The sequence below is a fragment of the Acomys minous genome (genome assembly GCF_964271855.1).
Source record: "Acomys minous genome assembly, chromosome: 2".
Classification (NCBI taxonomy): Eukaryota; Metazoa; Chordata; class Mammalia; order Rodentia; family Muridae; genus Acomys; species Acomys minous.
In genome coordinates, this window is record NC_140484.1 from 68,003,198 (window position 1) to 68,075,286 (window position 72,089).

The 72,089-nt window shown below is 42.8% G+C and overlaps 1 protein-coding gene across 6 annotated transcripts; it reads right to left on the reverse strand.

The window, feature by feature from the left end:
* Positions 1–7,162: 7,162 nt before the first annotated feature.
* PLEKHA1 (pleckstrin homology domain containing A1) lies at positions 7,163–58,543 on the reverse strand. Of its 6 annotated transcripts, none has more exons than XM_084772331.1 (13): positions 58,384–58,543; positions 46,717–46,877; positions 39,455–39,511; positions 35,957–36,002; positions 28,508–28,605; positions 23,591–23,716; positions 20,026–20,169; positions 17,894–17,962; positions 15,536–15,600; positions 14,697–14,760; positions 11,752–11,841; positions 10,838–10,878; positions 7,163–9,624 (listed from the first exon to the last, which is right to left on the reverse strand). In XM_084772331.1, the coding sequence occupies exons 2-13, from the start codon at positions 46,855–46,857 to the stop codon at positions 9,414–9,416; spliced, it is 1,152 nt and encodes a 383-aa protein (XP_084628457.1). In that variant the 5' UTR covers positions 46,858–46,877; positions 58,384–58,543; the 3' UTR covers positions 7,163–9,413. The 6 variants fall into 6 exon arrangements, with proteins under 6 accessions (XP_084628457.1, XP_084628456.1, XP_084628453.1 ...); XM_084772330.1 differs by having other exon boundaries at positions 10,808–10,878; XM_084772332.1 differs by having other exon boundaries at positions 9,486–9,624; positions 10,731–10,878.
* Between the last annotated feature and the right edge of the window lie 13,546 nt (positions 58,544–72,089).

A 72,089-nucleotide genomic window follows, 5' to 3' on the forward strand; every position in this document is an offset into this window, starting at 1 on the left:
TTTCTTCTTCTGTGACTTCTAGTCATTTCTCAGAGGCTGCTCAGTTTGCTTGGGTGTCAGGATGAAAATGACAAAAACCGAGCATTAGTAACCCACAATGGACATCTACCGATGAATGAGATTGCAGAGGTTTGAACGGCAATGTTTCCCACAGCCTCAGATGTTTGGATACTTGGCCTTCAGTTGATGACTTATTTGGGAGGTGTTTTGTGACAAAACTTTTCCTGGGGAGACTCAGTATGTCTACTCATCCCAGCAAGGGAGCTCAAGACAGACCAAAGTATGAATACCACCCGAAATCCAACTTGGTGAGTTTCACTGGGGTTACCTACAGGAATATGTGTAAGGAGTTACTGACTGGAGCAGAAATCATTTCAAAGACAACTGCACCATCACAGTCCACCCCAGCATAGGTGAGAGCTCAGAAAGCTGAGAGTGTGGACCACACTACACAGGCAGGTGGATCAACAGGTTTGAGCGTGTCCTTTCCAGGAGCCTCAGTTGATCCAAACCTCTTCCAGGCAGCTCAGATGGCTTCTGCTTCTTCCAGGAAGCTGATCTAGACCCAAACTCTTCTTTGCTGCTTGGCTTGTCTGAGAGTCTTCGCAGCTTGTATTGCTTACCTTAGCCGGAAGGGGAATCTAGTCCGTCTCAGGGACTTCCTGAAGCTATTTTGAGTTGCTTACCTTTCTGTTTAAGGAACTATTTCTGCAGGATGGAATGTTTCAGTCTTGGAAGGAACTTGCACATCAGGTGTTCTACCAGAGTCTTGCTGGTGAAGTATGGGGTGGTGGGGTGTTTGAGGTTACAAAGCCACTGCTATTCTCAGTTCTCAGTTCTTGCTGCTTCTTGTTTGCAGCTCAAGGTGTGAGTTTTTTAAGTCTCCTGCCGCCATGCCTGCCTGTGGCTGTCATGTCTTCTTGACATGGTGGACTATTCCTCTAGAACCATTAACCCAAATAAACTCCCTCTATAATTATAATTTGCTTAGTTTAAAGTAACTGAAGAGACTGTGGCCATGTGGCAAGCCCTTCTCCCCCATTCCCTCTGCCTTGGTTAAAAAAAAAAAAAATCCCTAAAGCTAGCCACCAAGGTCTATTCCCTTATTTGGCCACTTCCTTCTCCTGAGGCTGACTACCAAGGACCACCTCTGAAATATTGAAGTCCAGCAATTAGCCCCCCCCTTTGGCTCACCTAGTTAACATGCTCAATTAAAGTTAAACACCTCATCTTAGCACAGGGTTTCCTCTTGTACCTTCATAAACTGCCATTTTCCTATGGACTACGCCTGCCTCCCCTTTATCCAGGGGCAGTCCTTTGGTTTTGTCCCCTAGGACAAATACCCCTCTCTCTTGTTCCCTTCCCCTTCTCCCTCATCCTCTCCCTCCTGTCTTTGTCTCTTAGTCCCTACCCTTTGTCCCTCTACGGTCTCTTTTGTACCAAGATGTTGGTGTTGCGGGTCCTGAGCTGATACCCACCTCTTACAGTAACTAATACAAAACCTCTAGGCTACAGCTCTCAAAGACCCATTCCTGTAGAAAGAACAGCCTAGCATGTTCTTTAATACCTATCTTGGGCTGCCCTCCAACAGAGGCGACGTGTGTGTGTGTGTGTGTGTGTGTGTGTGTGTGTGTGTGTGTGTGTGTGTCCCTCCCCCCCCTCTCTCTTACTCCTATTCACTGGGACCCAAGGACATTTCCTGCCTATGAGAAGCCCTTGAATGCTGAGTAAATTTAATCAAGAACATTAATTCTTCTGCTGGAAAACAGCTGACTGAGCACAGCCACTGTTCGGTGCTCATTAAGGCTTGTCCTAGTTTTAAGCTTAAGTACAAGAATCAATCATGGGCCAAGTTGTGTTAGGATTTAAAAAAAAAAAAAAAAAAGATTCCCCAAACAATTAAGGCTTCGTGAAAGCTGGCTTGGAACTGATTCCAAAATCAGAACAGAACCCAATGTTCAGCATGCGAAGGCTGGCTCCGCTCCCTGTGGGCCTGTCACCTTAATCAGGGCGATGACACTTAGCAAAGCAACAGAAACTAGAGCTACAGCGAAACCATAAGACACAGTAGTGGAAAGCCATCTTGGCCCCTTCCTTCTCCTGAGGCTAACTTCCAAGGACCAGCTGTAAAGTATTGAAGTCCAGCAGTTAACCCCTCCCCACCTTTGCTCACCTAATTAACATGCCCAATTAAAATTAAACGCCTTATCCTAACACAGGATATCTTCATAAACTTCCATTTTCTTATGGAGTGATAGGGGAATGGTGATGTGATGTAACTGTGTGATTGTGTGTTTGTGTGTGTGTGTGTGTGTGTGTGTGTGTGTGTGTGTGTGTGTGTGTGTTGGTTAGTTTTTGAAACAGAGTCTCACTATGTAGCTCTGGCTAGCCTGGGACTCCTTAGCCTGGAATTCACTGAGCTCTGCCTCCCAGTGCTGGAAATAAAGGTGAGTACCATTCATGCCTGGCTTGAATATTAAAACGTGTGTGTGTGTGTGTGTGTGTGTGTGTGTGTGTGTGTGCGTGTGCGTGTTACAGAATGAATATATAATATATAAAACCTCATAGGCTGGAGAGACGGTTCAGCAATAAAGAGAAGCCACATGGCAGCACACAGACAGCTGTAACTTCAGAGGAGCAGAAAAGTTCTTTTACCCTCCCTGGGCACCAGACACTCATGTGATACACTTCCCTCTGTGTTAGTGTTTCTATTGCTATGATAAACACCATGACCAAAAACAACTTAGGGAGAAAAGGGTGTGTTTGACTTATATATCCCAGGCCACAGGCCATTGAGAGAGGCCAAGGCTGAATCACAGGCCACGGAGGAACGCTGCTTACTGACTCGCTCCCTACAGCTTGCTCAGCCTGCTTTCTTTACTACCCAGGACTGCCTGGCCAAGGGTGGCACTACCCACAAGGCCACCCACCCTTCCCACAGCAATCACTAATCAATATCCTTGTTCTGGCAGACCCGCTGGAAAACCTCTCACCTTCAAAATATAAACACGCAAATGGGAGTGAGAAGAAAGGATGAGGGACGGTAGCAACGGAAGGACTCCAGCCAGTGCCAGCATGGTGAGCCCGGCTCTGGCAGGCCTTCCCTCCTCCCGGATTCCTTCTGCCTTACTAAAAACCATGAATTAGATCCCTAAAGCTAGACCCCAAGGTCCATTCCCTTATTTGGCCACTTCCTCCTCCTGAGGCTGACTACCAAGGTCCAGCTATTAAAGCATTGAAGTCCAGCAATCAAAAGACCCCTTTGGCTTACCTAATTAACATGCCCAATTAAAACTAAACACCCATCCTAACGCAGGATTTTTCGACATTTTCCTATGGACCGCGTCTATCTCCTCTCTATACAGAGGCAGTCCTTTGGTGTCCACCCCCCACCCCCCATCTGGGACAACTCTCCCCTTCCCCCTTTCCAATGCTCCCTTCCCTTCTCCCTCATCCTCTATCTCCTGTCTCTTATTCTGTCCTTTGTCTCTCTGGGCAAATAAATGCTCTTTGTGCTGAGAACCTTGGTGGTGGGGTTTCCTGAGCAATTCCAGTCCCTCCAGGAAGCAAAATATGAGCTAGGTATATATGATGGTCACCAAGCACAGATGCTCCTGGGACCAAAGGCTCTCATTATGGAATAAGTGTGATGGTTAATTTTGATTTTTTTCTTTTTTAAAGCAGGAGCTCTTTCTTTTAAGATTTATTTATTACATATACAAAGTTGCGTCTGCATGTACAACTACACACCAGAAGAGGGCACCAGATGGTTGCGAGCCACCATGTGGATGCTGGGAATTGAACTCAAGACCTCTGGAAGAGCAGCCAGTGCTCCTAAGCTCTGAGCCATCTCTCCAGTCCTTAACTTTTGACTTTTCAACTGGACACAATGTAGAATCACCCAGGAAAGGGGTCACAATGAGGGACTACCTGGATCAGGCTGGCCCGTGGGCGTGTCTACGTGGGTTGTCTTGATTATGTTAACTGGAGTGGGAAGATCTGCCACCATTGCCTGGGTGGAGTATCCTGGATTGTACAGAGCAGAGAAAGAGCTGAGCTTTAGCATGCATGCACTAATTCCGTGTTCTCTGCTCCTGACTGTGGATGTGGCCTGACCTGTTGCTACATGTTCCTGCTGCCTTGACCTCTCTGTGGTGATAGGCTGTAACCTGGAAACATGGGCCCAGCAAGCCCTTTCTCCCCTGTGCTAATTTTTCAGGACATTTTATCATGGTGCAGGAGAGGAAACTAAGAGTGAAAAGAGGGGTGGCAGGACTTAACTGGGCAAGTTCCTGAGTCATGGAAACTCCCACATTCTCTTTCTTCCTCACCTTCCCCCTTGAAGAAAACTAGGGCAAGGACAGATCTGTGTGTCACAGCTTAGAAGGGAGAGAGGCCCTAGCTCTCAGAGAATGACATAATTCTCTCCCCATTTGGACCGCTGAGATTGCAAATCAACATTTAGGCTTGTCCTCGGGGGCTCTCTTGATGTCCTGCCTGCCACACTGCTTCTTACCGCACACCCTTCTTTGACCACGGTAGCCTCTGGGTGCAGAGCTTTCCACATTAGATTTTATCGTATGTTGGAACTTTCTTTGGGCAAATTCCTTCATCTCCTTAGGTCTGTAGATCTGGTTCCAACTCCAAGAGGTCAAAAAGGAAATAAACACCCCGCTGGTCATAGATATAAAATTATTCTCTTTATATCTGCTCTCTAAAACTACCTGATGAGCCATCAGGCTGACTCAGTGGGTAAAGGCACCTGCCATTAACCGGAGCCTATTTCATGGCCACAGTCCTGGCACTCTATCTTTACAGGAGATCACTGGAAAAAACCAAGTAAAGGGCATACAAACTAGCCCTGTATTCTATCCTTTTATAATATGGCATCTCACCATAGATATGCCCAGCCTCTCTGCATTACTTCTTATACATGGGAAGCTACATTTACCTCCAAAAAGCTTATTTTAAAATCACTTTGGAAAGGCGATTTAACATTTCTATGAATTTCAAAGCTATCCTATGCTATCACGCATCTTCTGTCATTTCCTATTTAGGTGAAATAAAATAGATATAAGATACTTTACACATAGCAACCAATACCAGAAGGTGGCACTATTGTCACATGAACATACAACAGTAAATTGCTCCCCCCCCCCTTTTTTTTTTTTTTTTTTTTTTTTTGGTTTTTCGTTCTCTGTGTTAGCCTGGGCTGTCCTGGACTCACTTTGTAGACCAGGCTTGCCTCGAAAAATTGCCCCCTTTTAATGTCAGGACAGCATTGTAAACACTAGTTACATTTAGCAATATCTTTCAATGCAAGTCATCCAAAGCAATTTTACTTCTACAATTTTTTCTGTGTATGGCAGTGTATGTGTATGCATATGCGAGTGTGGATACACACGAACGAACAACACTTATAGAAGCCAAGGGACCTCGGGAGTAGATGACAGTTTATATCCTGATCCAAAGGCAGCAGGCAGAGAGGGGGAGACTGAGCATGGGGTAGGCTTTTGAGACCTCAAAGCCCACCTCCAGCAGCAGAAATCCTCCAACATGGCCACACCTCATAGTCTTTTCAAACAGTTTATCAACTGGGACTGAGTACCCAAAACACATGAACCTACGGGAATTACTCTAATTCAGACCACAGAGGGAGTCAGAATCCCTGGAGAGGGAGATAAAGGTGGGTGCTGGTGGCTGAACTCAGAGCCTCTGCAAGAACAGTCCATAATCTTAACTGCTGAGCCCTCTCTCCAGCCCCCATAGCAATGTAAGTAGTCTGACAGCTTCGTGTATAGTGAACTTTAGTCATTTTTACCTCTGCTATCCTGTTCATTGTCCTCTTATCACCCGTCCTTCCTCTGCTGAAACCCTTGTACTTTTTATACTTTTTTGGTGTGGCCCACTGAATTTAACGAGGGTTGCTTGCATGTGTATTGGTGGGATTTATTGGATCATGGCCCATTTTCAGTGGTATACCCATTGAGAAAAAACGTGTGTGTGTATGTGCGCGCACACACACACACAAGCTACCATTAACTGGTAACAGTCCTTCAGGGAGGGGTAGGCCTCATGAGCTCCTCCCCCATCCATAGTGAAATGCTGACCAGCCCAATCACATACTGCTTTTCAGAGATGAGGTCACACAGACAGGAAAACGCAGCAGGATTTGACAATGAATTAGACATAAAGAACAAAAGAACGTCTAAAATCATTGACGGTCTCTTTGGAGAGAAATTCTAAAACTTCAGGTGATTAATTTGTATTTTAAGTTATAAGCATAAAGTTCAATATATTTTACATTAGCGGACAGTCCTTCACTCTGTAGGTGTTTGTTCCCCTGGGCAGCAGGCACTGGGCCATACTCTACACAGTTCCCTATACTATCAAAGAACAGGCTCCTGAGCCAACGGCAGGGGTGAAGGTTCTCATGCTTGGTTTTGGGGGTCTGACTGCATCTCTACCCCTCCCCCACCTCTTCCCACATGGCAGGCCATGTGGGGGGGTCCTCTGTCTTCTACATCCGGTCTTGCCTTAGCTCAGCCTGACCAATAAGCAAGAGCTCTATGCAGCTCAGATGATTTGAACATGGGTTCTCTTTGTTTGTTTGTTTAAGTATAATAAGCAAGCTTTTAAAACACACAAACATTTTCTTTGTATAATTTCATATGAAGCTGTCTTTAAGAATTCATGGATCTGCTGGACCTGGTGGTACACACTTTCATAATCCCAGCAATCAAGAGACGCAGAGACAGGAGGATCTCTGTGATTTCAATGTCAGCGTGGTCTACATGGTGAGTTTCAGGCCAGCCAAGACTACAAAGTGAGACCCTGTCTTCAAAAAAACAAACAAATGGCAAAAAACAAACCCCAAGAATTCAAGAATCTGACATTTTTCTTCTCTTTCTTTTTTTCTTTTTTGAGACAGGGTTTCTCTGTGTAGCCCTAGTTGTCCTGGACTCACTCTGTAGACCAGGCTAGCCTCGAACTCACAATGATCCACCTGCCTCCTGAGTGCTAGGATTAAAGGTGTGTCTCTGCCGCCACCGCCTGGTAGGAACTTTATTTGTTTAAAGGTAAGCAAATGAACTAACCAAAAATGTTCCTTACCAATTTTACTGACTTGTTCACATGAGAGCTAAACCACACAAAAAGAGAATTTAGTGAAAATGAATTCTGAGCAGTTTATTCTCAAGTTATTACAGTGTTCAACCAACTGGACATACAAAGATAGCAGGTATAACGGTAAACACCAGGAGGCACATTCCCGTTCTGAAAGGAGATATATTATACACAAGGAAAAAAAAAATGAAGCAAATATTACAGTATTCAAAGTAACTGTTGACACTTCAGATGTGACATATTTACAAGAAAGTATGCTTTAAAATAATTAAATAATTTCCATAAGCTTACAAAAGAATTGAGATAAATATAAGGAGAACCTGACAGTCACAAGAACATATTCCTATGCTTTTGAATAAAGGTAATTCTATAAAAAGTCCCAAAATAGAGCTAATATTTTACCACCATGAAATATATCAAATTACCAATACCAAAATATGCTAAAATGAATGTGTACTGTGGAGGCTGAACCAAAGAAAACAGCGCCAGGCTCATCAATACTGCCAAGTGTCTGTACAAGGATTCCTAGGTGTGTTCATGAAAAAGGAACTGACCAAAGAGCCTGGATCGTGAACACGGCAGCAGAAGGGTGGGGACTGCTTAAAAACCTTGTCGTCCTGCGGTTTTCTAATGCAGGTGCAAAAGAGAACTGCATAGAACTCTAACACATTAGCTTATGAATACAAAAGGTGAACAGTGCGTTCTTGTGCTGGGCAACTAAATAGCGCATTTTAACCCTCAGACCCCACCACAGTAGCAAGTTTCTCATCCTTCAACAAGTAGTCTTAGAACACAAAAAAAGACAAAACACTTAGCACTCACGACTCCAAAACCAAAGTGTGAGACTGAAAACACCCTGGAGCAGCAGCCTGGGGAAAGCAAACACTTGCAGCTTTGCCACAAAGCAACGCTTGCTCAAACCATTCTACTGCTCAACACCAGGCTCCTTAGAAAGGTGCTTCCGTTGATGATATCCCCACAGTTAAATGCATACTCAGTTTGCTTTTCAAGATATAAATATTGCACAGGTCGCAGAACACCAACAATGGTGTCTCTGACATTAAATGCTATCTTATTTAACATATCAAACTATGCTATGGAAATTAATTTATTCAAACATTTAAAGCCAATCATGTAAGACTTTGAGATGAGAAGACACAGGCACTTGAATACAGGTTATTAATGATGAAGGTAGTGGCCACAACAACTTCATGACTAAGGGCAGTTATGACTTCACACAGGAACTGAATCCTTTCACTGACCCACGATCAGAAATAAGACCTATTTACAAAACTTTGATTTAAAAAAAAAAAATCAGATCTTCCCAAAATTTATAACCAAATAATTTTTCCTGAAATAAAATACTGGTAGGCACAAGTCCTAAGCTCTTTAAAATGAGTGTCTCAGGCTGCATGTTGGTGACATAGCCTATAATTTAGGAGGTAACAGAGGCAGGAAAATCACCACAAGTTCAAGGGAAGTTTATTGACACAGAGCGAGCTCTAGGAAAGTCATAGCTACACAGAGAAAATCTGTCTCAAAAAAAAAAAAAAGTCCCTTCCCTACAAAAAAAAAACCTTAGCTACAGCTGAGCTCTAATCTCTCACTTTTGCTACCCCTGTTGAACCCCCACCTGTACCAACAGACTAATCTAATCTTCTATGCAAAATTTACCACTCACCCAAACAGCCAAAATATTAAAAATGGTTAGAATTTCTAAATAGTCCACATCGCAATATAAATTTTGCAGCACCACAGACATCATGAGTTTAGGAATTTTATGTCTGGCAATGTCCCACTTGATAATGTTAGCTGATAAGAATGTGTAAATATTGAATATTTCATAGGGAGTCATATTAGCATTTTTAAAAAGAAATTTTAATGTTTTAAATTGTTATTTAAAATTTCAAAGTCACTAGTTAAAAAAAAAAAATCACACACACGTTTATACCAAACATATAAAGCATCAGACAGTCGATACAGACGTATCTTTTTTCTTCCTTTCTTAAAGAAATTATGTTGACTTGGCCACTCCCTAGATTCTTTGCTTGCCAGCTTACAGAGTACGCCCAAGAGGCAGTATAATATATGCACTGAAATTATTCACCCTCTACCATCTTTGGCTAGAAGCCTCATAAAAGACACTGCAGGATGAGTAGGGCAGGCAGCCCATGCGCTCCAACCTTACACATCACTGACTGGCAGGCTGGCGTCATCTAAGTCCACTGGCTCACCATCTTCTCCCTGAGGGCCATTTTTACTTTGAGGTCTGAGCAGAGCTTGTGCAGTCACTTTGGAAGCTGGTTCTCTTGCAGAGACAGTCTGGACCTTGAAGTTCCCTGGCTTGACCTTGGCAAGAGAGTCGTAAAATCCTCGCTTCTCCATGGGATAGCTTGAGACCAGAGAGTGGCTGCGAGAGGCTGGGGAATGTGAGGTGGCTGCTGCTGCCCCGGCAGGACGGACAGTGTATTTGGATTCTGAAGGACAGCCGGGATGCTCCTGGAAAGAGGAATGGTGGTCATACGCAGCCAATTACCAACAGCAAAGTTAGTCAGACACTCAATGTGAGACTTGATTCTCTGAAAAACAAACAACACACACACACACACCACACATACACACACGCAAAGCAGAAGCATGAGCCATGCGGCATAAGTGTGCGCGTTCCTTCCCAAAGCAGTGCATTTTAGGGGTGAGTTCACAGCAATGATAGCCAACAACCAATTCCACTAAGAAACTATTCTGTCACCAAAGCTGAATTTGGCAGCTTATGGCACTCTGAAGGCCTTGCCAACCTAAAATGAGATACGGTGTTCCAACTGCAACTGAATTGTGTTGAAAGAAGACTCTACCAACATTTACTTAAGACTTATGGGGATTATACCAGGTATTAAAAAAGGTAAAATGTAAGACATAAAAATGAAAGGCCACAGATTAATCAACAAAAAATTAAGACTTTTCAGACATGATTTTGTCTAGTAGTCTAATAACTTGTTTTTTGCTTCTATTAATTTCACTGCAACTAACTGCAGCCAATTTAATTCTATTTATTTTGGGTAAGTCACACATTCATATGGTTTAAGATGTTAAAAGTAAGAAAGGGCACAACTGAATCACTTTTAAGACTGCTGAAGTAAGATCAGCTGTAAATACTGATGTTGTTATACTTGTAAACAAATCTGAAGGCACTGTGGTGTGCTGCGCAGCTCCTAGCATATGCTCATTTATGACATTGGCTGCTTTGAAAACACACCACAATTAGCAAGCACTACAGGCTCCTGTTACATGGTAAACTTCACCAAAACTATAAAGCACCATGCAATTCTGGTGACATAATTAATCCAACATGGACATGTGCAAAAATTTGCCTGGATTAGAACAAAGGTGCATTTCAAGTGTTGTAGTATAAAAAAAATTCAAAATACATAAAACATGGAAATCAAAAGTCTTGTAGCAATTCAGTAAGTTAGTTTCTGAAGCTCTGGAAGCTTCCATTAGTACGGTTGCTTTTGTCTTTTTTTACTATACATATTCAGCCTAATGACTACAGTAAAATAGTTTGCGTTAGTGATGACAACTGCAAAAGGCAGTCTGGTTAACTCAACCTTCTATGATCAGCTGTAAGGAGGAGCGAGTCCAGGCCCTCTACTAAGAAGGCACATTTGCATGAGAGCCCACATACGTGCTGCATTCACCAGCTCTTGATGTATACCTCTGTATACAAGGGTTCGACAGCCTTCTGGCCTGCCGCATCTGGAACACAGTGCAAAGCTAAGATTAGAGTTAACCTATATTGGGAGAGGGAGGAAAAGAGAGAATTCGGCTGACAGTCACAGCTGGACAGTCCAATTTGCCCCCACCACAAAGCACAGAACACAAACACCCTTCTCCAACTTCCCCTCTTCCCAACAGACACTGTTTTTGCAGAGAGTCTCATACTTGACTGTTGAGTCACACAAAATGCAGGCAGTTACAAAACTAACACCCATGAAAGAGACGTCTTAGATATTCCTAAAGGAATACTAGAATAGTGATAAATGATTACGGAATGGGAAACGTGGGCTACTATCTACTGATCTGTCATTATCACTCCCAGAAAACTGGTAAAAGACAGTACTACTACCAGGAAACATACTGAAAGGACAAGGTATGTAGGTAGATACAGAATCTATCTCACAAAGGCTATGGCACAGCACACTGCAACACCACTAAGGAAAAATAATCTTAACTGAAAATTGCCAAGTAAAGGGGGAACTAAGACATCACAAACCCATGTTTTGGTAGAACTGAAAGTGCCTTGAATTGTCAGGCCAGTGCCACACCAAGAGTGTCTACACCTAGACCTCCTGACAAGAGCCTAACTGCAAGAACAAAGGACAGAAGGCTCTGTTCTTTAGCTGCCCAGCCTGTGCATTAACACACTGTGCACAGAAAGCTATGCACACGTGACACTACACGGAAGCTCCGAATCAGGGTGCATTATTTTTGCAAGTCCAATTGGCATGAAAGTCAACATGCAAATAATCTCAACAGAGGAAGAAACTGAAGGATTAGGGGAGGGAGAGGAAGAAAACTTCAAAGGGTGCAGGCCCTATGCAGCGTCTCCCCAAGGAGGAGGAAACCTACAGAAGGCGCTGATCTGCCAGGTCCCCGCTGTGCTACAATGGCGCCAGAGACTGCTTTAATCCAACTGTGCATCTCTTCAGGGCTATCAGCCTAAGGGAAAAAGGATATGTCAGTCAATTTTCTCTCAAAATCATCTTCTATCTCCATAAATTCTGTACCTTAGTAATATAATGTCACCTGCAAACACATGCAAAGGAAATACTTTTAAAAAGTTTTCAAACCACCTTTCTTTTGTATGTATGTATGTATGTTTGTTTGTTTTTCATGACCAGGGTTTCTTTGTATAGCCCTGGCTGTCCTGGAACTCCTGAGAACTGCCTGCCATTCTCCTGTCTCTGCCTCCTGAGTGCAGGAATTAAAGGTATTACCACCACAGTCAGCTTCAAAATACTTTTTAAAAGTATGTGCATGTGTGAGTACTTGCTTGTAGACCGGGGTTCAGTAAATTTATGAATCACTGGTCCAGCTGTCTCCAGTTACAGAGGCCAAAAGAGGGCATTAGAGTCCATGGGAGCTGTTGTTAAAGACAGTTGAGAGCTACCTCACAGGAATGCTGGGAGCTAAACTTAGGCAAGAGCAGCAAGTGCTCTTGAGCCATCTTTCCCTGAAAGCACTGTGTGTGTGTGTGTGTGTGTGTGTGTGTGTGTGTGTGTGTGTGTGTGTGTGAGAGAGAGAGAGAGAGAGAGAGAGAGAGAGAGAGAGAGAGAGAGAGAGAGAGAGAGATAGCATGTTCAGTTACTGGGAAACTGAATCAACACACTCACACAATTAAGGAGAACACTCAGCTACTGGGAGTTTTATTTTAAAATTTGTGTTTTAGTTCTGATAGTCACTAAACTGCTCAGGCTGGCCTTCAGTTCCCTCTTTAGCCAGCTTGCTCCTGAACTTCCTGCTTCCGCCTTTTGAGCAGTTGAAGTTCAAGCGTTTGGTACCATGCCTGGCTCCAGAGCACTATTTTGAACCTAGGTTTTTCTGAGCAAAGCACTATATGGAGACATTAAGATAGCCACTACATGTTTAAATTCAGACATGACTAAGTGTGGATAATGAATGCTTTTAGAAATAAGAGGAAGAAACCAAAGGAAGCCCTTAGTTCATTGTCAAATGCTATAGTCTGAACTTGCTACATGTATAATCGCTACTTTAACAGCCACTCTGGCACCTTCTTACATATTAATGTTAGAAATAATTTCTAATAGGATAGTGAATTAAAGAGACACTGGTAGTCAAACTCACTTGATAAGGAGTGGGCAATGTGAATTTAAATATTGTGAGATCAGAGTGTTCAGAGTTATACGGCCACAGTAGGAGGCTGAGAAGGGTGCCAATACGTAGCTTCTTACTTCTGCCATGTTAGAACCCCTCTCACCCCTTGAGAAGTACATCTAAAATTAGATGATAGAATCTACAATTTCCAAAAAAGCAAAATAAAAAATGTTTTTGAACCAATAATGTCTTTTAAAAAAATGCTTTACTGTGACAAAACAATTGTCCCTAATTATTTCAAAAATTTTAGGCCATGCTTTTTCTATGTACTTTGTATACTGCATGTTGAATTTTGTGGGTTTTAGCAATATCTTACTTTGTGAAGTGCACACAATGTACTTTGAACATATTTCCTGTCACTCCTTCCTCTCTACTCTCCTATGCTTTAGAGATTTCTCCCCTCCCAGCCCTTTTCTCCAACAAGGCCAGCTTGCGCTGCACAGCTCATCTTGGAAGTGGAGCCTGTTCTGTCCTGCGATCAGCCTGCAGGGGCCACATCACTACAGGACATTAACGCCATCTCCCCTAGCATCTATCAAATGCCAGTAACTTCAAGGAACATTTTTCAAAAGGTAGAACTCAGAACAGACACAGGGCAGAGCATATCTTCATTCAATGCTAGCAGGAGCACAATGATCCAAGTCAATGTGACAAAACAGATAGACTGTTCTGATGGTTAAATCTAAATAGAAACATCCCAGAGAAATCAGAAATTCAGGCTAAACTGTACACACAGATGCTTTTCGGATCATATTTTCACAGTAAATGTATGAAAACTATGCAAATGAATGTTTAGTCACAAAAGGACAGAACTTGCAGAGCAGCCAGCCAGCCAAAAGTGTGATGCAGTTCTGAAATGTTTGCAGAGCTAGCTTTTTTTTTTTTTTTTTTAAAGACAGGATCTCAGTATACGGCCCTGGTGCTGGCCTTGGAGTCACAAGTCACCTGTCATGTGCCACCAGACCCAGAAATTTCCAAAGAAGTTTTAATGGCATAGGAATACTGACATATATGAAAACAAGCAAGATTTTAAATATTTAGTATGCTGTAAGAACCAGTGAATGGAGCTGGAAGATGGCTCAGCTGTTAAGAGCACTGGTTGCTCTTCCAGAGTCCTGAGTTCAATTCCTAGCAACCACATGGTGGCTCACAACCATCTATAATGTGATTTGATGCCCTCTTCTGGCCTGCAGTTAGTTGTCCATGGAGGCAAAGCATTGTATACATAATAAATTTAAAAAAAAAAAAAGCACCAGTGAATGAATGTGGATGTGTATTTTATAAACCATCATTTTCCTGCAAGAAGGAAATGTGTTAATTCTCATAAACAAAAATGTTCTTTTCAATAACTTCATTTATACTTGATACTTCCCTTTTTAGAAAAATTACCAAAAATGATATTAAAGAAAAACACAAGAAGATAATACATTTGAAGGCACACCGCTAAAATGTAAGACAGCACTTCCTTTCTTCCAAATGTGACTTTGATCCACCTCACTAATTCATAACTGAACGTTCCCATTTCTGAGCATATACTCCACCACCAACCCACTACCTGACATCCTTTAATAAACTGGTAAATTATTTGTTAAAACCAGCAAGCTTTATTTATATTTATTTCACCTCTAAATGTTATTAACTTCTTATAAGAGAATCTATAATCTCCACGTAAGTCTTACCTGCACATAAAAAGTTCGAGATGTCGTTACAATTTCAAACAGGTTGTCCCGCATCATTATGTCACTGTTGTGAAAAACAATCATGCAGGTGTATGTAAATCGGTTTGACAGTTTCTCTTGCAGTTGTTTACTCAATGCCAAGTATGTCAAGTATGTGTCAACAGATAAAGTGTTAGAAAGAAAACACTAATTTAACAAAACCACATGATCATTTCCCAGTTTTGCATTACAACTCACATGCTTTACACAGCTCATTTAGAAAAGATTCAGACAGCAACTTTAGAGCCCAAGTGTTTACAGTTCATTCAATTCTTCAATTCCTCATGGCACAGCTGATGCAACTCCTTGTGACAACTTCTTCAGCAGCACCTTTGAATACTAAAACTGCCCCAATTTGCTAAATCACAGAAATTGCTTGTAATAATTTTTCCTTTGCATTAACAAACTACTTCTGAAATGCCAGTTTACAAATGAGTTGTTTCCTAATTTTTAGTTTTCAAATGAAAAATTAAATTACAGTTTTTTTTTAAAAAAGGCAGCGTATGTCAACCACAGTTAAAAATCCACAGCAAGAGGGGCTAGAGAGATGGCTCAGAGGTTAAGAACACTGGCTGCTCTTTCAGATGTACTGAGTTCAATTCTCAGCAACCACATGGTGGCTCATAACAATCTATAATGAGATCTGGGTATCTTCTTCTGGCATGTGGCATATATATAGACAGAACACTGTATACATAATAAATAAAATCTTTTTTAAAAATCCACACAAGAACAGAGAGGCACATGGTATAAGCTCCTGCATGGGGGAGGCACTGTTCTTCATAGTGTGCTGTCCTCACCTTTGCTTGCACTCTTGGACTTTATGAACTTCTTTAAGTGGTATTACCCGCAGAGGTTCCTTTTCCTGGCAAAAAAAAAAGCAAACAGACACAGCACACTTTATCTCAAAGGCTAGCTATCTTACTTGAAACTCAGAGCAATCTCAGACACAACTTCGCCTTATGAAACTTGCAGCAACAGGACACCTGCAGTTTTATACCCTTATACACACTGCTGTCTGAGGCTCAGATTTTGGTCTCAGTGAGGGTCCCTAAGCAGCAGACTTGGTCATGGTGGACCCTGAGGACCAGTAAGGGATCTACTCCCTCTTTTGGAATGCCATCTTGACACAGATGGCACTGGGCAGCAAGCCCAGCTTTGCTATAAGCCTGTGCACAGATCTAAGACACAGCTCAGGGACATCTGCAGGCAAGTTAAAGACATGACACATCTATACTACTGGGTACTTGTGTTTGACTTCTAAAATAAATTTTACAAGATCATGGCACAGTTAAGGAGCTGGAGCCTTGGCATCCTTTAAGTATGATCACAACCCATAGGACATCCAGATCTTACAAGTTGCCCCATGGTATCCTTCATGGCGGAAGACAAGCTGAAGTATTTTCCATCTAAGTTCGGTCTACGACAGACTTGCTTCCCTGTCCCTTCTCTACTCTCCTTTACTTCAGAACAGTTACTTCCTTGCTCTTCTGCAATCTTGCAAGGCTGTTAAACATCCAAGCCATTTATTTCCCAGTCTTATCTCAGTTTGGGTCTGTCTGATGTTTACTCATCCTGATGTGCAGGCCACATGCTTCTGGGAGGAAACCAGGCACCTCTGCCATGAGGTGCATGATGGTATGACTCATACTGGTCAGTACTGAGACACCTGGAGCCTATACAGTACTCAATTTTCCAACAAAATGTCCCACTACTTTCACCAAATATTGAGGAGTCTTACCTGAAATCATTACTAGCATAACTGTCTGCCAAATGGTGATTTTTTTTTCCCCTAACATATGTACATATGAATCTGGAATCTGAAGAAACACTATTTCTTCTCCACTTATTTTCTCTGAGGTCAGGATCTTTTCACCCAGTCTCAGGCTCCTCGTGACTGGTGAGTGCTGTCTGTGCAGTGCACATCTGTGTTTCCCTAATCCTGAGTGGCACTGAGCGTCATTACGTACTTCTGAGGACCATCTTAGTTATTGTTATTGCTTAGGAGTGCTGAGGCTCTAACCCAAGGCCGTCATACACTAGTATGTATGCTGCCACTTACCTCCATACTCAGCCCAGCTTCTTTCTGAGTAAGCTGTCTGTATTTCCTGTTTGTTTTCCTACCAGATATTTCCCCTCACTTGTCTTTCTTTGAATGTTGAAATGATCACGGATTCACAAAAAGACTAAGAGCACAGTCACTTCTAGCTAAGCTGCCCTAAAGTCCTCATGTTACAGCCATCAAAGTCAGCAAGTCTTACAGTTCGCTTGCTGCCTCTTTCTCTCCTTTAGTATGGAAGAGTTCCTTGCTCCCTAGAATAAGGAATGTGGAATACTGCAGATCTCAGCAGTTACTTTATTTTGCAGCCTGTCCCCTCCCTTGGATGTGACTACTGTCAGTTGGCGGTTAACCTTACACTATGTACCTTTAGCAGGAGCAGCACAGAAACGACACTGATTTTCTCATGCTATCCTGCCAGGTGGTCGGTGGTTTCAACATTCTCACCACCGCTCAAGTTCACTGACCTTGACTGCCTGATGGAAGTGGTGTCTGCCAGGCTCCTTCACTGCACAGCTTAGTGTTTGTTTCACATTGGTGTCTCACGCATACTTAGGTATCTTGTCCCTCACTATAGTTAAATGAACTCAGTCACCACTGAGTCCTTTATTCGTATCTATATGAGCACATGGATACACAGCTGTAATACGTTATCATCATAATATATTTTGGTTCTCTCACTATCCGTGATCTGGTGAGGGGACTGTTTTTAAAGTTTTGTAAAGATATCTCAAGTGAAACAACTTAAAAGCTGTTCTGAAATGGGGAAAACAAGCTAAGAGAAAGCGAGGAAGAGAAGGCAGCCATGCAGAGGGCTGGACACGGTTTTCAGATGATCTCCTACACCACCTCTTCCTTGCCCAACCGAGAGAGGGTTAGGTATGGGGCTGCTGATAATTTTAGATGGAAGGCTTCCTTGAAGATATGGTAGTTTTATTTAAAACACATTTAAGAAATATGTGACTAAGCAAACGCATTACAACCAAGAGACTGAAATACAGGTGCTCTCAAAATCGGAACCAGAACATTCAAAAAACAAATAAGCATGCAATCTACTGTGTAACTTGCCAAGCATTTGAAAGCATATTTAACTGCATACCAGTTCAGATTTGAAGTAGCCTATTGTGTTTTCATCCAATTGAAAATATCTTCTCTTCCAGTTTTTCATCTACCAGAGAACACAGACAGAAGCTTCAAAGAATGTCAAATGTTCATCCCTCTTTAATTGTTCCAGTATTAACCCGCAATCAGAAATGCCAGGTACTCAGAAGTAACACACCCTCCCCGAAGGAGGTGGTAAATGGCGCCTCTCCCTGCTAACCAGGCCTTGGATGATGGGCTCGGCCTCTGAGTTTATGAATGACTCTGGTATTACAGGATTTAGAAAAGAAATAGGTATCATCCCCTTCCCTTCTTACCAGCCCAGCCCACAAGTTAAAAACCAGCATGGGAAATGCCACTAACCTATTGGGTTTCCTCTATCTACAACATGTATGAATCCTTTTTCAAGTATTTCATATATAACAGGTAGGCAATACATATAAAATAGAATAAACCCATACAGAAAGTGTTCAATACACTTTTATACAAACATTCCTATCAATTTTTAGCACCCTAAATTATCTGTCAACAGTATAGAAGAGATGGCTCAGTAGTTAAGAATGCTCTTCCAGAAGACCCAGGCTCAATTCTAAGCAACCACATGGCAGCTCATGACTGTTTCTAAGTTCAGTTCCAGGACAATCTGCGCCCTCTTCTGGCCTCCACTAGAACTGCATACACGTGGTACATAAATGTACATTCAAGTAAGCACATTTACACATAAAATAAAAATAAATACACATAAAAATATTTTTAAATTAAGAAAAAATATGTAAATTATTTTTTAGATTTAAGAATAAAGGTAATGTCGTTAAAAGCCTAACTGGCCTACAACTAAGCCTCACAGTCTCCACCTACAGACAGCCTTCCTTGGTTAAACTTCTGGCCTCGGCTTCCTTTCCCTGGGGCCCAATGGTCCAACAGGCAGGAAGAGTTTTTCATAGGCCAGCTCTCAGAAAGTGGAGAACAATCAAGCAGAATTACCAGAAGAATTTAAAGTGTTTCTTTATTCACATTTTTCCCTTTTGTTTCCAAATCTTAAATTTTATCTTCTCTGGAAAGTCTCAAGATTTAGTTCATATAGAAAATTTTAAAAGCTGATTAAATAAACACCAAGATTTTGCTCTATAGCCCAAGCTAACCTCGAATTTTCCATCATCTCTTTCAGCTTCCCAAATGCTAGGATTATAGATGTGAACTGAAGCACATGGCAGAAAAATATCTGGAGCCTTAGAAATACTGGTAAATGTTGGTGGCACATGCCTTTAATGCCAGCACTTGGAAGGCAGGCAGGCAGATCTCTGAGTTCAAGGCTAGCCTAAACTACAAAGGGAGTTCTAGGACAGCCAGTGCTACACAGAAAAACCCTATCTTGACAAAACGGAAGGAAGGAAGGAAGGAAAATACTGGTAAGTGTGTTTGTCTTGTAGACTCTCTTTCTTGAGCTGACTATGGACTCACCAGTGATGTTTACTTAGCACCTGACACCAAAAGCTGTGCCCCTCTCATTTACCTCTTTCAAAAACCACAGACCATCAGTTTTATTTTTAAAAGCTTCCTCATAAAAGAAAACTGAAAGCCTGAGAGATGAAGTAGCCCAACCTTAAAGCTAGCAGCCACCCTCTCGTTCCTCCACAGCTGCTACCCCTGACCATTTCGAGGTATGGGACATGAACAAAAGAACTTTCTTTCTGGGGGTGAAGACGACTCAGCAGGTAAAGGCACTTGCCTCAATCTGAGCCTTGGAATCCAAGTGCAAGCGGACGGAGAGGACGCACAAAGCTGTCTTCTGATCTCAGAGCACATACACTGCGCTCACACTCCCTCCCTCACACACATCATGCACACACATACACGAACTAAGGTTTTTAATCTGATAAAACAAACCTTTCTGTCATAAACCTAAACTTAGACTAAGTGTTGGTGGAAACAGGCATTAACCTCCCCAGCTGCCCAAAGACCAGGGAGGTAACTGTGCTGTGTGATAAGCATGGAGCAAGCCCTCGCTACCCTTCCCATCAGCAGGCTGCTCTCCACTCTGGGACTCTCAGAAAATGCAGCACACAACTTGGCTTGCAAGCTTGCTGGCACTCGCACCTTCCCCACTTCACAGGTTTGGTTACTACTCACCACTGCCCCTTGTTTCACACAATACCCAGCTTTGATAACTGCACTGTCAGGAGGTGGCTTAGGAGCAAAGTAAGGAAGATGGCTTTGTGACCGTTTCAAATTGTTTCTGTCAACACTTTCACCACATTCATTTACTTCTTCTTTCTAAAATGAAGCAGAAAAAAAAATTTTTCTTGCTTTAAGTGTAAATACTTTGGTTTAATGTCATCTTAGAAAAACCTTAAAGTCTGTGACACTTAATCACAACTTTCTTGTCATTGATCAAACCACAAGCCTCTGATTCTATAGTTCTGTAAAACTCCTGCCTCTGGTGCTTTTTCTTGCAGTGGGGCTAACTTTTTTTCCCCCCAAGACAAGGTTTCTCTGTGTAGCCCTGGCTGTCTTGGAACTCTCTCTGGCAGATTCAGAGATCTGCCTGCCTCTGCTTCCCAAGTGCTGGGATTACAGGTGTGCGCCACCTTGCCTAGCTTTGCGGCTAACTTTTTATATCGAGACAATTTAAACCAATTCATAGGAACTTACAATAATTATATAAAGTACCAGAGGCCCTGTGTACCCTTCAACCAAGTTCTTTCCAGAGGGAAAGTGCATATTTCTAGGATGCATCACTCAAACCAAGCATCCATAAGCTTTATTCAGATTCCAAATGTTACATATGCTGTCTGTCCACATATGGCATCACACACGTTGGCAGATGTACAGCACTCAACACGAGGGGCTGCTCACTGCCACAGGTCTGCCTGTGATGCCCTAGCAGTGCTCCTGCACAGCCATTCGTTTGTTCTGACATTTTGTGAATAGAAATGGAAGCACACACTAAGTATCTTTTGAGATTAAAAAAAAAAAAATTAACTGAGCATAACTCTCTGAAGGTGCATTCAGGTGGGTCCTAGCATCAGCAGTCCACTGTCTGTGCTGCTATTCCCATTCGTATGGGTGTACCACCATACCATCCTGCTGACCACTTACCTAATTAACGATGTGTATTATTTCCAGCTTCTGGCTACTAGGAATGAAGCTATTATAAGTATCCATGTAAGGTCTTTGTGTGAACACAATTACCTGTATCATTAGGATACATGTCTAGGAGAACACACACTAGGCTGGATAGTAATTGCAAAGTTACTCAAAGATGACAACAAGAAAACCACCACATCAAGTTTGTTTTTAGAGTGGCTGAACTGTTTTATTTACACCTCTACCAGCAATGGGTGAGAAGCCCAAGCATCCCTGCTCAGGTGTGATATTTCACTGAGTTCTTAATTCAAATTTTTCTCTACTGGCTATAGATGGTGACCATCTCTCCTACTGCCTATTAGTACACATTTCATTTTTTGGTTTTGCTAAAATATCTGTTTATGTATTTTGTCTACTTTTTAAGGACTTTTTGGTTTCTTAATTACTGGGTTTTCAAAGATTTTTCTGTAGATAAAAATCCTTTGTTGGATAAGCAGCTTGTCAACTTTTTCTCCCAGTCTATCGCTTCTATTCATCCTCTGAACAGGGGATTTGAAATACCGATGATGTACAATTATGAGTCTTTTATGACAATGTGTTTGGTGTCAAGTCTGAAAGCCTAGTCCTTGACCTGCAGATGTTCTCCATGCTACCAACCCACTCAGCGTTGTAGTTTTTTTTAAAAGCTCAGTGCTGACAAATCTGTAACCATGCCCAAGACTTTCTGGCTATTTACAGCATCTACACGCTACAACCCCACAAATAAGTTGGTTACATTTTTAAGAGTTCCAAAGCCTCAAAAGAACAATTAAGACTCAATTGTCAGGCATATCATGAGGAATTTTCAACCTGTTCTACACGTGAACAGGTCAACACTAGTTAAACACTTAACATTTACCAATAGACATTGAATAAATTAATCGACCCAATGAAACTTTTAACATTTTCTTGATTCTATATTGTCTAAATGCTACTTTGAAATTTTAAATTCTGTATTATAATAAAACAGTAGCATTTTGAAATGTTTTAAAATGGCATTTTCTATAGAATCAATTCCACAATAGCCACAGGCAAAAACACAAACCAGTGTCTTAACACAACTATCTACCAACAGCCAACAATAAGCCACGGTATGGAAAAAGGCTCAGCCTGGCTAATTATCAATCACAAGTTCAGCAGGCTAAAATCATGACTTTTAGAAAAAACAATCCTCCCACATGCTTCTCTTTTTCCTTATTTTTAAAAAAAATCTAACTTTGGTAAAATAAAATTAAAAAACAAAAAAAACTGTAAACTCCCCCTAGAGCAGAGATTAGTGTTATTAAACACCCTTTGCTAAACATAGAACAATATACCCAAGAGTTAATTTCTTTTCTTTTCTTTTTTTGGTTTTTCAAGACAGGGGTTTGTGTGTGTGTGTATGTGTTTATGTGTGTGTTGCCCTGGCTGTCCTGGACTGGCTTTGTAGACCAGGCTGGCCTTGAACTCACAGAGATCCACCTGCCTCTGCCTCCCAAGTGCTGGGATTAAAGGTGTGTACCACGACAACCCGGCTGACAGCTAATTTCTTGAAGTTATGCGATTTCTTCCCACTAGTCACATTGCCCTGGCAAAAGACTTGAAAAGGATGGTGTATGCTGCAATGTTAAAAGTCTGCAGAGCATCAAAGTCTGTTAAGATCAAGAGACACAAAAATAATGAGCACACCCAACACTGGCAACAGCCATCATGTCAAATTCTTGGTTTCTCAACTAATACTACTTTAATTTGTACTAAAAGTGCATTTTTTTCAATAGCAACATGAGAAAGTTCATATCAAAGTTTCAAGTTCATTTTTAGAAGTACATTAATTTACTTTTCCTAATACCTAGGTGTTTCAGAACTTTTTTTAAGGGTACAATCCAGCCAGAGTTGCAGCCATCAGGTTCTGGGGGAAAAACAACAACCACAAAAATACACAGGTTATAAAAAATTTACCCACATATTTGTAGACTCTAACCCAGCAACTTTACTTCCAAGAACTAATTTATCTTGGTGTACATATGTAACCTCAGCTGCCCTGGAAGCTGAGGCAGAAAAAGTTAAGGTTCAAGGCTACAAAGTGGATTTGAGGACAGCTTGGGTAACTCTTTTAGATGCTGTCATAAACAAAAATTTACAAAGAACTAAGACATAGTTTAGTGGTAGGGCTCTTGCCTAGTATGCACAGGCCCCTAGTGTTTATCTCCAAAGCTTCAGATATAAGAATGTTGATCATGACATTGTTAAATAAAATAAAATAAAATGGGAAATCCCAAGAGCCTTGTGAAACAGAACAACTTCTGAAGACCCATGTGAGATGAGCTACTAAGCCTGACACATAACTCCTATCTCCACTTCCGCAGGGTGAGTACAAAGACTTCAGCCCAGAGAAGGATCAAGTGTTTATCTGTGTGACTTCCAATCTCTTTTACAATAAATATACAAAAGCTTGCTTTCTAACAAGCAACAAATTAAAAGCTTTTTATAGGAAATATATATTGAATTAGTTCAGCAACACTCTGTTGAAGTTCTGATGAAAATAAAAGTATCATAAGGCCCCCACACAACAGAAGCTGTGATCTGTTACCTGCGTTGGAGTGATGATGGGTACACCACCAACAATGTCAGTTCTGTAAGACACTTGCTTCTTGCCACAGTCCCCGGGGCGACTCAGGCTGTCAGAGGCCGGCTGGGAGTCTGATTGCTTTGGTACCTGAAGAGTGAGATGGATTATTATCATGCAACCAGAACTGCATTGGCAAGCCTCCCCATCATCATAGGGTTTTCAACTAGTTTGTAGATAACTGACAAATAATAATCTATTTACAATATTTTAATCCAAGAGTTCAGATTGCTCTGGCCTGATAACAGCCGTCCCCACCTACTGCTGGTGTTTGTGCAGTCACTCAGACACTTCCTCCTTCCTCCCCTGGCCAACTCTTAGAACAGTCTGAGAAGGAAGCAGGCTTTAGAGTAAGAAGGGTATGTAGAGGAATTCTAATTCACAACATGGCTTCTCTGGCAAGAGACTTCATCCAAAGACCTTCTATGTCTGTGTGATCCGGCTGGAATACAGACACGCCTTTAATCCCAGGAGACAGGCAAGCAGATCTGAGTTCAAGGCCAGTTTGGTATAGAGCAAGTTTCAGGTAAAGAAAAGCTTAGGTCCAGACGTGGTGATACACGCCTTTATTCTTAGTATTGAGAAGATAGGCACACACAGATCTTCTTGTCAGTTCTGTTCAGTCAGTTCAGTTGAGTCAGGGAGTGGAAGTGAGTTTGTGGCAGTTCAGTTGGTGGCATTCAGAGGCAGCAGTTTTTACCAGTAGAGTTTCACAGAGAGAGGTTGGGGAGAACAAACTAGACACAGGTGAAGACAGAATGAGCCAGAAAAGGAGAAGGAGCTAAGAAGATTAGAACAGATTGCTAGAGTTAGTTTGAGGCCAAGCAGAGCAATTTAGTGAGAAACTGAGAGAAGCCAGATTGAATCAGTCAGGTTGGAAAGGAATTTGAGCCAAAACAGCTGAGTTGAACCAGCTAGCCAAAGTTCAAAAAGAACTAAAAAGGGTGAGCATATTCAGAAGTAAGTCTCAGAGGCTGAAAGCATTCTAGACCTATATTGTACAGAAGTTAGAAGCTTCCAGGACTAGGGCTTGGTAGAGAGATGGAGGCAGTAAGCCTTCAAAACAATTACCTCAAGCGAATAAAAGTTGCGGTTACAAGAAAACATACAAGTTGAGATCCTTGCTGTACTATATTCTAGCCAAGTTTGTGCAATAAAATAAAACATATTCAGCATCAATTATATACTGAATATGGTTTAAAAGGCATTTTATTTAGGCATCCTTACAGTCTTTTAGAAACATTATCAACAAAAATAAATGACGACTACAAAGGCAATGGTATAAAAGCATTTAATTTAAAATTAAATCATTTGCCTATCACCTGTGAAGAGTCAAAGGTTCTTCATGTACTAATGTGAATTATCCAAGGTAGGGAATATACACAAGATGTCACCCAGGAACATCACTAAAAACTGTAGATTCCCAGAATGAGTCTCCAGAACAGTCCCCTCAAACTGGTTTCAGAAGGAACACATGCATTTGAGGGACTATATTTCACAAGCTACACATCAAGACACTGATCCACTGTGCTGTCATTGTGCATAATTTTGCACTTACCAGATTTGAAAAAGAGCTGGCATACAATACAGACAACGGTTTATTTACAAAGAAGCTTTCTTCAAAGTTCTGAAAAAGCCTAGGCTGTGTGTGTGAGAGAGAAGATCTCAATCCATACACACTCATGAACATAACTAGTTATGGGCAAGAATGGCTTGTATCTTAGAGGGAGAGAGGTAGAGGAATAAACAGAGAAGGAGAGAGGGAGGGAGGGAGGGAGGGAAGGAGGGAGGGAGAGGGCAGAAGAGGAGGAGGAGAAAAAGGAGGTTGTTACCAGGCCATGAGGAGTCACATGAGGACAACGGTGGAGCAGAGTGGCCAGGGTGAGACTAGACGGCAAGCAGCATGGGGCATATGGCTGAGAATTAGCCAGGATAGGACAGACAGGTTAGAATAGATCAGTATCTGCCCAGTTATGATGCTTGAAACTTATTAATAAATATAACAAGTCTGCGTCAAATATTTGGGAGCTAGAGCAGGCCTAGAGAAAAGCCTTTAATTTCAACAGTGGTAAGACCTGAATAGTCTTTCCATCTGACCTGTCTAGCTGGCAAAGGTCTGGTTAACACTGCTGGGCAGCAAGGTCATTCTTTAAACTAATATTCAGCTCACTTGTCCGTTGTCATTAAACACAAACAAAGAAACAAACAACAAGGACAACAAAAAACAAAACCCAAAACACTAGAATTTCTTCTACACTTTAAAGACTAATTTTTAGATTTAAAAAAGCTAATGTACACATAAGTTAGAACTTATGGTGGAAAAAAGACATTTTAGAAATAGTAGACGTCTGCTTAGGATGTCTTCATCACTCTTCCAACTGGTAAAAGACCAGTAACCACTACACTTATGGTAGACTAATACTCATTTGAAATATTACATCCAATTTTGATTTTCCAAACTCAAGTCACTGAAAATGTTCTTCAAGATTATTTCTTATAATATTGCCATTTTATAAATCTTTTTCTTTTTCAAATATTTAGGAGAGAATTTACAATGTTAAATAGACTTACCACTGTGGTGGTACACTACTATAACTGCAACTACTTAAGTAATCACCACACTCTGGAAAACAATTTTAAAATTTTAAACATATACTTCAGAGAGTATTCAGCAGACCACTAAACTATAGTTGATCAAAATATCATTTGGAATGATTCCAGAGGAAGGTAAACTTCACATGTATTAAAATAGAAATGTTAACTTTTCAAAGATCCTACATGTAAATTATTAGCTATTTAAATATGAAGTTAGACATATTGCACTCCAGTATACTTAAGTGTGTAAAATGCCTCTGAGGTCTAAACTGGTAGAATTTTCATTTTAAAAAATTTAATGATGTATCTATTTTTAACTTTTTAAAAATGTGTATGGGTATTTTGCCTGCATGTCTGTGTATGCCTTGTATGCCTTTTGAAGTGCAGGCCAGTAGGTTCTGTATCCCCAGGAACTGGAGTCACAGCTAGCTGTGAGCAGTCACGTGGGTGTAGGAAACCAAACCCAAACCCTCTGCAAGAGCAGCCAGTGCTGAGCCATCTCTCTAGCTCCAACAAAATACATCTTATTAAAGCCTGGAGTTCCTTCTCCTATGTTTACCTGAAATTGACTCCAGTCAATTACCAGCTCTATATATCACTGCTCTTACAATTACTGATGATTTCTGCTTCTTACTTGTATCTATAACTTGCTAAATATGAATTATAAAATCATGAAAATCATTACCAAGATTTATCTAAGAACAATAAAAAATGCCATATAAAATAAAGCTGTAAGACCACAAGAGTTAATTAAAGCTCTACACCTTAAGCATTGCCAGTTTATCCTTCATGCTGAAAAGCTTGCAACAGCACATGAAAAACTACTTAGTTCCGCAAATAAATGAAATAACAATTCAAGGCATTCCAGCTTGGTAAAATGCTGAGACCATTCATTCTACTTTTCTCCAGATTATTAAAAGTCAGTTCTGCTGATTACTGTCAATGGTGAAAAATGAATTCAGAGAAGTAGTACAGTCTTCATAAAGATGTCTTCCAGGTAGGGAGTATTTGTTAGGAGTTCAAATGATCAGCTAAGACCTTGTAAGAACATAAACTTCTGAATCCGTTCAAAATAATGCTTTCCTGAAACTGCCCAAGCCCCAAAATAACTTCTGCTTCATGTACAGATCAGATGTGGTGTGTGGGCGTTTTCTGTCATGTGGTAACAAGCTGTTCTGGTGCAATACCAAAAAAAAAAAAAAAAAAAAAATTGACCTAAGAACAGCCTTGGTTGGCTATCTTAACTCTCTGCAGTATGGCGCACTTTAGACAGGGACTTTATGTGTTCATTTTGAGGGCACTCGCACTTGGCCATGAGTAGATAAGGACCAGGAAATAACTGCACTTCAGTGAGAACTTTAGCTGATACAACCCCACACAGGAGGAGCTCCTTCCCAACCCCTTCCATGCAGCCCAATTTATGTAAGGAGGGAGGTGCAGCAAAGCAGTCCATGAGCACAGCAGCAGCAACTTGCTCAGAAAGGCTTGGCTGACTTTAAAAAGGGGCTCTCTGCTCATTTCACTGCCCTCTGAGGGTGCAGAGAACAACAGGCTTGCCTGGGTTCTAGACCTACAGCTCACCTTTCTGGAAAGCTGAGGGAATGCCTTCCATCTGAAGCCTGCCTGTGGGCACAGTACAAGTAATCAACGAGGACTGATGTTCATTTTTAAACCAAACAAAAGATTCTGTTTTGGTTTTTGAGGAAGGATTTGAGGAGGCCTTGGCTGGCCTCACACTCACTTGTCTCTGCCTCCTGAGTGCTAGGGCAGTCACGAACAGCAGGCCCTGGCAGTCCAGGTTGAAAAGGGCAGGCGAGAGACAGAGTCTAGGGCCTCAGACATCCTAGAGCACACAGGCAGGGCCCTTCGGTTACCACAGCTCTTCAGACTCATTCTCTAGGCCTGTACCTTCCCTTGTCCAAATCCACCTTCTCCTTCTCCTTTGCCTGTGCCTACGCCTATGCACAGCCTAAGTGCTCAAAGCCTCTTATCCTACCCTAGATGAAACAACAACAACAACAACAACAACAACAACAACAACAACAAAGCACTGCAATCAGCACGCACAGTAACATGAATCCTTACTGGGGACATGACAAGTGAAAGCCATTCACAGGCTGACAGGCCCCACACACAAGAAAATGGCTCACATTCACATTCAGAACATATCTTTTAAACCAAGTTTGAATATGCAACTTGATGGTAAGCCAAGGACAGTGGACACATTTTTTTAAATATAAAGATTACTTCTGTAAAAAGGAAATTTTTCAAAAGAAACATACTTACTGTAATTTTTATAGCTTTGTTCAAGACATTTACCCACTCCACTAAGTCTTGCTGATCATTGGCTTGTAGGAAGTATTTTCTCATTCCTGCATTCATAACTGCCAAAAAAAGGTAAGTAAATGAAATTATTATATGTATTACCTCTAAACAGCTGCAAACTGTCAACCAGACTCAACACTGCAACTCTTGCATTTTACAGAATACACCAGGCCATATAAAACCCTGCTTTCATCACTGAGTTACACAGGCCAGTTTTCACTAGCTGAGTATACCGCTAAACAGTGAGTCAGTTACGGGTGCACACTGCAGCTAACACAGACCATCACGATGAAACACACTTAGGCATATGCTTCCACACTTTGACCAACATCTCTGTGGAATAATTTTCTTGATACAGACTGAATCACAGAGAAATAACATTTAAATTTTTTTTTGTTGGGGAGAGGGCTAGAAAGATGGCTTAGCAGTTAAGAGCACTGGCTATGCTTCCAAAGGGCCTGGGTTCAATTCCCAGGACCCACACATGGCAACTCACAACTGTCTGTAACTCCTTCTCCAGCGGATCCTATATTCTCTCTGGTCTCTGAGAGCACTGCATACAAGTGGTGCACAGACATGCATGCCAGAAAAAGACCCATACTAATAAAATAATTTTTTAAATTATTAAAAAATAACTTTAAAAAAATAAAAAGTAACTTTAAATTTTTTTTTTTATTAGCCAGGTGCAGTGGTACATACCTATAACCCCAGCACTCAGGAAGACAGAGACAGGCGGTTCTCTGTGAATTCGAGGCCAGCCTGGTCTACAAAGCAAGTCCAGGACAGCCAAGGTTACATAGAGAAACTGGTTCAGGTTTCTGACTCTGTAATCAGAAGCTTCTTCCCAACTGTGTGCACAAGGCCTCTAATCCCTCTCACCTGTATTGTTATTAGCATCTGTGCTAAAAAATGCATCCCTTGCTTTTAAGTCTTGACGCTTGGGGGTTAAGAATCTACAACATCTCCACTGCGCTCTTTCTGCCTTCCAATATTTGGGAAAATAACCTAATATAACAATTACCTTGGGACCAAGAAACGCCTCAAATGGTGTTTCCAGTCAACAGACCCTAACTAATACAGCAGTCTATTAGCGACCTAATTAGTTGCTAATTAGGATATAACTAGACCTTGTTTGAATTGGAATTAAGTTTTGCATGGATATTAAGCACCTGCATTGCTTCATGAGTTTCATATATTCTTTTGCTCATTTCTCTGAGCTCAGTTGGAATTTACTGATCTGCAGGAGCTTTTCTATTAACCGATCACTTTATAAGCACTTCCCTAGTCTGTCATGAATTTTCACTTTGTTCATGGTATCTTTGATAAAACAAATATTATACCAGTTTCCCTTTAATCTTGTAAACTTCATGTATTTGAAAACCTCCATAACTTAAGTTTATCAATGTCTTTGTTTTGTTTTTGTTTTTTAGCCCCTATAATATTTTTTGGCCCCAAATAATCGTTTTTAAATTTAAATACTCTTGGAGCTTAGACAGACAGACAGACAGAAAGACAGACACACACACACACACACACACACACACACAAACACACACACACACACACACACACCACCTTTTTCTTTTGAGACAGTCTCATTATGTCCTTGGCTGGCACAGAGCTCAATTATGTAGACCAGACTGGCCTCAAACTGACAGAGATCTACCAACCTCTGCCTTCCAAGTGCTAGGATTAAAGGCATACTGTCTATGAAATTTATAAAGCCCCCTTGGGGCCTGGAAATATGCACTTCATAAGCACATCTGAAGACAGCAGTCTACAAGCTATAAGAGGCTCTTCAATCACACCCATCTACACCATATGCATTTGTGTAGAAAACCAAATACCACTGTATGAGCTAAGTTATCTGAAGAGCCACACTACTGAAATTGTTAAATCTTAAAATTAGCTTCCAAGGTCATGTGTGGTATCACATACTTTTAATCCCAGCACTCAAGAGGCAGAGGCAGGTGGATCTCTGTGAGTTCCAGGCCTGCCTGATCTACAGACTGAGTTCCAGGACATCCAAGGATACAGAGCGAGAGACCCTGTCTCAAACCGAACAAACAAACAAAAATCTTTCCAGAGTCTCCACCACAAAAGTGAATAATTAATTTACTAGAACTCAGTTGGATATGACTAAGAGAAAAGGGAAATGAAAACCCTCAAGGGAAAAGAAAAGTTATTTCTCAAGCACACATGACGTTGAAATTGGGCCTGAGAACAAGACACTCTAACCAGAGCTCCCTAAGTTTAGGGTCACAGAAAAGAAACCAAATACATCCTATGAAGTGCCACCGAAAAACTCATCTGAAAAGGAAAAAAACCGCAACACATCATCAATTGTACTTTTATATGAATGAAAAAATGTGTATGTGTGTGTGTGTGTGTGTGTGTGTGTGTGTGTGTTTCAGCATAACTAGCAACTCCCTAGAACACTGTATCTGTCAACAAACATCTGCTGTTTCCAGCAGTCAGTTCAGTGTGCTTTCAGAGTTGTTCCAGCTTCCGTTCAATGGTGACTTCCTTCCCAAAATACTGTTTGAGGACATTTACAACTATCTGTAACTCTGATCCCAGGGAAATCCAACAGGCACCACCAGACACACACCTAGTACCCAAACCTACATGGAAGGAAAACACCCATATACACAAAATAAAATAGTTTAAGTTTAAAATAAATAAAATGTAATAGTGTACTACAAGAGCTGGCACAAAACAAAGGGACAATACACATACTTCTAAGTGCTAGATATTTATGTAAGGGCCTTTTTGAAAGAAGAAGAAAAAAAATGGCCAACACTGTTAGGATTCTTCTCCAGTCTGCCTACCTGTGATGTCATTGCTTACCTCCCAAGGGGGTGTGGCCCTGCCCAGGGCAATATAAAAGGACAAACCTTGCTCATGGTCTCTCTCTACTCCCCCCCCTCTCCTCTCCTTCTCACTCTTCCTCTATCTCTGTATCTGTCTCTCTCTGGGGTGCCCCTCGCCCCTATCTTTCTTCCCCTGCCCCCCCCCAGCTCACTTAATAAACCTCATATATTATAATATTTGGTATCTGGTACCTTATTATCTTATTGCCTTATTTATTAATCATAAAAAACACAACTAAACTAAAAAGACTTCCTGCAGTTTGAGAGGTAGCTGAGAGTTTGCCAATCATGCATAGGCTCTGAATCCCATCTCTAGTCCCCAAACCCCAAAACCAAAAACTAAAACAAACAAGCAAGCAGACAGAAAACCCACATGTTTTTGTTTCGTGGCAAGAGGGTCATCGACACCAGGACCGAGTGAGGCTGGCAGCTAACGCAGGACTCCGGAGCACTGCCTGATCTAGTCCCGCTTTCATCAGTGAATCAGCAACATCACACATCCTCTCCCGGAGAAATGGTGGCAATGCATGTGAAGAAGTGGATACAATGTTCCTGTCTACCACCATGGTCAGAGTGTGAAATACTGTAAAGTGGTATTCATGCAATGCAGGGGAGGGAGCAGACAGAGAAAGGAAGAAAAGCCTTGACTACTACAAACACAAAGCTAGGACACCTCTAACTTGCCAAGCTTTTTAATTAAGAGTTTCATATGAACCTGAGTCCTCAGAGACTTGTCTGCTTTCTGCCTTTTCACCTGAGTACATTATCTTCAAATCTATTATAATTATTATTATTGTTGTTGTTGATATTTATTTTACTTTTACTCAAACAGCAAATAAAACAAATGTATAAAAATTACAGCACAGACATTAGTTTAACTACAGCAAAAATTCTCTCATGATCCAGGACTCAAGTGGGGCCACATCAGGTTCTTTCTCACTTCCTCAGTTTTCTCTACTTCTATTAATTAATTAATTTGTTTGTTTGTTTGTTTGTTTTTGAGATGGCTCAGTCTGTAGTCCAGGCTGATCCGGGACCTGCCATCCTCTTTAAATGCTAAGATTACAGGTTTGTAAGTAAGACTGTCACAAAGATTTCTCTATTACTACTTTTTAACTTTTGCTAGGTTTTGACCTTCTTTGAAAGTTTTTCTTCTGAGTTTTACATTACTTGTTTCTTCTTCTGTCTGAGTAATTTAGGCTTTCTGTTACTACTTTGAAGGAGGGACTAAAAGGCTGGCTGTACTCTTGGGTTCTGGGGCTGCGACCTTGCACAGCTCACTGCCCAGCAAGCTCCTAGTGGAAATACCCAGATGTCAGCAGAGTGCCTCAGCTCCTGAGGGGACTCAGGCTCTGCCCACCTCTCCCTGGCTGCAGCTGGCTGCAGGGTCCCTGGGGCAGCATTCAGCATTCAGAGTCTCCTGTAATCCTCCTTTTCAGTTTCATGCCTCATTCCTTCCCTTCCCTGGGATTAGTGTTAGTTTCTATTTCTGGAGACACCACACATCCCAGTCCCCGCTGGGTTGGGGGAAGGGTGGCTGCCTACTCGAGCCAGATGGAGGCAGAGACTAGAAGCTGGGGTTTTGTTTTTGTTTTTTTAAACAAAGAACCTGTTCTTAGTGGCCCCCTCACTGTAGCTTCCCCAATGCCCCACTGAAACAAGCCCCATTACCTAAGCCTATTAGAGAAAGGTGGGGAGGACACTAAAATGGTTAGCTCTTCATTGGTCTCTTTCTCTGCTCTGCAAACCTAGCTACCGTTCCTCCATCTGCTTCCGTATTTACATGCTGAGGGCCACCTGCTCATATCCCCTACCTTTACCACAGATAAGATTTGAGTGTTTCTTGTTCCCACTGTCTCAGGGCAATTAGAGATATGCTGCCACTTAAAATGAGGTGGGGACTCCAGTCTCTCCGTGAAGACAACTTTTATGAATCTCTTCCCTATTCCTGCTAGCAGAGGACTATCAAACCAGAGAAAGACTAACAAGAGGCTCATCTTTGCAGGACTATCAAACCAGAGAAAGACTAACAAGAGGCTCATCTTTGATTCCAACTAAAAATCACTATTCTAACTAGGCCCAGTAACTATGAATGTTGAGTTTATTACTCTACACTATTCCTTCAAACTATCAAACGGAAGACTTTTGCTTTGTTTTATTTTTTTGTTTTTTTGTTTTTTCGAGGCAGGGTTTCTCTACATAGCCTTAGCTGTCTTGGACTCCTTTTGTAGACCGGGCTGGCCTCGAACTCACAGCGATCCATCTACCTCTGCCTCCCCAGAATGCTGGGATTACAGGTGTGTGCCACCAAGCCCGGCTGGAAAGACTTTTTTAAGTGTTAAAAACATGTGCAAACAAAGCAAAACAAAACAAAAAACATGTGCATTTTGGCTCAGTGGTAGAGCCTTTGTCTAGTGTGCTCAAGGTCCTACATTTGATGTCCAGCACTGACTGACTGTAAAACAAGAACAAGAGTCAATATTCTAACAGCTCTGTTAGTTGTCGGGCCCTAACACCCTTCAGTTACTAGGTTCTCAAAGAGCCTCTTACTTGTTAGCTGTAACTCTAATCTGCAGTAAATGTGTAACTTTTACAAATGTTTCTCAGTAGGCTTCTCTGAGCAGCCAACTTCAGTGTGTTCATAATGGCTTCCCTTTTTGGATATGTGTGGCTGCCATTAGACACTGCCCTAAACATCAACCTGCAGGGGAAAGTCACCCTCACACACAGAAGAGAGCAAAGAACTGAAACATTAACATTTATTATGCCTCAAAACTATCTTTTTTAAAAACTTCAACGTGAAATAGTCCTTTTTGATACCAGTTAGCCAGTCTTAACTTGTGTCCCTCCCATTGTCATAACACACTGAGAGGGTGGCAGTTTTTCCAGTCTGACTTACCACCGGTTCTCGGCGCACTCTAGATTGATACTTACATTAATTCACGTTAGTTGTGAAAGCCAGGATGTCTCACTGTGCCCCTCTGCCCACCCTCCCTGGATCCTTCTCTCGCTCCATGGGTTAGTTACTTGCCTCACTACTACAATGAAATATCTAACAAAGCAATTTAAGGAGGGAAGGGCTTATTCTGGTTCATGGTTCCAGGTGCTGCAGCAAGTCATGCCAGGGAAGGCCCGGGAGCAGGGCGAGGAGGTGCAGGGGCCCAAGCATCCGCAGTCAGGAAGCAGAGAACAACAAACCTCCGTGCTCACGCACCTCCTCAGGAGCATGTAACAGTGCTGCCCACACAGGACGGGTCCTCCCACCTCTGTGAATCTACTCCCCACACTCCCTCACAGACAGGCTTAGAGAGCTGTTTTCATAATGGTTCTAAATTCCACCAGCTTGACAAGCAAGATTAGGCACCACATCCCAGCATCTGTTCCACACCGGCTCTTCTCCTTCCCTGGCCCCTTCCACTTTCAGACAGTCTTTACATCTAATTTCCACATATAAAAAGCCATGCCACTTCTGAGGAAATGAAATCAGCATACAGAAGAGATACCTGCAAACCTGCGTTAGCACTATTCATGATAGCCAGGATATGGACTCTGCCTGGGTGGCTGCCAGGTCTCCAACTCTCTCTACTTTGTCTTCCAATGTTCTCTCACCTCCATCAGCTTCATCCCAATTTACAGCTTTAAGGACAGTAGTTCAAAACCCACATGACTCATCGATCTGCTTAATCCCATGCATGGAGCCAGCACCCCCATTCACCTCAGGTCCGCTTCAGGCACTCTCTACTTTCTTCACTTTTTCAAATTAACGAAATGCACTCATTAACTTAACACACTCTGGCTTCTGCCTCCAGTTCCTACACAGCGTTCAGGAGACACCCCTGGCTCTATAGCTCCTCTATCTACTGACTGCTGGAATGTACTGCCACCCCAGATCCTGAAGGCACCAACACTCCTAACTCTCCCACAGCCCAGTGTGTCCTAGGTGGCCACTGAGCACCTGTTCATCAGGCTACCTGCCCTCAATGCCTCCTCCACTATCCTAGTCCCTCACAAAAGACCAAGTGCCTTGCATTATTTACACGGTCAATAGAGCATATAAGGTACAGAGCTAAAAACTACCTGGATACTGCTGGGTGAGATCATAACAGTTACACTTCAGTACAGGGGAAGTTATAATGGGATGAGAAGAGGAAAGGGACTTACAGTTGGCAACCAGGGTCAAAGTTTTATCCCTCACCTGCATGATGACTGTAAAGTAATTTCTCATAGAATAATTCACTAAGCCATAGGTGTGTTTGTTGTAACTGTTTTTCTTTATAACATGATACAATTTTATCAGTCTAATTTAAAATAACAAACAGGGCTGGCGAGATGATACTTGCCACCAACCCAATGGCTGAACTCAGTCCCTTGAACCCACGTGGTAGGAGATGACAGAATATGTCACATATGTGCATGCATGCACATACACATACTACACACACCCCCACACACACACACATTTTTAAAAGAGAACTAAGAGGAAGTTGGTGGAATGATGTCATTTGGAAAATAAAATAATATAAATATGACTACTTACCAAAACAAAACTCTGCCTTTGGCCTTAACTTAGTTGCATCGCTAACCTAGTAAGAAAAAGAGGCCTGAGTTATCCTTCTCCACACACTATAATACTCAGTCTCTAATACTATGCAGTCTTCCACATGCACAATTTCCCACTTAGCATACCAATCTGAAATTAAAATGTAAAAGCAACCCAAAGATAGCAAACTAAATACAGAATCTAGGTCTCAAGTGTAATATAAGACAAATGATACTTCTACGTTTTCTTTGAATAAGCTTGTTTTGGTGGTGGTGGTAGTGGGGGTTTTTTTGTTTGTTTGTTTGTTTGTTTTGTTTTTTGAGACAGGGTTTCTCTATGTAGTATTGGCTGTCCTGGACTTGCTTTGTAGACTATACTGGCTTCCAACTCGCAGCAATCTGCCTGTCTCTGCCTCCTAGAGTGCTGGGATTACAGGTGTGCATGACAACACCTGGCTTTTGAATAAACTTTTCTCCAGGAAATGTGAAGCAGTTGAAATATACCAGTAGATGTTATGTCACACTTATACTATTAGCTTAACATAACCTACAACATGCCCTCAATGAACACAGAAACTATGACTACTCCCAAACTTCATATTTCTATGTTGGCAGCCAATTGGAGGCAAAGCTGGTGGACAAGGTGGCTCTGTCGCGCAATGGACTTCTAGTGACAAAGATGGTGGACTGCATGCTTGTTTATCTAAGGTCCGAGACTCCAGAAGTCCTTCATCTCTTTGAGAAGTCAATATGTCACTCAATCTCTGCTGATTTGGGGGTCATTAAATACAGAACAGCTCTTCTTACAAGGTGAAACAACTAGCTGCACTATACAGGTCTTTAAGATGCCCTCAGAATCCTATTCACGACCACTGCTGGGCTGCTCCTCAGTGACAGGACTCATTTTGTATTTTGTAATGAATTCTAGTCTGGAGTTCCTCATGACTCCCAACTACAATTCACAGCCCAGTTACGGTGAAGTAAGTTAGCATGCCTAAAGTGGAATAATAAAATTGTACAATCCAAACTACAGTAAGCTATGAGACAGAGGAAAAAGAGGCACTGCACAGAAAAGGTTACACTTTAACCAGGAGCAGTGAAGGAGAGGAAACAGTGGCCACTCCCTGCCTGCTTCACTGAGCTAATTATTACTTCCTTTCAGGAACAATCTCTCATTTTAGAGATACAAAATAACAACTGGGATCCACATAGATGGATAGTAATCCATTCTCATCAGCTTATTTCAACTAGTCCTTCCCTCACCATTCTATTGGCCGTGAAAAGCACTTGGCAGTACGTTTGCATCCTACATTGTACATGTACTATGGGCAACCAAGCAAAAAGGGGGTCAAAGTTTATTCTTACAGTGGAATCCTACTTCTCCCAGTAGCCATTTCTACAGAAGGCAGGCTGCTAGCTACTCTAAAAAACATTTTCTTTCTTTCTTTCTTTTTTTTTTTTTAGATTTACTTATTTTATTTATTGCATATGAGTGCTTTATCTGCAGAAGAGGCTATCAGATTACATTATAGGTGGTTGTGAGCCACTATGTGGTTGCTGGGAATTGAACTCAGGACCTCTGGAAGAGCAGGTGGCGCTCTTAACCACTGAGCCATCTCTCCAGCCCCTAAAAAACATTTTCAGTGTCTCAATTTACAGATCATGTTTGTCTTCTGAAATTTTACAGTTCGGCTTGAGCAGAAAATAATTCCGTTTAAATATATATATAAGTATATTTAATCTAAGGAATAATACAGATATATTTTGCCAATGAGAATAAATGCACATATTACAAAGCTGATAAAGTATTTTACATATAAAGATCAGTATGTCTTAAATAAAGGCACATCTATAAAATGGTGTCCTGTTAAAGCAATCCACACTTACCACAAGATTATAGCATAAGTTCAGTAGTACTGTATCACTACCATTAACAGTACTAAGTATGTCATTAGTAGTAACATTTGCAGCTCATTTTTAAAGTTATCAACAGATGCTCATACCTCTTGTATAAAACAAAGTTACAACACAGACTAACAAACAGGGCTAACATCTCAGCAAATTAATCATAACTTCACAAAACATTTAATTAAAACAAAAAACCAAACAGTTGTGGTGGCCACACTTTTAATCCCAGCAGATGGATCTCTGAGTTCAAGGCCAGCCTGATCTACATAGGAAGTTCCCAGGGCAATCAAGACTACATAGACAGACAGAAAGAAAGAAAGAAAGAAAGAAGACAGACAGAAGACAGATGACAGATGGATAGATGAATGGATAGATGGGTGGATGGACAGATAAAAGATGGATGGATGATAGTTAGATGGATGAGTAAATAAGTAAATAAGCAAGAAAAGCAAGCCAGCCAGCCAGGCCACCCAGGAATGGTATATCAAGCCTTTAATCTCAGCATTCTACAGGCAGAGGACAAGTAGATCTCTGAACTCAAAGCCAGCCTGGTCTACATTGTGAGTTCCTGGTCAACCAAAGCTATACAGTGAGACCCCATCTTAGGAAGCAAAACCAAACAAAAAAGTTATTATTAAACAAACATATAATCGGAATTTTTGAAAACTAAAATTCAGTCCTACAAAATCAATTTTTAAAACCAGAAATTAGTAAAATCAAGTAAAAAGGAAAACAACCTCATCCCTTCAACATGATGACTGTGCACATATTCTTCAAAATAAAACATATAGGGGCTGGAGAAGAGAGCTCCAAGTTCAGAGCACTTGCTGCTCTTTCAGAGGCCCCAATTTCAGTTCCCAGCACCCATGTCAGGTGGCTCACAACCATCCAACTTCAGCTCCAGGGAAACTGATGCCCTCTCTTCTGGTCTTTGCAGGTACTTACATGAACAATATATGTGTATACACACACACACACAATCAAAAATACATAAAAACTGAATGTCAGAGGCAATGGAATTTTTAAGTTGGGAAAAATATTTAGCAAGTAATATAAACTTTAAAAACTACTTTCCAGAACTTCTGAGACAGAGCCCGTTAGCTGGCTTCTCTCCTAGTCTGTTTACTATTTACTTTTCAGTGTCTTGCTAGGTAACTGAAGCTGGCCTCCTTCCTCCACTTCCCCTACTGGCTAGGTTACAGGTTTGCCACTGACCTTAGCAATTTCTCCCTTTTTTGATATTCATGTACCTGATCATAAAAGTCAAGATTACTTCTGTAACTTGTTACAGTCCATAAATTAAATTCATATTCCTTCCAGTTTTACCAACTTGAAGAACTTCCTAACCAAGGTAACCAACCATCATCTTCATCATGACCACAACCTGAGCATCACTGCTAAATCACTGTTCTGTCCTGGGGTAACACAATGGGAGCAGCATAGGTTGACCAACACTGTAATCCTGGCACACAGAAGGATTGAGAGTTCAAGGCCACGCTAGGCTACATGGTTAAGACTTTGTCTCAGAAAAATCAAAGAACAACAACAAAAAAATTAATGAATTTTTAAAATAATATGTAGAGTCTACCTTTGAAATGTAGGTAAGTTTAATGGCTCCAACTCGTGATGATCCTGAAGGCAGGTTCTAAAAATAATTATTAAAATACAATTAATACTCAACATTATTTTATTCATTTGATAATATTACAAATGTACTAAAAATGCTTGAAATTTGAAAAGAAACACATTTTGTAAATACACTTTATCAACTTGCATATTTACTAGATCTGACATGAAGGTAACACTGTAGCACCATGGGCTGTGGCTCTGTGGTAGAGCTCTTACCTAGCATCTGTGAGGTCCCAGGTTCTAGTCTCTGAAGCAGAACAGTGAAACAAAACAAAAAGATGGCAACATGGATAAGGAGCTGAGTCTCACTCTCATCCACTATGGTGCCTCCTACAGCTAAAGAGCTGTCTTTCATGTGTGTGTGTGTGTGTGTGTGTGTGTGTGTGTGTCTGTGTCTGTGCACTTGAAGATCTATAAAATCAGATTCTGTTTAGGAAAGCAATGAGAGAGCATTTAGACACAAAGCAATGCAGCTATAAGTTTTCTAAAACACTCATTTTACATTGATCTAGTAAAACTTCTTTATCCAATATCTCTTTAAAAATATTGGCCTTTTAACTCTTGACAGGGAACAGGTCAGTGCCTTGTTGAGCCATCCTCAGAGAAGCTTCTTCCTGCAGAAGATGCAGAGACCCACAACCAGACAATATGCAGAACACCCAGCCCTAAACACAATGTCTCTATCAGATCCCTCCTCTCAGGGATCAAGGAACTCTGAGGAAGAGGAGGCAGAAAGAGTGTAAAAGGCTAGAGGGAATAAAGAACGGATCATTAAATGGTCTAAGTGCTATGCTAAAAATCTATTTTAATGCGTTTTTTCAAAAATATTCTTTTTAAATTATTTTTTCATTTTTACTTTGTTATTGTTGAGATACTACTGTGTAGTATAAGTTTTGGTGTCTTTAAAAACTTAGTTATGGGGCTGGAGAGATGGCTCAGAGATTAAGAGCACTGGCTACTCCTCCAGAGGACCCAGGTTCAATTCCCAGCACCTATGTGGCAGTTCACAACTGTCTATAACTCCAGTTTCAGGGGGTCCAACACACTCACAGAGACATACATGGAGCCAAAACACCAATTAGTGCATATAAAAATAAATAAACCCTTTAAAAAATAATTCTTAAAAAACCTTAGTTATGTGATGTAAACATGTTTTTGTTTTAATCCCAGGTGTGGGATATGGGGCTGCTTCAAATTGTCCACAACAGCAAACTATTTGCCTTGTGCAGGCTCTGAGAGGGGCTGTTTGCCAGATAGTTTGCAGATAGTTTAACTCTGAGGACTCTGGAGAGAGAATAAATGCCAGAGCCCAGAGAGAGAGAAGGGGGCTCTGAGAAAGAAGAATACTGCTGCTCCCCCATGCTGCTCCAGGTTGCTGTTGATGTAGTTTGACGAGAAGAATTTGGAGATAGCCTGAAATGAAGACTGGATGTGCCCCCAAGGAAGCCAAGGGCCCTAACCAGCAGGAAGTAGCTAAGAGACCTAAGCCTCTCTACCCTCTAACCTTATTTCTCCCCTACCTGGTGTTGGGGTGGTGGAAGATATTAGGGTGGATAAAAGGTGGAGAAAGGAGAAAGAAACCTAACACCTAAAATAAAACTGATTTATACAAAATTAATGCCTACAGTACTGCATGTAGCCAAGGCTGGCTTCAAATTCATTATGCAGCCAAAGATAAGTCTGAACTCCTGACCCTTCTGTCTCTACTTCTCAAACGCTAGAATTACATGTGTGTGTTACCACAAGCAATCTCTTCAAGTCTTGTGTGGAGAAATGTATAGATTGGAACGTTTGTTTTGTTTGAGGCAGGATTTCTTTGTTGTCCTGTAACTAGCTCTGTAGACGAGGACAGACTCAAATTCAGAGATCTGCCTGCCTATACCTCCCAACTGCCGAAAGTAAAACTATGCACCACCACCACCCAGAGAACCAAAATACTTTTATTCTTCCCCCCCCCCCCCGAGACAGGGTTTCTCTGTGTAGCTTTGGCTGTCCTGGACTCACCTTGTAGACCAGGCTGGCCTTGAACTCACAGCGATCCACCTGCCTCTGTCTCCTGAGTGCTGGGATTAAAGGCGTGAGCCACCACACCTGGCCCAAAACTTTTATTCTTAAATTTAGGATTTATCTGTGTGATAAAAGAACTGTCAGGATTACAGAGAGACCTTGTCTCACAAAAGCAGTGGTGGTAGTAGTAATGACACCAACAGGAGGGAGAGGGGGAGCAGCAGGACTGCTGCTTCTGGCTGGACGCTATCATGAAACACTGTCATGGGATGAACAACGTGTAAACTCAAAGCCCTCAGCAAGCTGCTGCTACTGAAAATGGTAGTGCTGGGCCAAAGTAGAAGACGGCTGCTAGGGAGCTGGGGGTACAACCTAGTGGTTAAGTACCTGCCTGATATGCCCAAGCTCAACCAAAACCAAACAAACAACAAAAGGCAAACACTGCGAAACTGAATGGGGGCTGTAACTCAGCAGAGTGCTTTTGCATCCTGCATGAGGCCCTGGTTTAATTCAAGCTGCAGCTACACTAGTGATGGGCAGACATGCACAAAAAAAAAAAAAAAAAGTGGCTTGAGAGCTTGAACTAAGAACTAGGCTTGGAGAGTCTAAATAGAAAACAAAGAAGCAAGTTTATTCTGTTGAAAATCTGAAACTAATGAGAAAGCATGAGGAGATCCATTATGAAAATGATGATTTACTTACCACTTGTACTTATAGAGGGGAAGATGGAAGGAGGACACCCAAAGAAACTCTGGGAGAGTTAACAAGCTCAGTCTTAGTAAAACAAAAAAGCTCAACTTTAAAAACTCCCTCTGCCACAGTTCAGACAGAATCCATCTTTTAAACTGACTTGTAATAGTGTACATTAAAAAACAAACTTATAGGTTTATTCTAATGAATGACTAGGGAGTTCCTGGAAGACTAAACATTTCATAGTTAAGACAAACAGGAACTGGGAATCTTTGGCAGGAGCAAGCCTTCAAAGCTTTTTAACTCCTCACTACAGTTAAACTGCACTATGATTTGCTTTAAACAATACACTGTGCACAAAATCCCAAGTACAGATAACAAGGAATGAATATATAGACAATAAAATTATAAATTTTTAAAGTTTGAAATGTTACAGTCATGTATGTTTTATGTTTAAATGTTTTATTTCTTAAAAACGGAAGATTTGAGCCAGGCATGGTGGCGCACGCCTTTAGTCCCAGCACTCAGGAGGCAGAGGCAGGTGAATCACTGTGAGTTCAAGGCCAGCCTGGTCTACAAAGTGAGTCCAGGACAGGCAGAGCTACACAGAGAAACCCCGCCTCAAAAAAAATCAAAAGAGGAAGATTTAGGTTAGAAAAAATTAGATAAGAAAATGAAATACACAAATGTCTTCAGCAATACTCAACTATCACCAAAGTGAGTTTTTGAACAGTTTTCCTTCAACATAACATTTATATATTATAAATATATATTGTATAACATATGTTTATATAATTATATATCATATAAAGTGTATTTACTTATACATATAAAATTATAACATATAATATACACATTATGTTATACATATGCTTATTAATAGTATGGTATGTTATAAATATAACAGCACCTTCAGAATACATTTTTCTTTAAAGCTTCTCTAACTCCATTATTTTAGTTATCTGGACAGACATCTAAGTTTTGTATGAGGAAGAAAAATAAGAAAACAAAGCAGGGTGGGAATGGAAAGATACAAGTGAGGGGATAACAATCGGGACGTAACCTGAATAAATTATTATAATAACAAAAAAGAAAGAAAGGATGGCTCTTTGGAGGCTTTTGCATGGGAGGAGAGACATCCCTTCCTCAAGAGCTGTTATAGTCTGCGACACAGGAAACATCTGGGATGACAAAACAGGTTACCCGAACGCTATGTGATGATGTCAGCATAATGCGTCTGATGTCAAAAGATATCAACTGCTGTTTTCTGATTATATATACATTGAAAACTCATTGGATGGGCTGTGTGCCCTCTTCCTCAACTATAATAAAGCTCTATTTGAAAAAAAAAAAAAAAAAAGAAAGAAAGAAAGAAAAGAAAAAGAAAAAAGAAAGATAAACAGAAAGAAAGCAAAGCATGATGAACAGGAGTCTAGGTTACACAGCTTCATAGCAGGAGGAAATATATGTAGTTAGAAGACAAACCATATCAAATACCCAGTAATGATTGCTCCCAATCAGAAAAGTCTCAAAAAAAAGCAAAAAACAAACAAAAACAAAAACAAACAAACAAACAAACCAAAAAAAAAAACTCTGAGTTTCAAACTGTGTTACCTGACAATGAGCAAGAAATAATAAATTAATATGGCATTCAAGATAAAAAAGGAAATATGCTGCGTACACCTGTAAGTTCCTCAGCTCTTTTTGCCAAATACTTTTCAAGCCTCTTCAAATTCACTTCCTACTATATACAATGCATTAAGTCTGGATCATTACCAACCTCCTCAGCAAAACATAGCCACCAAATGAGTCCTTCTGATAAACTAGAGCAGATTTTTAGAGTGATGTCTAGTGGCCAAGAGAGCAGTAAAACAGGAGGTAGCTCCCTAGGGAGAGCTGAACCAAACTGCTTTACCAAAGCACTATGCACTGCGACATCTGTGAGACACGGAAGGAACCATCTGAAGTTGTTATTTCTCCGTAACTCAAAGTGGCTCTAGATTGGCCATTCCTTGTGGCATAATCTAATAGCTCAGCAGGATTTCAGAAAGAGGTACGTCTTGGATTTTATACTTAAAGGTGAGACAAACTTGGCAATAATGGCTAACATACTGGCTGACAGAAACAGACTTTTAAAAGTTTACTTAAGACTGAAAAAAGAAAATTGTAGGGACTGAAAAAGACTTTAAATTATGCAAATGTTCAGAAAACTCAATGTACTAATTACAAAAGGACAAATGTCTTTTTAAAAGTTCACGTGAGCTGGGTGTGGTGCTGCACACCTGTAATTCCAGCATACAGGAGGCAGAAGCAGGAGGATCAAGAGTTCAAAGGCAGCCTTGGGCTAGAGAAGTATAGCTCAGTGGGACAACCCCAGCCTAGCACAGCTGGGGCAATCACCAGCACCACACACACACACACACACACACACACACACACACACACACACACACACACACACACACACACCTTATGCACAAAAAGTCTTAAGTGAAAAGACTTAGCTGAGTGCAAAGCTTAAAAGACATCTCCTTGCCAAGATGGACTATCATCAATCCACACACTGCAGGCTTCTCCACTGGGCCCTTTGCCCTTGCTACTCTGAATCCTGGAATCACTGCTCCTCCACCTCTGGGCCAGAGTCAAGTCCATTCTCCTAGGTCAATTTTAAATGTTACCATCACTATTACAATGTCAGCTCCCTCTGCTTGTAAGTATGCCTTTTTCTGAATTCTAAGTCTGTGTTTCATAAAGGGTAACAAATATACTTTATTTTATATCTATCTGTGAATTGCAAGAAGAATCTGCATAAGAAATAAAATAACAAGTAACAGAGTTTTACAGAAATCAGGAGAACGGTATGTGAGGTCCTCTGCAAAAAGATGTCAATCAGGGAGAAGGCACTGACAGCGTATGCCTTGGCTCTGCAGGAACCAGTAGCTCAGATCTAGCAAAGATTCGGTTTTACCTATGAGGGAATCACGTCCCAGATAAACACACCATAAAAGACAAGAATCTGATTCATATGTTGAGGAAAAGAAACCAACATGAACTTTTGATTCCTGCTGCCCTGTTATTTCTCCCACTGACTCAGACCAAGTAAATGAAGATAATAACCGTGCAGTTAATTGCTCAGCCAGGTATCTGACTCCCAAGAAAGGTCCTCAGACCCAGGGATAAGGGAAAAAACAAAGTGTCAATAAGGTTTGCCAGCTAAAAAGCCTCATCATATAAAGTGAGTGCACAGTTAATGTAAACTGAATTAAAATATAACCCATCCCATACACTCAAATTTCAAAGATTGCCTATAAAAAAAGGGGGCGTGAGGGGGGTGCTAAACCTATATGGCAGAGAGTCAGAGGGTTAAATCAAGGCTGGTGAGAAGATAAAGAACTGGATTTAGCTCATACAAAAATAATAATTGACAATTTCAAATATAGTCTATACTTTTTAGCAGTGTGTCATTCAAGTTATGTCTAAACTTAAGATACTTAATTAATATTAAAATCCTTTGCAGCCCTCAGTCTATATAAATGAATACTGACACATTACCATTTCAAAATACACACAGGTAATGATGAACAGAGACAGCTTACTGTCTGTTTCTGGTTGTGTGAACCACGGTGAATGTCGAAGTTCCTGCTCTAGCCCGGGCAGCACAACACATACACCAGGTGGGAAGCGGGCCAGACTCTCGCCTTACATTTCACATATTTCACAATGATACACATCTCCATTTTCAGTCTTAGGATAATTTTTATTTGAAATAAAAAGTTCCACAGCACGAAGCTTTCAACTATTCAACAGATGGTTTTTAAAACTTGGATATTTGCCTATTTATTTACTTACTTACTTACATTATATTTATTGGGGCAGTAGGGAGGGAAGGAGAGCGTGTGCATCATAACTCCTGTGTGGAGATCAAAGGAGGAGTTTTGGAAAATCTGTTCTCTCCTTTTCCATATGGGCTCCAGGAGCAGAGCTCAGGAGACCTGCCACAGTGCCTTTACTCGCTGAGCTCTACCTCAGCCTTTAAAAGTCAGATTCTACTTTTCGACTTCTTACATCTATCCCAGAGATGTAGAGGGAAAGAACAAAATAAAGTTCACTTCCGTCACAGACTCATCACAGTGAGGGACACCACATGATGAAAGAACTGTCTATGCCCAAGAGGTCAATCCTGTCTGTAGTTTTTCCAAATGGTAACACTCACAATCCTAGGCAGAACACCTCAAACCTGTAATTAGTCAAAACATTTTCTACTAGAAACCATATTTACATCACATGAGGGAGAAAACACATATTCAGGGATAAATTTTTATTTCAATCAAATAACCTTAATTTTACCCTCTGAGGTTCAAGTAAGAGTACAGGTCACAGGTACCAACAGGGGGAGAAAGTTAAACCCAGGAGAAATAAACCTACATATGTACTGTTAAGGAAGACAAGTTTATAGTCTATATCAAATACTGTGATAAATACAACTTTGTGCTGTTGTATGGCAAATCTTCAGTTTTTACAAACCTGTGGATTATCCATGTACCATACAAAGCTGTCTTCTCTGGTATCCAGGATGAAATACCGTCGAAGAAATTTCCCGCTGTTTTCATTTTCTTCAATGTCTAGAAAACCACAAATGCGATTCTGTCGATCCACATAAGGCATTTCTGGGCTTGAACATTACACTGTAAAATGAAAACATTAACAATAAGCTCCTAGGGAAGAAGAAACTTCTCAGTGAATGACAAGATTAAATCTGGGCTATAGTGCAATCTATTCCACAAGCAGCCAACGTTCCAATGAAGGTGAGGCCAGTTAACAGAAGCGCACCAACATTGTACACACTGGCAAAAAGCACTTTAGGACTGAAGTTTGCCACAAATGTGTATTAAGTCCAACTTCAAACTGTTGAGGACAAAGAATTCTGCTCAGTTACATAACTTACTTGATCTCCCACCTAAATAAAACCAAGCAACTAAAATAAAATAAAATAAAATAAAAAATCAGCCTTTCAAACTTTAATTTCCTTATAAATCGAAATGACTTATCCTTTAAGGTTATTTCACGGTTTTAATTTTTTTTTAACTTTTTTTGTTTGTTTTAAGACAAGGTCTCGCTATGTATTCTTGGCAGGCCTAAAACTCAATATGTAGACCAGGCTAGCCTCCAAGTCACAGAGAACCACATGCTTCTGCCTTCTGAGTACTGGGATTAAAGTCATATGTCACCATGACTGGCTGATTTATTTCACTTTTTAATTAAGTGTGTGTGTGTGTGTGTGTGTGTGTGTGTGTGTGTGTTTGTGTGTGTCCGTGTGTCTGTGTGTATGTGTATGGGGGTGTGCACATGCAAGTGCAGGTGCTGAATTCAGAAAACAGTGCCAGATACCCTGGAGCTTGAGCTATAAAAGGCTACGAGCTGCCTGGTATGAGCACTAGGATTTGAACTTTCGTCCTCTGCAAGAACAGAACGCACTTAAAGCCCTGCGCCATCCCTCCAATCCCTTAAGACTATTTTTTAATTCACGCAATAGTTAACATTTACTGACCACCATTGTATGCTAGCCTCTGTGGCAGACTCTTAAGAATAATCTTAATCTTCAAATCAATCCTATGAGCAGGCATTAGCATCTCCATTTCTCAACAGACACTGACAGGGAAAGTGCACTTTCTAACTAAGACAGCAGGAGGGCCAGATGCAGTGGCACACCTGTAATCCCAACACTCAGGGAGGCAGAGGCAGGCAGATCTCTGTGAGTTCAAAGCCAGCCTGGTCCACAAAGCAAGCGCGTCCAGGACAGCCAAGGCTACACAGAGAAACCCTGCCTCAAAAACAAACAAACAAAACAACAACAAAAAAGAGAATCCAATCAGCAAAAGCAAACTGGGGAACAAAAGGAAACTCAAACCAATTTCTTCAGAAAGTAGAGCAGCTACAGATGTAACCTGTTCAGCGGGGCTAGAGCAGAGGACTAGGGTTCAATCCCCAGTACCCACATGAGAGCTCAGGACTGTTTATAACTCTAACTTCTGGGGATCTGATGCCCTCTTCAGCCTCTACTGTGCACTGCATGTTCACAACACACATACATGCAGGCAAAACACCCATACAAATAAATAAAAATAAATGTTTAAAAGTGTTACAGTGATAGCACAGCATGCTATCACTCAGAATATGCAAGGACCTGGGTTCTAGCCCCGCCAGTGCAAAAAATAAAGAAAAAGAGACCACAAACACGGGAGAACATGTAACAGCATACTTCTTTCAGATAATTGATAACTAAGAACAGACAGTTAATTGTTGCAACACAACAGTAAGATGGGCAAAAACCTTAGTAAATCAGCTCATTATTGAGAAAGGTAGGACAGATTTCTAAAAACAACTCTGAGATGCTCTTAAGGCCTACTAGGGCAGCCCAAACAGAACCAACAAAGCACCTAATACCCACTGTTGGGATGTGGGACAAGTGAACTTTCATACACACTGCTGGGGAGCAAAATGGTTTACCAACTCTGAAAAACAAATTAGCAACATCTTCTAATAACAGGGTTTTTGTTTGTTCATTGTTTTGTTTTGTTTTTCTTTTTTTCAAGACAGGCTTTCTCTGTGTAGCCCCGGCTGCCCTGGAACTTACTCTGTAGACCAGGCTGGCCTTGAACTCAGACATTAGCACTCCCCTGCCTCCTGGGTGCTGGGATTAAAGTTGTGCACCACCACCACCTGACTTCTAATAATGTTAAAAATACCCATACTTCACAAACCAGAAATTCCAAATCAAAATCCTATAAGCAACTGTTTCTGAGCCTCTAGACTCAGACAACCCAGCTGACCTGCTGCTGACTGAGCACAGTGCAACGAAGCCTTACCTGGAAAGGAGTGAAGGGCTGATGCACAGAGCCACAGAAGCCTCACCTGTACTGTGCTAAGCGACAGAAGGCAGACCAAACAGGTTGTGGAGACAGAATAGGTCACTAGGGGAACTAAGAGGCTGACTTCAAAGTGTTCTGTACCTTAGCTGCGGTGAAATACAAACTTTGGACATATCAAAGCTATAAAGTCTACTGTGCTACAGTACAGAGAAATCAAGCGGGAGCTGAGTTGTAGAATCCTTCCCTGCCAGCCTGAGTGCAGAGGGCTGGAAGGGGCTACAAAGGCTACTAAGGAAGAAAACGGTCAGTGATTTCACCCACCTGTCGACATGGGTGCTACAATACTGACCCACCCACCAGGGGAAATATGCCGCTGGAGCCAGAGCAGCCAATTACCTCAGTGAAACCAACCACTCTGTGACTGACCAGGGGCCTGCTCCACGGGAAGGAATACACAGCTGGTATTATGAGCTGGTCAAATACCTGTTGCTGGGGAGGTCAGAGATCCAAGGGAACAACTTACTATCACTGCTCCCCTAAGTGGACATGTTGTCCAACTACCAACACTAGTGCAACTGGCAGCCTAGGACAGACAAGTTCATTTCTGAAGAAGTCAAGTTAATGCAGACACTCATATCTGGTCAAAATGCTGAGAAACAGTGACTGCTGAGAGCTCAGTCCTAAACAGAATATATACATCACCATCATTACCGTCTTTAAGGCCCACTGAAGAAGTGGGGGTGAAAAAAAGTAAAGAACTAGAGGGAGAAGTGCCATAAAATACTGCAATCCAGACATGACACTGCTATTACAAGAACGAACATCAGCTATGGATACCATCACAAGACTGGGCCCTTCAATGTTCCATTATAGACAGAGGATGCATCCATGGGGCTCCATCCTTTCCTGACAAGCTATTGTCTAATAGTGGTTGTTTTAATGATGCAGCCACTTGGGGACTAGTTGGGGAGAATAAGAAGTTCAAAGAAAAAAGAAGGTGGACCACAGAGGATAATGGGAGTGACTATAACCACAATATACTACATATATATATGTATATATATAAAACTATAAAAGATAAAGAAAAATATAGTAAAAGAATGAACTGCATGCAATATAAAAAGAGCAAAGCAGCTGCCCAACCATGGTAAAAAGATCACAGTTCTTGAACTAGGGAAAGGACCAACTACAAAGGACTTAAAAGATTTGGGGGGGAGAGGAACATCTTGATTGAGGTAGTTTCCCAGTTGTATACATGTGCCAAAATTCACAGAACTGTACACTAAAATGGGTAAAATGATTACATGTAAAAACATTGCAGCTATTCTGAGCTTAAACAAATAATATCATATATACTCAACAGAACAGCTAAAATGAAACAGACTAGCAATAAAATTTATTTATACACAGTTGATGGGACATATAAAAGGGTGAGACACTTCGGACGTAGTTCTACCCTGTGGCCCACACACCAGCCCCAGAGAAATGAAAACACGAATGCACAGAAAGATGGACAATGCTCAGAGCAGCTCTACTTACAGCTATAAACTAGAGACAAAGATGCCCCTGAACAAGTGAATAGACAATAAGCATAGCACAGCTAAACTATGGATTACTGGTTTATTGTACAAGGTAATTACTGTCATGCAACAATTTGGATGAATCTCAAAATCATTATTATACTAAGCAGAAAAAAAGCCAAGCACGAAAAGCTACACAATATACAACAAACACAATTCTAATTGCTTGGAACTGGGCAAAAAAGGGGAAAATTAACAAAAAGTAAATGTACAGGTTAGTAGCAACCTTGAGCCTGGTGTGGTGGCACACATCTTAAGTGGCTTGGGAGGCAGAGTCAGGCGGATCTGAGTTCAAGACCTATCTTGTCCACTTAGTGAGTTCCGTGACAGCCACAGCTATGAGAGAGACTCTGTCTCAAAAGACCAAAACAAACAAGTTAGTAGCAATTTTAAGAAATCATTCATAAATAACTACAAACAATTTTTAAAGAATTTGAATGGCAAAAATATGCATAATCAAAGCCAACAGAATATGTTGACAAGTTATTCCACAAAGGGCTATACTTTCTGTTGCCAAGAAATATCAAATAACATATCAAAATTCAACAACCGAAAAAGCAAGTCAAAGACATGAACAGATATTCCACAGAAAAAGATATAAGCAGACTTTTAACAGAAAAACACTATGGCCAGCCTGAGAGCCTAAAGAAGGCAAACAGAAAAGGGAAATCTCTGTACAGAGTATCTGAATCTGAAATCCTACAAACTCTAGATCTCTGAAAATATAATAGCGCAACAGCAACAAATCACCACTGTGTATGATTCCAGAGATGTAAACACCTCTAATATTAAAACCATCACATGAAATATCAGGGAGAAGAAACGATCATAAAATCTCAAAAATATCACCCCACAGACTAATCACAAAGACGAAAATGTATCTTTGCAATGGAGAGGTTTTTTGTTGTTGTTTGGTTTGGTTTTATGAGACAGGCTTTCTCTGTGTAGCCTTGGCTGTCCCAGACTCACTTTGTAGACCAGGCTGGCCTGGAACTCACATAGATGTGCATGCCTCTCTGCCTCCTTGAGGCAATGGAGAGTTCTTATAGCCCCACCTTTACCAAGTACTTTAAAATCAAAATGAATCCAGAAATTTGGTCTTATGGATATGATTTCTCTCTCAGTAGAGCACACTATATAAGTTTACTGCTATGAAATATCCATAGTAAACTGGGCACTGTGGCACAAACCTGTAATCCCAGCACTCAGGGAGGCCAAGGCAGGTGGATGAATCTCTGTGAGTTCAAGGCTAGCCTGGTCTACAGAGTGAGTTCCAGGAGAGTCAAGGCTACACAGAGAAACCCTGTCTCAAAAAAAACCCAAAAGAAAAGAAAGATCCAGACTAAACACATAAAGCAAGCAGATTAGCATCTGTATACTTATGGAAGGGTAGGCAGGAAGTTAGCAATTGGCACGGTATGGGAAAGCATGGGGTTTTCTTTTGGGAGGGGGGATACAAATATTCTAAATTTTGGTGACAGCTATACAACTGCAAATACACTAAAACTCAATGAACTACAACTTTAAACAGATGGATTACACTGGACTATATCTAAATAAACTCTCTCTCTTTTTTTTTAATGAAATAATTGTTAACTGTCTTTCATCCTAAAGCATCAGAAATCCTCAGGGGCATTTCCTCTCTTAGATCTGTGGATGGTGGGTAATCCAAGGCTTCCTTTCTATTTAAATGACCAAAACAAACAAGTTAGTAGCAATTTTAAGAAATCACTGATAAATAACTACAAATGATTTTTAAAGACTCTGAAAACCCTGGTGCCTAGAACTGCCTGATGATGCCCCTTACCCACAAGCCCCCGCCTCCCACACTCTATCCCCTCAACACCAACTGAATAGGAAACTCTGGGACTGAATCCAGTCACCAGTACTTTTTTTGTTCACCCAAGGCCAAAACACTGTCATTTCAACAGGATCCCACTCGACCCAGAGTAAACGCCAGGGCCTTTAGAAAAACCTGTAAGGCCCCACCTCCCTGCTCCCTGCCATCCTCATAGTCCCCACACCCACCCACGCACTCATCAGGCACCAGACTAACCAAACAAGCTCCCAGTGTAAGGCAGGGAAGGGCCTCTTTCCCTCAACTCCCCTTCCTTTAGTGAAGGTATCTGTCCCTAAGGCCTTGGCTAAAGCTGCAGCACCTCCAAACCCACGACTCATCTCCCCTTTCTGCGTCTCTCGCCTCTTTAGCGCAGATCACATCTAACAGGTGACAGCTTATTGGTTACCTGCATCTTGTCTACTTCCCCACTGTGGAAGGCAAGCTTCACGAGAGCAGGGATTTTTGTTTTTGTTAACTCACTGTTGCTTCTTCAAAGTCTACAAGAGCATGGTGGAAGGTCTCACAAACTACCTTCTGAATGAAGTGTGAAGTAACCCATAATTACTGCGTCCAATGTTCAGGTTTCCAGACACAAAGCTGCTTTTTGTTCATCACTGAAGAAGTCACATAGCAGATTTAACTGGTTTGTTTAGATGACAGGAAGGAAAAGGCCCTAGTACTGTATTCCTATTTGATTTTAAATTCCCAGTCAAGTAAGCATCAGGAAAAAACAAAATTCCACGATCAACCCACCTCCTCAGATCTATTCTTCAACTTCATATATGTATCAAGGCACAGTTCGATTTAAAACTCAGTCACAAATCAACACCCACAGTTATCATTCATCGCATCAGCTGGCAACCAAGAACCAAGCCAAGACACAAAACAAAAAAATACAGAAAGAAAAGGGAAGGAAAAAGTGAATTCTATACTGAAAAGACTTCCTCAGGCCACAGAACATTGCAGTATTTGTTAATCAGATGCTGTATGGACCAGAATCCCACACCAACAAAATAGAGGACGCTCAGTTGTCCTTCCTTCCCCACGGGAATTGGTTTCAGGTCCCCCTGGATACCAAGGACGGTGCTGCTCAAGGCCCTTACGTGAAGTGGCACAACATTTCCACAGAACTCACAGGCCATCTGCTGCATGGCACCTCTAGACTACTTAGAATACTGAATGCAGCACATAAATGCTACATTGATGGTTGCTCATATAACAATGTAACAAGAAAAAAGCCTGTGCCTGCTTAGAACAGGAGAAATCTTTCCAATCTGTAGTTGGCTCACTTTGTGGACCGAGTCCACACTGTACAGACATCTGTGCAGTCAAGCATGACCTTCACCTACCTGCCACACACAGCTTTCAGGACTCTGGCACCCTGAGTACCACCTTAGCATCCTTTTCCTCTCCAGAAACAACTGACAGAGAGGGGAAAGAAGTGTCTTCAGGAAGAACAGGGGAAGACAGGAAGTGTTCACATACATAGTGGTAAAGGTCTCCAAGATATTTTATTCAGCAAAACTTGGAATACCTAAGAGACAGGGAGACTGACATTCCATCTTCCAATTCACTTTCTACCTACACAAAAAACTGCAATGTACTCTGCCGTCCTGAACAAGGCAATGGTGAGAATTGATTTTCTTTCAAATTAATTAATTAAAAAACTAAAATAAAAGCAGCAGGGCAGCAGCCTACAAGCCACCAGGTGACAGAAGGAAGTCAGTTTCCAGTGCACTGAGTAGCAATTGCCAGCATGCTTGTACTCAAGTGATCTTGTCATCAAAAAAAACTAACTACAGAGAAAAGATCTGTCTGTCTCTTCACCACCACTCTCCACCCCACTAAAGGGAACAAGATGGCGCGAGTAAGGAATGAAAGAGGCTCGGCCACAGAAATTTCATACCTAGGAACTGTGCAGTACGGAGTCTTCATGCAAAATATCACAGAAATACCAGCTTGTCTGTTGGACATCAATGGCTGAACCATTAATCAAGGAGAAACAGATAGGAAATAATGGCATTTTTCCATTCTTCTGACCAGTCCCTATCCAAACAGATCCCCAAAGGAGGACAGCAAAAAAGTTACAAACTAACATATGGCAGTCCCTGTATCCCAAGAGCTTTAGACAATAGATGACCAGATGCTGTTCTAAATTAAATACTTATGCTTTAAATTAGAATAGATCAGATTTTTTTTTCTTTTCCTAGATAGGGTCTCACTATATAGCTCAGGCTGTCCTAGAACTCAGAGAGCTCCGCTTGTCTCTGCCTCCCAAGTGCTAGGATTAAAGGCATTTTCAATAGCTGTAAATGATAGGAGCACTATCCTTATTCATTGAGCAAGGGTGGAAAACAGAAAGATTCATCAAAAATGGCTAAATATAGCGAATGGCAAACATTAAAATTGTCTTACATTTATTGTCACTGGCTCAGACTGCCAATAGTCCAATGGCATATGGACCTGCATTCCTACCCCTAGCACTGGGAGCGAACACCTGACATGGAGGATTTACTGTACCGGCCCTCTGAGATCACTCCTAACTCTCACACTGCTAACAGCCATCTTGTCTTCAAGAAGAGGCTAAACAGAATTCAAAACTGAGAACTCAATGGTTACACTCTAAGAAGCAAGGTTGCCTAAAGGTATAGAATCATAACTTCTGGAGTGTAAAGCTATCAGACTGACAAATCAAATTAAGACTTCTATTTGGAAACAATATTTTTTTTTTAACTCTAAAAAAAAAATCCAAATCCTAAAGGACTCTAATTTTCTTTTAAATGAAAAAAATTTTTTTTCATTTCAAAGAAAGTGCAGTATAAAAATGACCAAAACACTATCTTTTAAAAACAAAGCTATTCTCACCAGGCAGTAGTGGTACATGCCTTTAATCCCAACACTAGGGAGGCAGAAGCATAACGATCTCTGAGTTCAAAGCCAGCCTGGTCTATAGAGTGAATTCCAGAATAGCCAGGGCTACACAGAAAAACCCTGTCTTGGGAAAAAGGAAGGAAGGAAGAAAGCAAGCAAGCAAGCAAGCAAGCAAAGCTGTTCAATTTGTCCAATGGCTCATCAAACGAATGTTCATTTAAATATATTCTAAGAACCACAAATGCACATATTCTTTACAACACAGAACCTACAAGGAAATTTACTAATCTTTAAATTGTTTACTCTTTAATTGAAACAGAGTCCTAGTTATGTAGCAAGGTATCAACAGGATGTCCATCTTTCTTTCTTTCTTTCTTTCTCTCTTGATAAGTTTTTCTATCCTGTGACTCTGGCTGTCCTGAGTCCTGGAGCTCACTATGTAGACTAGGCTATCCTGAAACAATCTCTGTAACACCAGGCTGGCCTGGAGCTCACAGAGATCCACCTGCTTCTGCCCTCCAAATGCTGAGATTAGAGGTACCCTCAACAGGATGTCATTTTCCTGTGTAAAAGCATCCCATACAAATGTTTCTAAAAATAACTGAGCATTACAGCAAGCTTCTAAAGCCACTGAATGTTTCTGCCACATGAAGTAATTTCATATACAAGTCAATCTGTTCTCAAATGCTGTAAACTCTATACTCAAAAATGGTTGAAATAAATGAATTAATTAATAAAACTAAAATTTGATGTTTATCTTCTACTGAATCTATCTTAGTCTATTATTGCAGATCTGAAACAATTTTTGAAAGTTTAAATAAAGTCTTTATATGCCAAAAATGCATTGCTCAGGCATGCATAAGGTGGGGTGCTTAAGGCATCACTGCTACAATTCTTGAAACTTTCTAGTCAGAGCAGAGTAGCTACTGGCACATCTGCACATCTGAACAGTCGCTACATCCCACCAAAAAGACACCTTCCTCATCCTTACACAACAGAGCTATTTAAACAAGAACAAGACAAATGCACACCATAAAACATGTCCATGTCAAAGTCTGACTTAAATTACACTAACACATTATTTCTTAGATTTCCTTCTGGATTACAAATTATGTGGGGGGAGGGGTTAGCAGCATGACAGTAAAAAAACTTTCACTCAGCCTAGGCCCAGAAGTCAGTTTTTCAGTTGAAAAGTCCACATAAAAATGTTACGTTTCCACCTTTCCCAAGTATCTTCCTAGGCACTGCCCACAACATCTTATCCCATCTTTGAATACTGCCCACAGTAACTGTTTAAAGAAAAGAATCCAATGCTATTCTTAACATCCTTAAATACTTCTAAAAAGGTCCTTCCTGCTTATGAACTCATGGTCGTTTCCTCACAATTGTATACTTATCCTGTCCCACTGTCTCAGTCTCCGCCAAACAGATGTACACAGCACAGTCTTTCCTATTTTGCTACACTGCTAAAACCAGACAGAAAAAAAAAAAAAAAAAGATACAAACCTACTGCTTTTACCCCCCAACAGCAACAGTGAAACTATAAGCCAACAAGATAAAGGGAGACAGAAGGCAACATGTAAATCACTTCCCTGCTGTTGCAGGCTATTGACCCTTTATTCAAGCAGATTGACAGTGTGTCCATTGGCACAAGGCTACTTTTCAGAAATCTGAGGTTTGGCACTCGGTAGAGTTTATAACACTATAAAACAAACTATTAATTTGAATTCTGTCTGACTTAATATTCTTTTAAAAAGAAATTTAACTTTCCCTAGGGAGAGTTGATCCAAACTATGAAATATTTAGATCTGAGGAAAAATGCTTTGCCACAAGTGTGTTGGTAAGAAAAACAAAGATGCACTGTCTTCAAAATTCGTGTTGTTAATTTTGAAGTTTTTGAAGTTCCTCAACTTCAGCTGTAAACTAAAAGTGGTTTTTCATTTTACTCCCAAAGCTTCTGAATCACTTAACGCTCCCCTAAACTTCGCTGCAGATTCGTCCAGGGGCTAGACAACGTAGAAAGCACAAAAGCTAGATACTCGAAGGGAAATAAAGCTCTACATTTTAAGATAAAAGACAATGGTATAAACCTTGGAGTGGGGCATTTGTTCCGGTCATTAAACACACAGGAAATAAGCTTTTCTAGTTAGAAAACTAATTTACAAAGGGCAAGGGCTTCATTAGAGTTCAGAAAATCTTATTAAAACAGATAGCGACCAACACATGCAAGCAAGTATGAAGAAAGAATGGGGAGGCGAACTAGAAAATGAAATGCCAGAAACCACCTGAGTATCTGTTCCTTAAACCTGTCCTGGAGGCTTGGTCCCAGAAAGCAAGTCAGTTTCTGAATTTCCTCGGCCCTCGGTCGAGGCTCTGCTAAGGGTGTCTTAGCAGAACAAGGATTCTAGCAAAGGCGGAGCCCCGAGAACGGCAGGGCGCTTTCAACCTGACACCACTTTCTCCCCGGACGCTCTCCCGGGAGGGTCAATAGAAAGCATCCGAAAGGAACCACAAGCCGGGTAGGGCGGACCCAGAGGCTGTTCCGCAGCCCTCCTCCAAGTCCCCAGCCCAGAGTTCAGGCGCCTCTCCGGTCCCCACCCGCGTGACCTTGGCCAAGGCACTCCCAATCCTGCCACCCGCTGCCCGCACACGCGGGGAAGAGGGGCTGTGCGGGAGCCGGCGGCAGGGATGAGGCGGGCACGGCCCCTGGAGCCGTGCAGCTCCCGACAGGCGTCTGCTACCGGGATCCCCGACAGGGGCCGGGCCGTGGCGACAAGGAGCGCGGACACTTAGGAGCTGTGGACTTCGGCGGGGGGGATCCGCAGGGCGGGCCTCGGAGCGCAGAGAAGCCCGCGCACAGGTGAGCCCGGCCTCGCCCAGGTGCGCGCGCCAGCGGACGCGCGAGGAGGCGCGGCCCCGCGCCCCCGGAGCAGCCGGTAGCCGCCACACATTCCCCTCAGCCTAGCGTCTCTCACCCCGCTTTTCCCCTTCCACAGACACCCGAGCTGCACACCTCATGCCCCCACTTTACCGCGGCCTCCGCCCGGAGCACCCGCGCCGCCGCGGTCCCGGCTCCTTCAGGCACTCAGCTGCCGGGAGCGGCGCCCACGACGGCCCGCCCGCGCACTGCGCACGCGTGCACGCGCCACCTCTTCCCCCACCAGACGGCGACTGAGATTCTGGAGCGGGCACTGCTAGTCGCGAGCACTACAATTCCCGGCGGGCTCCGCGCGCGCCCGGCGGCGTGGCGGGCAAAGAAATTGGGCGTCTTCCTAGTTCTAGGGCGGTGGCGCGCGGGGCGCTGGGTTCCTGCGCCGCGCTGCATCCTGGGGCTTGCAGTTTTCGAGGACCACGAGGCTTGTCTTGGGACGTGGGACTCGGGGTCCTCTGATGACATCACCTAGAGCTGCGAGGCTCAGGGAATCTTTAAAAATAGGCTTGGTTCCTTTGCAGATAATTTGCAGGCTGTCCCACTGTTGGTGGAAGAAGCATAAAATTCACCCGTTGCACACCAGTTTTTCTGCTTCTAATCATTTCTTTTTCGAAATGTAGTTTCACCTCATCCTTATCATGGTGTTAATAGTGCAGGAGGACAGGGGAAATTTAAAGAACTGGTCGAAACTCTTGCAGAGAGATATAGACATATTCAGCATATTGGTCTAGCAACTACAGTGTATGAAGTCCCTGCCCTCCTGACCTCATGGAGCCTGTGTTTCGTATGGGGAGCTAGCGGGGTGTGGTGGCGCATGCCTTTAATCCCAACACTCAGGAGGCAGAGGCTGGCGGATCACCGTGAGATCGAGGCTAGCCTGGTCTACAAAGTGAGTCCAGGACAACCAAGGCTACACAGAGAAACCCTGTCTGGGGGAAGGAAAAAAAAAAAAACAGAAAAAGAAGTACAATCCTTATTGATGTTAATACGTGAGAGTCCGAGTCCGAGATCTCGGAGACAGGGAGGCAGGCTTCATCAGAGAGGATATCCTGTCCAGCAAAGTTCTCTGAGGAAGATATATTTGAGCTGAAACCATTCAAACATGCAAAGAACTGGGAGAGAACTGCATGCCGCACCCTTCACAGTGAGCGGCACACACTAGACTCTCAATAAATGTATGTGAGCTTTGTGTCCTCCGTATCCTTTGTCTGCACAGCTGTGGACCATGCCCACTCACTTGAAAGTCGATCAACATTTCTCACGACACTCTTCCTCTGTGGTAAACATGAGGCGACCCGTAGGATATGCTAGTCCCCGAGCTAGATGAGAGGGTGGAGAGGAAACTGACTGCACCGCGCTGGCTCTGGGGCTCCTGGTCTCCAGCTGCTTTACATCCAAGCACGACTTACCTTCTAAGAAATCTCAGCGACACAGCCTTGCTGAGAACCATCTGTCTCTTCTTCGGCTGGGGACTCATTTCCTCATCTACATAGTGGTGGAAAGAGTCCATAAAGTAGCCGGCCAGAGCAGCCGCTTTCATTCAGTCTATGCACTGGCCTTTTGCTGATTAAACTGAATGTGTAGATGATGTTTTTTTAATTCTCTCTTTTTTTAATTTAATTAATTTATTCAGATTACCTTTTCACATACAAATCCAAATGTCACCTGATGTTTTCCAGTTTTTTTTTTGAGCTGACCTTCCTTGGCTTGAAGATCTAAAAGAAATCTCTGGCTTTTCAGCTCTTGGAGCCCTAGAAGGTTCCATGAGGGGTAATTAGGAAGTATTTAATGGATTGGCTATGTGCATATCTGTAACATAATCCCTGAGAAAAGCAATTACATCAGGAAGGGCTTATTTTGGCTCACAGTTTGAGGGTATATGGTCCACTGAGGTGGGGAAGGCCTGGCAACAGAATGAGAGAGAACCTTAGTCACGCTGCAGCTGGCCGATAGTCAGGGTGGGTCTTCTCTCCTCAGTTAAACTTCTCTGGAAATTCCTTCACAGGCACACCCTGGGCGCCCCCTCCCCCTCCCCCACCTCTCTCTCTCCTTCTCTCTCTCCCTCCCTCCGTCACTCCCTCCCTCCCCCAACACAGTCTGAAAGTCAAATACAAGTTCAGTGTATTTTTTGTGATGAGAAAACCCCTAACCCTGATATCAGACTGCTGAAGCGGTGAGCCTCTCTCTAGACTCGCTCTGTGGTGGACCACTCTCCTGGTTGGTGATTATCCTTTTTGCCTAAGCAGTGTGCCAGTGTGCCTTTGCATCATGAACCCTAAAGCTCACTTGGCTTTGAGAGCTAAATGTGTATATATTTAGACAGAAACCAGAGAAGCAACTTAATTATTTGCCGAATGACACACAGCAAAATAGTCCCGGGGCTACTTTGAGGCTGGCATCCAGCCAAAACCGTCATAGCTCCCGATCGACCCTTAAGTGCGGAAGAGGGGGGCAGGTGTAGGGGATAGAAGGGTCTCTGCTCTTCCTCTGCCCCGCCCCCTTTTCAGTTCATTATGTAACAGTACTTTCGGTGTTATTTAAAGAAGAAGGGGGGGGAGCATAAGCATGTGAAATATTCCTCTGCGGAGATTAGAGTCTGACAGCAAAGCAAATGAAAGTAGGACCAGTAAAAGCACTAAGGCATGCTGGGATACCTCACAGATCAGGGCTCTCAACCCAAGGCTTTGTCATTTACCTTTGAAGCCCCGCTGCCCCCATCCTCACTGTGCTTTGCATGGATGAAGGAAGGACCTGGGTGCTTTACTCCAAATACTCCTTGGTTTCTTTCTACACGCTTAGAGCAAGACATCGGCTCCTCTGATAAAGCCAGGTAGATTGGAGCACAGAAGTCAGGAGACTAGACCAAATGCACATGGTGCTCCTGGGTGTCATTTCCCACCACTACCCTCGCTTTGTTTTGTTTTACTTTTGTCTTTGGTTTCTTTGAGACAGGGTTTCTATGCAGTCCTGGCTGTCTTGGAACTCACTCTGTAGACCAGCCCGGCCTCAAACTCAGAGATCCTCCTGTCTCTGCTTCCCAAGTGCAGGGATTAAAGGTATGCACCACCACTGGCCAGCTGTCCTTTTCCTGTTTGATACAGTCTTTGCCTGCCTTTTCCCCAAGGACACGCCACACCCCTCTGCTTTACTTTCTCTCCTTTGTAGTGCCCATATATTATTTATGTAAATACATATCTCATTGGCCTTATTTTCCTCCTGTCCCACTAGACCAGAGGCCCTGCCCTGGCAATGGTTAATCTAATGTTTACTTCACTTCTGTTCTCTGAGCATCTTGAACAGAAATCTATGCTGAACAACGTCAGGAGCCTCCTTCCCTGCTGGACTCAAAACCACAGGAACAGTTCCTGAGGTGAATCCCTGTCTAGCCAGAAGACAGAACTAAGGCGGAGCAAGGATTAAATATGAACAGAACTCTCTCTGAACCCAGTGTTGTCTTGTGTTCCTTCCAGAAACTTGGAAGCAAAGTTTAAAAACAAAACAAAACAAAAACCACCTCTTCTCTCATGGCTGGTGTAAATGTAGAAGTAGAGCCAGGAGAGAGAGATTCAGGGCTTTGCCTCTGCAGCTGCATTGGGGGAAGCTGGTTCCTGGCTCTCTGCCACACCCACACACCTGGCAACGAGCTGGTGATAGGGAGGACGGTGCCAGTAATTACCCAGGGCTGGTCTGGTTAAGGGACCTGCCAGACAACAAACGAGGTGGCTGGAGTCTCCTTCGAGAACCAGGTCTTGCTCAGCACAATCTTGCTCCAGGAATGAATGTGAAGGACCATCCTGGATTGGTGCCTGGACAGGTGCAAGGATAGTTAAGATTTCCAAGTGGGTCAGCAGCCAGCCAGAATCCCAGGCCCACAAAGAAAAACGGAGCGAGAGCGGGCTCTAACACCTGGAGAGAGCAGAATTAAGTCTTTCCTGATCTCTAAACATCAGGCAACCAGGAAAGAGCATAACCCTCTGCATCTGGATAGAAGTGGTATAAAGTACAGGGTACATAGCCCCTGGCCACCCCATGCTCCCTGGGGTCTAGAAGCTTCTAACCACAGGAGACACCTGGTTACAACATCCTAGTCTAATTCTTCGGAGTACACACGGCAGTTCTAGGATCCAGGTAAGCCCTAAAATTGAGGCCCTTGGATTGCTCCATATTACCCAAGCATGTGGCCTCTTGCTCCAGTGTGTCTGTCATCCAGCCTTGAAAAGCGAGGCTTTCTGAGCTCAAGATTACCATACACGCATGCCTCGGTTGCTCATTGCTATGTTGAGGTAAGGACCATTCTTGAAGGGGAAGGCTCTTTTCAGAGGAGATTGGGAGAGACTCTGGGAACTGGGAGCAACTCCATCTTGGCATCTTCATCCTGTGGGAAATCCTTCTCACACCTCCGTCACTCACCTATCCGGCTTTGGTCAAACTCCAGCTGCAGTCAAAGGTCGTAAGCTCTTCCCAGCCATCTCACCACTCACCAGAAGAGATCATTAGCATCCAACAAGAGCTAAAGCAGCAAGTGCCCCCAGAGGGTTGGCTACGTGCTATGATCTGCTTCCCAACAAAGGGAAATTGGAAATGGCAGCTTTCACCATGATCCCATGGCTGCCTCGTCCCACCCCAGGAAAGTGCCACGAGGCACCTGACCTCTACAGTCCATTTGACCAGCTGGGCAATCTTGGCCTATTACCCGACTTCTCTGAATGTTAACATTGCTTTTTTGTAAATGGAGGGGATAAGAGTTGCTTCTTTATGGTTTCCTAGGGAGTCTTAAATGAAATAAGCATGTAAAGTCGGCCCACAGACGGGCCCCATCGCTGTGAGCAATTATGTACTTCATCGCAGATTCTTGGGCTACTATGGACTTATCAAGGAGCCTGGCATTGGCTTGGCAGCTTGAGCCTTGGGGAGTTTAGTATGGCTGGGAGGAGGGCCAGGTAGATCCAGTGCTGCTGGAGGAAGTGCAAGGACACCAGACACAAGTCTCGTGCTGGGCTTCCGGTTTGTCTTCTGGGGTCCATCCTGCTAACATGCTCACAAAAACAAACACATATACCTAAGCTAAACCAAGAGAGACTCGGGCTTGCCTGAGATAGTTTCAGCGTTACCATCCGCTGTACTCCCTGAGAAACATTTTAAAGGCTCCCAGGTTGCTCTCTCCCTGGACACCTGGCCCCCCTATCCCCACCCCCCACCCACAGCCCACAGCAAAGGCGACTCTAAATCCAGCATTCCTTCGCCGACCCCCCCTGGCATGTAAACACGTCTTTGTTCCCAGCTGGCACTTAATAACTGTACTTTATAGAGAAACAAAAGCTGCAATCAGAGTCCAACAATGGAAGCTGCAGTCAGTGCTGAACAATACCTCGAATTCCCTTGGTGAGCTCCGTGTGCCCCCCCCCTTCCCGCCCCCCCCCCCATCCGCAGCTGTGAGAACCAGAAGTTAAAGCGTGAATTCCATTCAGCGGCAGTCATTCACCCAGCCTCACTCACTGTGGCTCGGTTGAATCATGGCTTTCCTGCATCCTCACCGGGGGGGGGGGGGGATGGGGGGGGGGTGTTCGAGGGTCTGAGGTGGCACGCCAAGCCTGGGCCAGGACCCAAAGCAGGTGTATCAGCAGGAGCTAGCTCTGAGAAATCTGTGCAGTGGCCACGTGACAAAGCCAGGGCCCGCCCCCAGGCTGGAGCAGCCATCCTTGCACCCTCACTCCATGCTAGATTTCCTCCAGATGAAGGAGACCTGCGGCTTCCTGAGGACACTCTGGTCTCCAGTTCCAGAACATGTCCAGCTGCTGGTTGCCCTACCCAGGTCCTGAAACCTTGAAGAAGAGGGCTCTCTTGAGACTGCTACAGCCACTGTCAAGGCCTCTGCTGCACCATACATAGAGTCACTGGGGCCCTTTAACACAATTCAGTCTGAATGCCTGGCCACTTTTTGTTTTGTGTGGGCGACGGTTCTTGTAGCTGAGGCTGACCTCAGTCTCCCTAAGTAGCCAAAGATGGCCTTGACTTTCTGATCCTCCTGCTTCTGCCTCCCAAGTGCTAGGACTACAGGGCCTGCGCCACTACACCCAGCTTACATAGCGCTGGAAACTGAACCCAGGGTTGCATGCATGCTGCGCAAACTGAGCCACATCTCTAATGATATTATCCTTCCTTTTTCTTTTTCTTTTTTTTTTTTTTCTTTTTTTTTCTTTTTTTAGATAAGGTCTCTCTGTGTAGCCTTGCCTGTCCTGGACTCACTTTGTAGACCAGGCTGGCCTTGAACTCACAGCAATCGACCTGCCTCTGCCGACTGAATGCTGTGATTAAAGGCATGTGGCACCACACCCGGCTCCTTTTTTTTTTTAATTTGTTTGAGGTATAATTTAAAGTCTCTAATTATTATATATATGTATATACCAATAAACTGTATCTACCACCCAAGATATTCTTCCAGTGTCCCTCAAGACTTCTCTGCCTGCTGGAGAGATGCACTGCTCTGGCCTCTGTCCACATAGATTGCTTAGTTTTACCTGTTCTTGAACCTCACAGAACGGGAATGACCCAGTATGTTATATAGTCTTTGATGGTCTGAAACCTTTTGCTCAACATTGAATCCGTGACACAAAAATGTCATTGCGTGTCACATTGCTGTGTGAACAGCATACAATTGGTTCTTGTACTGTAGGACATTTGAGGTTCCAGGAATAAAGTTGCTTCGAACTTTCTTATGGTCTTCTTCTTTTGTGAACATCTGTACTTTTTTTTTTTGCCCTGGACGTTAAGTGGCGTTGGTAGGGTCACTCAGTAACAGGAGTACCTTTACCGTCTTGAGAAATGCAAGGATCTGATGTTAGTCAGATTCTAGCCGCTGCTTGCATCAGCTCCCCCTCCCCCTTACCCACACCTCCACCTCCAACCCCACCCCACCCCACCCCCACCCCCATCTCACAGATATTAACAGGTGAGCAGCTAGGACGTGGTGAGCTCAATCAGGTTTGCCTGCCAGCCCGGCTGTTTCACCTGGGAAGTGTTGATGGGGTGCCACATCCTGTTCTCCACCCGCTTCCCCACCTCCTGCCTGGGAATCAAGAGAGCCTGCTGCTACACCCTCCTGCTGTGAACTCGGGCGGGAGGGGGAGGGGCGCGCAGGCGGACCCAAACCCAGCCCCATCCTCAAAAGAGATAAGAAGAAGCTTCATTCTCTGTTTCCTCTGATTCTCTTGAGAGACTTTGCTGCGCTTTCTATCTTGTGCTGGGCGCTGAGGCCTGAGCTCTCCTCGGGAGCCCCTGCCATCGTGGCCCCTCTACGTGTGTCCATGGAGGTAATTAGAAGTCTTATATTAAGCTTCTAGTTAAAGTTCCCCAGTAATCTGTCTCAGTGTCCTCTTGAGGTCACACCCAAAACTCAACTAGAAATAGCAGTTCTGCCTTCAGAGAGTTGCTACAGCGACTTCAGCTACCAGCAGTGCAGTCTGAGAGCTGCAGTTGCTCCTCACCCTGCCAACTCTTGCTGTTGTTGTTGTTTTCCTTTTAGCCTTTCTAACGGGTCCATAACAGAATCTTATCACGGTCTCATTAATTGAATAATATCTCCACATTCTTGTATACAGCCTGGGCTGAGGCTCAAGGATCTTCTCGACCTCGGTTTATAGATTAAAAATAAAACCGAAGAGAAAAAAAAGAGCCAAAGACCAGCCCAGGAACCCCCTACTCCTGGGTGTAGGTTTCTTCCCGTGATGTGTGTCAGCTTTCTGGTCAGAGTGAGAACAGGTCTGGACCAGCAAGCTCCTATGATTTTAACATTGTCACTGTCACAGGGAGAGGGATGGGGTGGGGGGAGCAGGAGGAAGTGGTGAAGCTCCTGGCTGGCTCTTGGGGTTCAGATGTGTTCCTGAGCACCTTGGCCAGAGGACAGAGAAAGCTCTCAGGTGTTAGCACTTGGAGAAGGCAGGAAGTCAGCCGCTGACACCATGCCCTTTGTCCAGTGCAGCCAATCTTCTTATGTGTTCTTACTGCAGTCCCAACACCTTTCAGTCAACAAACAGAAGCCTGATCACGTCTGGTTACCCTTTTTTTTTTTTCAAGATAAGGTTTTTCTGTGTAACCACCCTGGTTGTTCCGAACCTCACTTTGTAGACCAGGCTGGCCTCGAACTCACAGAAATCCGCCTGCCTCTGCCTCACGATTGCTGGGATTAAAGGCGTGTGCCACCACTGCCCGTCTACCTTTTTTTTTTTTTAATTAAGAATTTTACTTTTGCTGGGTGTGGTGTCACATGCCTTTAATCCTAGCACTGGAGAGGCAGAGGCAGGTGGATCTCTATGAGTTCGAGGTCAGCCTGGTCTACAAAGCGAGTCCAGGACTGCAAGGCTACACGGAGGAACCCTGTCTCAAAATACCAAAAATAAAAAAGTTTTATTTTTATGTGTATGTGTGCTTGCCTACATGTATGTCTGTGCCTGGTGTCCATGAAGGACAGAGGACAGTGTCAGATGCCTGGAACTGCAGTGCAGATGTTGTAAGTTACCATGTGGGTGCTGGGAATGGATCCAGATCCTTCCCGAGAGCAGCACGTGCTCCTTCCTGCTGAGCCATCTCTCCCAGGCTGACTCTTAACCACTGAGTAAATCTAGCCACCCTCTCTATCTCACTGTTTCTCACCTGGGCTGCGCCCTACCATCTGTACCCAAACCCCATATCAGCCCCCTCCTAGAGCCAACTTTCATATACAGACTCTATAGATCTGGCCTGCTGAGCAGTGTTTCATGGCTCCCAGGAGAGGCTCTAAGCTCAGCACTACTTTGTTTAGCTGAGTCAGCAGAAGCTTTGCTACCCTCTGATAGCCAGTACCTACACTTAGTCTGCACCAGGCCCCTGGGTCTGAAATGAGCCCTGCTGAGTATAGTTCATATGCAGTAAGCCACATATATACAAAGAGTAAATACAACACGCTTCATCCTAAAAACCCACCTTTGAAAAACGTCACAACAATCAATGCAGTGAGGCAGTGAGCACATCTGACATCCCAAAGTATAAAATGTCTCCTTCTGTCTCCCCATCAGCTCCCACTACCAGTCAGCTTTCTGTTAGTGCTGATTCTTTTTTTGATTTTCTAGAACCTTCTATAACTGGAATCATACGTTATGTACTCTTTTTGTGTGTAGTTTTTTCTACTCACCTATTTGAGATACAACTGTATAAAATGTATCTGTGGCTTTTTGTTGTGGAATAGTATCCTAGGGTAGGGCTATACCACAGTTTGTTTAGTCATTTACCTGCTGATAAACATGTTATTTCCACTCCTAAATTTATTTTTGACGTTGCTTCCTCTACCCAATGTCTTTTCCCTCTAGCCCTATCCTGCCCTCTAACCTAGTACAAATAAAATCTCTCTGTCCTGAGGGACAAATATTAAGATCTCTGAGAAAGCTCCTTGCCTTTGAGGAATCCTCCTGTGCTCTCTGTAGAAAGTGGTCATCTCCTCTCTGCTTGCTCCCCAGGCACCACATCCACTTTCCACTATAGTACCAACTCCTAAGGCCAGTAGACTTTCAATGTCTCACTAGCAGGGCCTTGTCATAACTGCCTGCTTAAGACTCTGCCAAGAAAGCACTCGGGCTGGTCGAGGTGGTGCATGCCTTTAATCCCAGCCCTTGGGAGGCAGAGGCAGGAGGATCGCTGTGAGTTCAAGACCACTCTGGTCTACACAGCAAGTCCAGGACAACGAAGGCTAACACAAAGATACCTTGTCTCAAAAACAAAATAAAACAAAAGCAAACAAAGAAAAAGAAAGCTTCTCTCTTTCTTTTGTTTGAAGCCAGCCTGATCTACAGAGTGAGTTCCAGGACAGGCAGGGCTGCACAGAGAAACCTGGTCTTCGGCGGGAGAGGGACGGGAAATCTGCCCAAGGGCAGCTTCCTAGGTATTGGGAGGGTAGAGAAATGGAGGCTTGTTTCTAGGAAGCATGTCTGTTACTGGGGGGTGGGCATATCTTGGGGCAGGATCTGGCTTTGGGGAGAGGTACTGGCAGTTGGAGAACATGAAGAGCCACATGACAGAACATTCACGGGACACACTAGAAGGAGCCTGAGGACTGCTCAGGGTTCACTCTGGCAGCAGCCCCAGGTGACTTCCAACTATCAGCTTTGGATCCTGAGCTCCATAGCCCCTGGGAATCCTGGGAGAACAGAGCCCCTAGATGGATCAGTAAGCCCAAAGCCAAGGACCGAGGCCTGGAGTCCTGTATCCTGAACTCCCATCTTGGGCAGTACCACATGGTCCTCGGGCCTACATTGCCTTGGATTCCCAGTGGAACTTCAGACCTGTCTGAGGACTAACCAGAGGATTCCGTTTCAAAACTCATTGCAGAATTTCTTTTATTTTTCTCTTGCTCTTCATAATGAATCCATTAAGTCCTTCAGTATAGTTTTAAATCCAGTATGGCAATCAAGCAGCAATACTGAGAAAGCCTCGCATCTGGGATCTGCCTCTAGATGACCTTTTTGTCATAAAGAGATCATAAGTAGGAAGTGGGGAGATGGCTCCATTGTTAAAGAGCCTGCGTGCACAAAAATGACTTCAGTTCGGATCCCCAGCGCCGGTGTAAAAGACGAGACACGGCCTCCTGTATCTGTAACCCAAGCACAGGCTGCGGAGGCAAGAAGTCCCCAGAGCCCAGTGTCTAGCCCAGGTTCAGTGAGACATGCTGCCTAAAAAATAAACAAACAAATAAATAAAATAAGGTGGAGAGTGATAAAGAAAGACATCCCATGTCAATCTCTGAAACACACACACATACACACACACACACACACACACACACACACATGCACGCACGCACGCATGCACGCATGCACTCACACACACAATACAAGATAGTATTATGTAGCAAAATGGCTTTACCATTATGACAATGACTGACCTTTTACAAAGACTTAAATGATCATATATCTGTGTTCTAAGCTTTTTGACCCAGGACGCCAAGTTCAGGGCCGCTGTTTGCTGGCTGTGTGGCTTTGAGTCACTCCCTGAAAGTCAGTTCTGGGATCCAGTTTGTTTTCTCATTGGAAAACCAATCTCTGCGAAAAGGCTGCGAAGATGGCACTTGGCACACAGGAAGCACAAATATCAGCTTTTCTGATAGTGTCCACTAGGCCACTAGAGGAGTCACGTGGGCCCTCTAGGCAGCCAGCTTCCTGGCTTCCACATCTGCCTCCCAACAACAGTTGAGTTTGTTTCTCCTGCTTATCCTGAGATGGCCTTTTGCTCTCTGTTCTCCTGCCCACATGCAGCCCGCCAGACTGTTTGTTTTGGATGCAGAAGGCCAGCCAGGGAGTGGCAGGCCTGCCCATACGGTTCCTTGAAACAAAAGTTGATCCCTGAGTCATAGATGAGAGAAACCAGCACATCTAAGCACCCACAGACCTGGCAGAGGCAGAATGCCCTGCGGGCAGAGTGACGGGGGATAAGAGCCCTGCGAGCCTAGCAATAGGTGGGAGATTTATCCTAGGGAAATGGAGAGAAATATGGAAAGGTTTTAAGAAACAGACAGAAAGAATCAGATCTGGGAGGTGAGTCAGCCCTATGGACTCTGAGCAGGCACTTTGGGAGTGAATGCTCCACCCGCCGCAGTCCAGCCTCATCGTCTCTTGTCTTGTTTGTCTTCTGTTCCAGCGAAGGCTTTAAAGCGACTTTGCACTCCTGCCTCATTTACAGTGCAGTGTCCCCCACTGTCCTTTAGGTCAAGCTTGCCTCTCCAGACCCCCAGCACAGGACTGTTGTCACCCACTACCAGAATCCGTGACTTTTACACACACACACACACACACACACACACACACACACACACACAGAGTGGAGAAAGCCACTTACAACTGCTGCCCTAGGCGACTAATTCTTGAAACACATGATGCTATGGGAAAAACAAAACCTCTGAGGACAGAAGACCTGAGTTCAAGTTCAGAGCCTGTGTAGCAACGTCACGGCCTCCAGCATCTGCATAGCTCTTCTGACCACACTTTCTTCCTTTGCCAACACAGGCTCTCCAGGGGCTATGGTATCAAGGGAATTATAAAGTACTTGGTAAACACTCAGATCAAATAAAAGCTGAAACGACATGGCTGCAGTGCCAGGAAGACCTAGTGTGGAAGCCTGGCTCAGGCTCTGCTCTTGGCTCTCTTTAGACAGGTCACCCAACCTCTCTGGGAGAATTCTTTTCCTAGTCTATAGGTGGGAAGTTTAGTAACTGTCTCTGGAACTAATGTGACAGTCTAGTATGTTAAGAGCTCAGCACCATCCCTGGCATCTGGTAACCTAGCAACGGATGTTAGCACCGCTCCGTCCTCACTGACTGAAGACAGCTTTGGACTTTGCAGTTTATATGTATTTGTTGGTTGCCTAGATGGCTTCATTACTGGCTGACCAAACAAAATGATAAATGAAAGGTGAGCAAGCAGGTTGATGGGTGAGCACAGAGGGAATATGTTCGTGAATAAATAACTGTCTAGTTAAAAAATAAATAAATAAATAACGAATCAGTTTGGATAACCAAACTGAAAGGTAAAGAAAAATCAAGGAGAAAATTAAGCACCTGAATAAACAGCCAATGACTGGAGAAACTAAATCCCTAAGGGATGACAAAGAGATTGGACAAGAAATGGCTGTCCCCAGTGACCTAGAGGCTGTCTTTTTCTGTCTGTCCTTTGCACTATAAGTAGCATGCTAGTTACTACACGGGCCTTTTCCTTAGAAGTAGACAGACCTCACTGATTAGTATCCGCATCACTAAAGTTCCTGAAGAAGCAAAGCATGGTAGCACATACCAGTAATACTAGAACTCAGGAGGCTGAGGCAGGAGGATTGTAAATTTGAAGCCTATCTGGGATATGTAGTCATACCTTGTCTACGTTTCTGAAAATAGCATCCTTGAAGATGCATCCCAGCCTGTGCTGGCCCAGAGGCCAACCTTCTGGGACCATGTGAATTGAGAAAGAACCCACTCTGAGCCGCCATGGAGATGGTCTACCCACTGCATGAGGTATCTTCTACCATCTACGGAAGAGGAAGCATCATTTACCTTGTTGCAGAAGATGTACACCTGATACCAAGTTAGAATCCCAGGAGGTGGGAATCTGGATATGGGCACGGCCCTCATCCCTCAGCGATGGTGAGTCTGTAGGTCAGGAAGTGGCTGTCAATCATTGGGTCACTCTCACAGCAATAAACACACACTTGAACGTAAAGACATTCTGACCGAGAAACTGCTCACAAACACTGGTCTCTCTCAAAAGTGCCAAGGCCCTTTGCCACAGTAAGAATGTCCCTTCCAAAACTCTTATCAAAACTGAATTCACATATACCCCCAGAAATTGTTGGTATTTGGAGGCTGAGTGTTTGGGAAGTAATTTAGGTTAAACTTGAAGTATCAAGCTGGGGTCTCCATGGTGGCACCAGTGGTCTTAGGAGAAATAAAGGAAAGACCTGAGCAGATTCGTCCTGCCACATGTCATCCTCTGCATGCTGTGTTAAGCACAAAGACCTCCCAGGTGCTAAATAGATGTCAGCATTATGCCCTCAGAATTCTCAGACTCTGAAACTGTGGGTCAAATAAACTATTTGTACAGGTTGCTGGTGTGTTTTTGTTTGTTGGTTGGTTGGTTGGTTGGTTTTGGTTTTTTTTAAGACAAGGTTTCTCTGTGTAATAGTTCTGGCTGTCCTGGACTTGCCTTGTAGACCAGGCTGGCCTTGAACTCACAGGGAACTACCTGCCTCTGCCTCCCAAGAGCTGGGATTAAAGGTGTGTACCACCATGCCTGGCT

Excerpts from the sequence above, each read along its gene's own strand:
- PLEKHA1 (XM_084772327.1), bottom strand. The coding sequence starts at position 46,857 with ATGCCTTATGTGGATCGACAGAATCGCATTTGTGGTTTTCTAGACATT. Across the intron at positions 28,606-35,956 it reads AAAGGCAGAGTTTTGTTTTG|TTATGAATGCAGGAATGAGA; the intron begins GTAAGTAGTCAT and ends TTTTTTTGGCAG. Across the intron at positions 15,601-17,893 it reads GCTACTTCAAATCTGAACTG|GAAAAGGAACCTCTGCGGGT; the intron begins GTATGCAGTTAA and ends TTTTTTTGCCAG.